The 72,089-nt window shown below is 40.9% G+C and overlaps 1 protein-coding gene across 2 annotated transcripts; it reads right to left on the bottom strand.

Moving 5' to 3' along the window:
* Nucleotides 1-21,509: 21,509 nt before the first annotated feature.
* On the bottom strand, nucleotides 21,510-51,667 carry LOC122550571 (magnesium transporter NIPA2-like). 2 transcript variants are annotated; one of them, XM_043691506.2, is made up of 6 exons: nucleotides 51,321-51,665; nucleotides 48,068-48,340; nucleotides 37,757-37,813; nucleotides 26,936-27,026; nucleotides 24,532-24,692; nucleotides 21,510-22,634 (listed from the first exon to the last, which is right to left on the bottom strand). In XM_043691506.2, the coding sequence occupies exons 1-6, from the start codon at nucleotides 51,355-51,357 to the stop codon at nucleotides 21,985-21,987; spliced, it is 1,269 nt and encodes a 422-aa protein (XP_043547441.2). In that variant the 5' UTR covers nucleotides 51,358-51,665; the 3' UTR covers nucleotides 21,510-21,984. The 2 variants fall into 2 exon arrangements, with proteins under 2 accessions (XP_043547441.2, XP_043547450.2); XM_043691515.2 differs by lacking the exon at nucleotides 37,757-37,813 and having other exon boundaries at nucleotides 51,321-51,667.
* Between the last annotated feature and the right edge of the window lie 20,422 nt (nucleotides 51,668-72,089).

Raw genomic sequence — 72,089 nt, 5'->3', positions numbered from 1 at the left:
AGAAGAATGATGGGTTTGGGGTGGTAATGTCATAGAAATCTATAAATTCTAAGAGGATTAGACCAACAGACACAGGAAGAATGTTACCAATGACCAGAGAGTCCAGAACCAGGGGTTGTAGTCTAAGGATATAAGGTAGGTCACCTAGAATTGAGATGAAGATAAATTTCTTCACTCAGACAGTGGTGAGCCTGTGGAATTCTTTGCCAAGAAAAGTGGTTGGGATCAAAACATTGGATGCTTTCAAGAAGGACGCATTGTTCTAGGGTTTAAAGGATCAAAGGGCATGGGGTGAAAGCAGGAACAGGATACTGAGTAAGATGATAAGTCACGATCATATTGAATGATGAAGCAGGCTCAAAGGGCTGATTGGCCTACTCCTGCTCTTAGTTTATATGTTTCTATGTTGTTTCTGGAACCTTGCAAAGTCCTTTGTAGCCACACTAGTCAATATAAAGCGGGAGGTGGAATTTCAATCGGGGTGCACCTGTTTTGCCTATAACAAAGGATAGCAAAGATGATTCTCGATAGGAGTGAGAGAGGCAGAGTAGTTGTCATGGGGGACTTCAACTATCCAAATATTGACTGGGATCACTACAGTACGAGTACTATAGATAGGTCAGTTTTTGTCCAGTATGTGCAGGAGGCCTTCCTGACACAGTGTGTAAACAGGCCTACAAGGGACAAAACCACTTTAGATTTAGTACTGGATAACAAGCCTGGCCAGGTGTTAGATTTGGAAGTAGGTGAGCACTTTGGAGACAGCGATCATAATTCTGTCAGGTTTACTTTAGTGATGGAAAGGGATAGGTGTACTCCACCGAGCAAGAGTTACAGCTGGGGGAAGGGAAATTACGATGCAATTAGGAAAGATTTAGGAAGCGTAGAATCGGGAAGGAAACTGCAGGGGATGAGCACATTAAAAATGTGGAGCTTATTCAAGGAAAAGCTCCTGTGTGTCCTAGATAAGTATGTGCCTGTCAGGCAGGGAGGAAGATATAGAACGTGTGAGCCATGGTTTACTAAGGAAGTGGAATCCCTGGTCAAGAAGAAGAAAAAGGCTTATGTTAGGACAAAATGTGAAAACTCAGTTAGGGCACTTGAGGGTTACAAGAAAGTCAGGAAAGACCTAAAAAGAGAGCTCAGAAAAGCCAGGAGGAGACATGAGAAGTTGTTGGTGGATAGGCTCAGGGTTAACCCTAAGGCTTTCCATAGGTATGTCAGGAATAAAAGAATGACAAGAGTTAAATTAGGGCCAATCAAGGATAATAGTGGGAAGTTGTGTGTGGAGTCAGAGGAGATAGGGGAAGCACTAAATAAAGATTTTTCGACAGTGTTCACTATAGAAAATGAAAATGTTGGCGAGGAAGATACAGAGATACTTGCATCTAGACTAGAAGAGATTGAGGTTCACAAGGAAGAGGTATTAGAAATACTGCAGAGTGTGAAAGTAGACATGTCCCCTGGGCCGGATGGGATCTATCCTAGGATCCTCTGGGAAGCAAGGGAAGAGATTGCTGAGCCTTTGGCATTGATCTTCAAATCATCATTGTCTACAGGAATAGTACCTGAGGACTGGAGAATAGCAAATGTGGTTCCCTTGTTCAAAAAGGGTAGTAGAGACAACCCTGGTAATTACAGACCAGTGAGTCTCACTTCAGTTGTTAGTAAAGTGTTGGAAAAGGTTATAAGAGATAGGATTTATAACCATCTAGAAAAGAATGATCTGATCAGGGACAGTCAGCACGGTTTTGTGACGGGTAGGTCGTGCCTAACAAATCTTATTGACTTTTTTGACATAGTGACCAAACAGGAAGATGAGAGTGAACTGGTTGATGTGGTGTATATGGATTTCAGCAAGGCATTCGATAAGGTTCCCCACAGTAGGCTATTATACAAAATGCGGAGGAATGGGATTGTGGGAGACATAGCAGTTTGGATCAGTAATTGGCTTGCTGAAAGAAAACAGAGGGTTGTAGTTGATGGAACATGTTCATTTTGGTGTCCAGTTCTAGTGGCGTACCGCAAGGGTCAGTGTTGGGTCCACTGCTGTTCGCCATTTTTATAAATGACCTGGATGAGGACTTAGAAGGGTGGGTTAGTAAATTTGCGGACGACATTAAGGTCGGTGGAGTTGTGGATAGTGACAAAAGATGTTGTAGGTTGCAGAGAGACATAGATAGAATGCAGAGCTGTGCTGAGAGGTGGTAAATGGAGTTTAATGTGGACAAGTGTGAGGTGATACACTTTGGACGGAGTAATCGGAATGCAAAGTACTGGGCTAATGGTAAGATTCTTGGGAGTGCAGATGAGCAGAGAGATCTCGGTGTCCATGTACACAGATCCCTGAAAGTTGCCACCCAGATTGACAGGGTTGTTAAGAAGGCATACAGTGTTTTGGCCTTTATTAATAGATGGATTGAGTTCTGGAACCAGGAGGTTATGCTGCAGCTGTACAAAGCTCTGGTACGGCTACACTTGGAGTATTGTGTACAGTTCTGGTCACCGCATTATAAGAAGGATATGGAAGCTTTCGAAAGAGTGCAGAGGAGATTTACTAGGATGTTGCCTGGTATGGAAGGAATGTCTTACGAGGAAAGGCTGAGGGCCTTGAGGCTGTTCTCGTTAGAGAGAAGAAGGTTGAGAGGTGACTTAATAGAGACATACAAGATAATCAGAAGGTTAGATAGGGTGGACAGGGAGAGCCTTTTTCCAAGTATGGGGACAGCAAACACGAGGGGACACAACTTTAAAGTGAGGGGAGATAGGTATAAGACAGATGTCAGAGGTAGTTTCTTTACTCAGAGAGTAGTAAGGGTATGGAATGCTTTGCCTGCAACGGTAGTAGATTCGCCAAATTTAAGTGCATTTAAGTCGTCATTGGACAGGCATATGAATGTACATAGAATAGTGTAGGTGGGATGGGCTTCAGATTAGTATGACAGGGCGGTGCAACATCGAGGGCCGAAGGGCCTGTACTGCGCTGTAATGTTCTATGTTCTATGTTCTATGTTCTATGAACACCATGGCATTGAAAGCTGGATTGCAGTCTCACACACCCACTTCACCAATACAAATTATTCATCATTGCTTTGAATTTGTAATTCATTTAGGCATCCACTATGATTGTTTCAAATTTGAGATTACCTATTTAAACATGCTACATTTATACCCAAGTAGCCGGATACCCCTTCAAACAGCTCTTACATTCTATTCACTAATTCTAAAACAGTCAAAGGTTTCGTATCCTGAAAGAAGGCTCAGCAAGTACCTTGATGACCACAATAGGTTGGCCATGGTAGTCAGAGGGTAAAATTGCCAATGACAACTTAACAAATGTATCACTGTTACGGACTAAAACTAGTATTCAACATATTTATTCCAAAATCAATTGCAGCATTAGAATGGCCTACATTATGATCAATGATTGTGAAATAGAATTCTAAAGTCATGTCAAAGGCAAATATTTCCGATATTGTATAGTACAGTATATAAATGATGGCAACAGAGGGTGGCGAGGTGTTGCCTTTATTTGTTATGCTTTATTTCAGATTTCTGACTCATAATCTAGGATTGTTCCAAAGTATGTGACTATCCTCGAGGGCTTTTACAGTGCAGTGGTAGTGCCCCTCCCTATAGGCATGGGGTCAAGTTCCACCTATTCCAGAAGTATATCATAACTGACCTGAACAGGTTGATTAAAAATATTTATGACCATCCTTTAAACCAAGCACATTGATATTTATCTGATTGGCCACAGTGGGTAGTGAAATAAAATGTAAAGTGAAGTAACCAATTTCTTTTAGGAAGAAAACAGGAAAATTTCACTTAGCGTGGAGTCTTTTAACTAGCTGTTGCATCCAGATTCTTGTCATAAAGTTCATTGCACTTTAATTAGGAGCAAACAGCTACTAAACTTTCTTGCAGAGTTAGATTTGCCTAAAGCAAGTAGAACCTTATAAATCAGTAGGTACAAGTATTTATTGTACGAGAGTGAGGAATGCAGATGTTGGAGATTAGAATCGAGAGTGTGGTGCCAGAAAAGCACAGCAGGTCAAATAGCATAAGAGGAGCAGGAGAATCGATGTTTCTTTTGGCCGAAATGTTAATTCTCTTGTTCCTTGAATGCTGCCTGATCTGTGTTTTTCCAGTACCACGCTCTCAACAAGTACTTATTGAACTGTCCAAAATTGTTCGGACACTAACAATTGTTTGAAGTGGTACTTTTGTGATTGACAGCTGTGGTAGTAGCAAATTGTTAAGGCCATTCGCTCAATATAAGCCGTTATCCCTGTTAAGCACAGACTACTTTACTGATGGGGACCGTTAGTGCTTGATAGAACATGTAAGTTTATTAATTCTGTGGGAGTTTAATGGAACTTGGATGTTTGTTGCAGCATGGGACGCTTTGCCACTTGGAATAATGAGAAACAGAGTATTGCCCCTTTTAAGGAAAAATGATCTAAATTCTTGAAGCAGAAAACAAAGAGTCATGGCAATGTAAGGAGTGTGGCCCAATAGCATTAGTTGTAGATTAAAAACTGAAAGAACTGCAGATATTGTAAATCAGAAACATAAACAGAAATTGATGGAAAAGCTCAGCAGGTCTGGCAGCATCTGTGGAAAGAAATCAGAGTTAATATTTTGGGTCAAATGACTCTTCCTCAGAAACTCTGCTTTCTGTCCACAGTTGCTGCCAGACCTGCTGAAATTTTCCAGCAATTTCTGTTTTTGGCAGTTATGTCAATACTGCCAGATGGCTTACCATGACTGTAGTCTAAGAGAATCAGGCCAGTGAACATAAAACTATAAGGTACAAGGGGAAATGAACTTTAGGTGTAAAAGCAGATTGCCACGAAAAGTCAGTGAAACGTTATGCGTACTGAAATATCAGAATACCTTATTGTTGAACAAAAATGCATGCATTTGTCTTGGCTTTTCTGGAGAGAGTAGATATAATTCTTCAGAATGAACAAAGAAGAACAAAGAAAATTTACAGCCCAGGAACAGGCCCTTCGGCCCTCCAAGTCTGAGCCGATCCAAATGTACTGTGTAAACCTGTCGGTCAATTCCTAAGCATCTGTATCCCTCTGCTCCCCACCTACTCATGCATCTGTCCAGACACATCTTAAATGCCTGCCTCTACCACCTCCACTGGCAACGCGTTCCAAATGCTCGCCACCCTCTGTGTGAAGTACTTGCTGTGTGTATCCCCCTTAAACTTTCCACCTCTCACCTTGAAAGCATGACCTGTCATTATTGAATCCTTCGCCCTGGGAAAAAGCTTGACTCTATCCACCCTGTCTATGCCCTTCATGATTTTATAAACCTCTATCAGGTCCCCCCTCAATCTCCTTTTTTCAAATGAAAATAAACCTAACCTACTCAACCTCTCTTCATAGCTAGCACCTTCCATACCAGGAAACATCTTCATAAACCTTCTCTGCACCCTCTCCAAAGTGTCCACATCTTGCCAGCTCTTGTACTCAATACCCCGTCCGATGAAGGCAAGCATACCATATGCCTTCTTGACCACTCTATCCACCTGTGCAGCAACCGTCAGGGTACAATGGACCTGCACTCCCAGATCTCTCTGCCCATCAACTTTTCCCAAGGGTCTTCCGTTCATTGTATAATTCGCTCTAGAATTAGATTTGCCTAAATGCATCACCTCACCTTTATCTGAATTGAAAAGCATCTGCCACTTTTCCACCCAACTCTCCAGTCTATCTATATCCTCCAGTATTCTCTGACAGTCCCTTATGCTTTCTGCTGCTCCACCAATCTTCATGTCATCTGCAAACAGGCTGATCATACCAACAGTGCCCTCTTCCAGATCATTTATGTATATTACAAACAACAGTGGCCCTAACACTGACCCCTGTGGAACACCACTGGTCACCTTTCTCCATTTCGAGAAACTCCCTTCAACTACTACTCTCTGTCTCCTGTTCCTCAACCAGTTCTTTATCCACCTAGCTAGAATACCCTTCACACCCTGTGACTTCACTTTCTCCATTAGTCTACCATGGGGAACCTTATCAAATGCCTTACTAAAGTCCATGTATATGACATCAACAGCCCTTCCTTCATCTATCAACTTGGTCACTTCCTCGAAAAACTCTATTAAATTGGTAAGGCACGATCACCCCCACACAAAACCATGTTGCCTATCACTGATAAGCCCATTCTTTTCTAAACATAAATAGGTCCTATCCCTCAGTACCTTCTCCAGCAACTTTCCCACCACTGACGTCAGGCTCACTGGTCTGTAGTTACTGGAATATCCCCACTACCCTTCTTGTACAGGGGGACAACATGAGCAACCCTCCAGTTCTCCGGTACCTCACCTGTATTTAAGGATGCCACAAAGATATCTGTCAGGGCCCCAGCTATTTCCTCTCTCGTCTCCCTCAGCAACCTGGGATAGATCCCATCCAGTCCTGGGGATTTGTCCACCTTAATAACCTCTCGCCTACATGTATTTGGAAAGGCAAGGACTGATTTGGAATAGTCAACATGGCTTTGTGCGTGGGAAATCATGTCTCACAAGCTTGATTGAGTGTTTTGAAGAAGTAACAAAGAGGATTGATGAGGGCAGAGCGGTAGATGTGACCTATATGGACTTCAGTAAGGCGTTCGACAAGGTTTCCCATAGGAGACTGATTAGCAAGGTTCGATCTCATGGAATACATGAGGAATGAGCCATTTGGATACAGAACTGGCTCAAAGGTAGAAGACAGAGGGTGGTGGTAGACGATTGTTTTTCAGACTGGGGGCCTGTGACCTATGGATAGGATAACTAGGCAAAGTTAATTCCCTGGGGTCGGGAAGTCCAGAACTAGAGGGCATAGGTTTAGGGTGAGAGAGGAAAGATATAAAAGAGACCTAAGGGGCAACGTTTTCAAACAGAGGGTGCTATGGGAATGGAATGAGCTGCCAGAAGAAGTGGTGGAGGCTGGTACAATTGCAACATTTAGGAGGCATTTGGATGGGTATATGAATAGGAAGGGTTTGGAGGGATATGAGCTGGGTGCTGGCAGGTGGGACTAGATTGGGTTGGGATATCTGGTCAGCATGGACAGTTGGACCAAAGGGTCTGTTTCCATGCTGTACATGTCTATGACTCTATGGCTTTAAGACATCTTCCCTACTTATGTCAACGTGATCCAGACTAATCAAACTTCTATCTCTAATCTCAACATTCATCATGTACCTCTTCTCAGTGAACACTGATGCAAAGTAATCATTTAGAATCTCACCCATTCTCTCAGGTTCGACACAAAGTCTTCATTCGTTATCCTTTAGTGGACCAATACTTGCTCTCATTATCCGCTTGCTTCTTATATAAGAATAAAATGCTTTGGGATTCTCCTTAATTCTTCTTGCTGAAGATATTTCATGACTCCTTTTAGCCCACTTCATTCATCATTTAAGACTTGTCCTTCTCTTCCATTATGCCTCCAGGGCCCGTTCTGTTCTTAGCTGCCTGTACCTTATGTATGCTTCCCTTTTCCTCTTGGCTCGTCGTACAATTTCTCCTGTCATCCACTCCTGAAGACAGGAGTGAATTTTGGCAAGAATTTCCAAACCTATTCAAAGGTTTGTGAAAATTGAAGAAGGATTATCCCATTACACTATGAAAATATAGTAAACCCATCTGCTGTACACTCCCAGAAAATTATTCATCCTTTGATCAAAAATGTAAAATCTGTGATTGAAAGCGAGTCCATACTGCCAATAACAGAACCAACAGAATGATTTTCGGGGCTAGTAACTATCCCCAAGACAAATCGAGAGCAAGGATTGTTTGTGAATTTCATTCAGTTAAATAAAGGAGTAAGGAAATCCACCTTATTTTATCTGTCAATGATAGTTTGGTAAAATTGTAAAGATTTTCACAAAACTGAATGCTAACAGAATGTTATAGCAGATCTCTTCAGCCCAAGAATCAGGATTGCTAACTATATGTATTACACCATTTGGCCTGTACTGCCAAAACTATTTGGGATTTCCTCTGCATGAGGGATTTGTAATGTCTAGAGCCATGGAAGGGAAACAGGGAGCCATTTGCTATATTGGTGACATCCTCGTGTAGGTTAAACAAGAGGATCAGGGATCTGTTAAAGATATTAGAACAACAGTTCTCAGCAGTTTCCTACTGGAAACCCCTTTCCAGTTGAATAATTGTTGGGAACCTCTTAAACAAACTGTTGGGTTGGACAGGGGAAGGAGACATGTAAGAGTGGGAGGGAGGGGACCCTGTAAGAGTAAGGATGTGGGATAGTTGCAGGAGCCATGCCTGAATGTTATGTCATTTTGGTTACCCGCAAAGTTTGAAAAAAGTCAAGATTTAAAGCTATTTTGCAGCTGTTCACTGGGTTAGAGCTCCACAACAGCCATTACTGCCTTGGACCTTGCGACGCCAAGATTTTATGCTGCAACACTTACACTGGGAAGACATACATTAAAGAAAATTAAATGAGAAATTTCAATTCTCTAGAACTATGATTATACTCCTATGACACATTAGCTGCAAATAACAAGGCATTACGATGGATTCAACAAAAAGCATCAAGGAAAACCATCTATGAACTCCCAGCACTAAAGTGTGTAAATGATGTATAGTGTTTCTTTGGCTTGGAGAAGCAAGTGGGAAAGTTTATCTCTCCCACATATTCAACCTATAAGAGAATGTTGCCCCAACTTAGGATCATTTATAAAACTGAATGAACTGAGGACGCTGTAAATCGAAAACTAAAACAAACATTTTTGGAAACATTCTGCCTGCAAAAATGACTCTGAGCTTCCAGTTACCTACCAACTTGTTCCCTGGCCAATATCTCTTTCTTGGGTTTACTGCAGTGCTTCAGCAAAGCTCAGTGTAAGATGGAAGAACTGCACCTCATTTTCCACATGGAGACCCTGCAGCCTTCTGGTCTCAATATTGAGTTCAATAACTTTATAGGGCTTGAATTCTCCTATGTCCAAGCCCCCAACCCCACACACTAGGCCTTGTGATTACATAGCCTGCTAGTACACACAACCCATTGTGAACCACTAATAGCTATTCACCCTCCTAGCTAGATCATTATCCACCCTTTCGTCTATCCACTGTTCTTCTCTCTCTTTGGACTCTATTGTTATTCATCATTTATTCCTTATACCCTGCCTCCAGCATCCCCCCACCAACACTGACTTCTGTATAAAAACCAACATTCTCCTAAGTACCATCAGTCTGATGAAGGGTCACTGAGCCTGAAATGTTAACTCTGATTTTTCTCCACAGATGCTGCCAGACCTGCTGAGTGTTTCCATCAATTAATGTGCTTGTTAGGATCCTTTATCTTTGCTAGTTTGTTCCTTTCCTATCTTGTTCCTCTCTTTTTTTCTTTACTTCAGGTTGATAAATGTTCACAATTCTGCCATTTCTGCTTTCTCTAGATATGGCTTTTATTTCTTTACCTCAAAATCAGTCATTTTATTTTTGCAGTTTAAATCCTTTTGTCATCTAACCCCCCCATGCTCTCCACCTTATCACTGACCCTCCCTTTTGTTCTTTTTATCACTGCTACCATCTTCTTTTCAGTTGTTCAAAGCCTATTAACTTCTAATTTACAAACAAAAACAAAAACTTGTTTGTATTTCATCCACTGTATTTTGCTTCTATTAAATTGAAATGTTTTCTCAGCTCCAATGAAAGCTCAAAACCCAAAGTGCTGGCTCAAACTCTCTCTTCATAGATACTGCCAGACCAGCCAAATATTTTTAGAGTCTTTTTTTATTTATTTTACTGTAGTTAAGCTTGGCAACCTTGTAACTAAAGTCCATAGCCAAACATAATAGTTTAATGAATACTCATGAAAAACTATGAGAAAGCATAATGTTTATCTGCTAAGATTGAAATGGCTAATATTTATTCTCCTGCACTCCTTATCCATTTCTTGTCTTGAATTCATCATGCCTGAATTTTGTGGGTCAGGCTATTAGATTTGTCCAATTACATTTCAGTTCAGGTGCTTATAAGTGTGGGTAGAGCTAGAGATTCAAGTGTGTGGCTATCAGACAGGCCTGATCAGCTATCTCAAGGTCTAGCTGAGATTGAGAAACAAGGTCCTGGAGGTTCAGGTGCAAGGTTCTGTGGATGGTCTGAAAGAGAAAGATTGACCTACTTTCTTATACCTCCTTTCTCTTGTTGCATAGATACTCTGATTTCTGAAGAATCAGGGACAAGGACCAATATCAGCTTCACAGATCAGCATCCAACAAACCTTGAGGAAAATAATATAACATGACCAGAAATACCTCTACCCATTTTAATTACGTGGTCACACCTCCATTACATTACCTTAAATGCCAATAACTCATCTACCCTGAGAGGAAGCCTTAGAGAGCCTGAGACAAAATAAAGGGTTACAGATCCTATATTCTGCTCTTAGTTTCTGCGTGTTGCATCTAGGGAATAAGTGTTCATTGAGTAGAAATCAACAGGAATTTCAAACACACAGTCCCTCTGCTGTAGGCAGAATTTCTATTGTTGATGAAGTTATTTCCAGTTTATAGTCTTCACTTTGATGCTGATGACTAATTACAGCTGGTTCTGGATCAGTGGTGCTGGAAGAGCACAGCAATTCAGGCAGCATCCGAGGACAGGCAAAATCGATGTTTCGGGCAAAAGCCCTTCATCAGGAATAAAGGCAGTGAGCCTGAAGCGTGGAGAGATAAGCTAGAGGAGGGTGGGGGTGGGGATAGAGTAGCATAGAGTACAATAGGTCAGTGGGGGAGGAGATGAAGGTGATAGGTCAGGGAGGAGAGGGTGGAGTGGATAGGTGGAAAAGGAGCTGGGCAGGTCGGACAAGTCCGGACAAGTCAAGGGGACAGTGTTGAGCTGGAGGTTAGAAACTAGGATGAGGTGGGGGAAGGGGAAATGAGGAAGCTGTTGAAGTCCACATTGATGCCCTGGGGTTGAAGTGTTCCGAGGCGGAAGATGAGGCATTCTTCTTCCATGCGTCTGGTGGTGAGGGAGCGGTGGTGGAGGAGGCCGAGCACCTCCATATCCTCGGCAGAGTGGGAGGGGGAGTTGAAATGTTGGGCCACGGGGCGGTTTGTTTGATTGGTGCGGGTGTCTCGGAGATGTTCCCTAAAGTGCTCTGCTAGGAGGCGCCCAGTCTCCCCAATGTAGAGGAGACCGCATCAGGAGCAACGGATACAATAAATGATATTAGTGGATTTGCAGGTAAAACTTTGATGGATGTGGAAGGCTCCTTTAGGGCCTTGGATGGAGGTGAGGGAGGAGGTGTGGGCACAGGTTTTACCGTTCCTGCGGTGGCAGGGGAAAGTGCCAGGATGGGAGGGTGGGTCGTAGGGGGGCGTGGACCTGACCAGGTAGTCACGGAGGGAACAGTCTTTGGGGAAGGCGGAGTGGGGTGGGGAGGGAAATATATCCCTGGTGGTGGGGTCTGTTTGGAGGTGGCGGAAATGTCGGCAGATGATTTGGTTTATGCGAAGGTTGGTAGGGTGGAAGGTGAGGACCAGGGGCGTTCTGTCCTTGTTGCGGTTGGAGGGTTTGGTGTCTGAGGGCGGAGGTGCGGGATGTGGACGAGATGCGTTGGAGGGCATCTTTAACCACGTGGGAAGGGAAATTGCAGTCTCTAAAGAAGGAGGCCATCTGGTGTGTTCTATGGTGGAACTGGTCCTCCTGGGAGCAGATATGGCGGAGGCGGAGGAATTGGGAATACGGGATGGCATTTTTGCAAGAGATAGTGGTAGAGATGAGTTCAGTGGGGCAGGAGCATGCTGAGACAATGGGTCGGCCAGGGTGGTCAGGCGTGTGGATCTTGGGAAGGAGGTAGAACCGGGCAGTGCGGGGTTCCCGGACTATGAGGTTGGAAGCTGTGGGTGAGAGATCTCCTGAGGTGATGAGGTTCTGTATGGTCTGGGAGATGATGGTTTGGTGATGGGGGGTGGGGTCATGGTCAAGGGGGCGGTAGGAAGAGGTGTCCTCGAGTTGGCGTTTGGCTTCAGCGATGTAGAGGTCAGTGTGCCAGACTACCACTGCGCCCCCTTTATCCGCTGGCTTGATGGTGAGGTCGGGATTGGAGCAGAGGGATTGGGGGGCTGCGTGTTGTGAGGGCGAGAGGTTGGAGTGGGTTCTTTGGTAGAGATGAGTTCAGTGGGGCAGCGTCGATTTTGCCTGTCCTCGGATGCTGCCTGAATTGCTGTGCTCTTCCAGCACCACTGATCCAGAATCTGGTTTCCAGCATCTGCAGTCATTGTTTTTACCTAATTACAGCTGGTGCCAATTAAGAGCAAGAAAGTGAAAAAAAACAGCTAAATTGAATGTGTTAAAGTATATTTATGCAACGCCTTTCTTATCTCTTGAGAATTTGCAAACACTTGACATAACAGAGGCTACACAGTGGTTTGATATTACATAAGCAGGTACAGAACTTACTTTATATACTGCAGTCTCCCTGAACAGGGAATGTGATGTTGAGCTGGTTAGTTTGTTTTTGATGGTGATCTTTGAAGGAAAAATATTGGTAAAGACTGCAGAAGAACTATGTTTTTCACAGGCATTAAGTTACCAATTGTCACTGAGTGAGGGAATTCAAGACAAAATTCTTGTGTTTGATTTCATAATCTAAGTCTGATGCTTCAGTACAATACCAAGAGATTGTTGTGTTATCAGACATAGATGTTTCAGATGACACACTGGGAATAATTCTTTTAGCAGTAGTGCCTGAGAATAATTACCCATGAGTGCTAGCATCAGCATTAGGTGCGGAGAACACAAACTTACATTTCCTAAACAAAAAACAAAGAACAAAGAAAATTTACAGCCCAGTAACAGGCCCTTCGGTCCTCCAAGTCTGAGCCAATCCAAATGTACTGTCTAAACCTGTCGGTCAATTCCTAAGCATCTGTATCCCTCTGCTCCCCACCTGCTCATGCATCTGTCCAGACGCATCTTAAATGCATCAACTGTGCCTGCCTCTATCACCTCTCCTGGCAACGCGTTCCAAACGCCCACCATCCTCTGTGTGAATTACTTGCCGCGTGTATCCTCCTTAAACGTTCCACCTCTCACCTTGAAAGCATGACCTGTCATTATTGAATCCTTCGCCCTGGGAAAAAGCTTGACTCTATCCACCCTGTCTATGCCCTTCATGATTTTATAAACCTCAATCAGGTCCCCCCTCAATCTCCTTTTTTCTAGTGAAAATAAACCTAACCAACTCAACCTCTCTTCATAGCTAGCACCTTCCATACCAGGCAACATCTTTGTAAACCTTCTCTGCACCCTCTCCAAAGCGTCCACATCCTTTTGGCAATTTGGCGACCAGAACAGTACACAGTATGCTCAATGCGGCCGAACCAATGTCTTGTACAATTTTAACATGACTTGCCAGCTCTTATACTCAATACCCTGTCCAACGAAGGCAAGCATACTATAGGCCTTCTTGACCACTCTATCCACCTGTGCATCAACCTTCAGGGTACAATGAACCTGCACTCCCAGATCTCTCTGCCCATCAACTTTTCCCAAGGGTCTTCCATTCATTGTATAATTCGCTCTAGAATTAGACTTGCCTAAATGCATCACCTCACATTTGTCTGGATTGAAAAGCATCTGCCACTTTTCCGCCCAACTCTCCAGTCTATCTATATCCTCCTGTCTTCTCTGACAGTCCCTTATGCTTTCTGCTACTCCACCAATCTTTGTGTCATCTGCAAACATGCTGATCATACCGACAGTGTCCTCTTCTAGATCATTCATGTATATTGCAAACTTTGGTGTTGTTCTCTGATTTTGACAGGAGGAAGATTTTTGTGTCAACAATAGGAGCAGGTAAAGTGAAGTGAATTAAATGAACAAGAAAGAAACATCCTTTTCCACACATCACTTGGTACTTCACTTGGAGGTCGCCACTGATGATGTTACCTAGCCAGGTAATGAAACGTCTGGATATCAAACCTACAGCTCAGCGAGCAAACCTACACCCTAAACTTGGTACTTCATCAGGGCAATGTTTTTGAAAGATGCTCAGAAGATGTAACTTTTACCTGTTTGTTCAGGAGCCAAGAAGGATCAGCAATGAGTCACTTTTATTGACATAGTTTAACTAGATCACAACATTGGAGGATTTCTGACTATGATTTTTGAACAACAATCATAAGGATAGGAACATAGGACAGCAGTATGCTATTCAGCCCCAAAACCTGTTCATCCTTGCATTTGGATCATGGGTTTCTGTTCTTTCATGCAATATGATTATGATTGGCAGCATTTTGTTTCCCATTCCTAATTATCTTTGAGAGAGTGATGGCAAGCCATTGTCTTGAACTGTTGTAGTCCATGTAGTGTAAGGAATACTGACAGTGTTAGGAAGAGATTTCCAGGACATTGACCTAAGGACAGTGATGGAATAGCAATATTTTTCAAGTTAGATGTTTTTTGGCATAAAAGGGAACCTTGCAGATGGTAGAGTTTAGATACACCTGCCACCCTTGTCCTTCGAAGTGGGAGAAATCCTGGGTTTGAAAGGCACTGTTGAAGAAGATTTGACAATTTGCTGCAATGTATCTTTTATGTGAAGCACATTGCTGCTACCTTGCACCAGTGTTGAAGGGAGTGAATGTTGAAGGTAGTGGATGGAATGATTGGATGGGATATTTTACCTCGATTGTCTTGAAATTATTGAGTGTTTTTAGAACCACATTCATCTAAGCAAGAGGACTATTCCATCAAACCTATGCCTTGTAGAAAGTGAAATGGCTTTGGAAAGTTAAGAATTGAGTTACTCACCATAGAATTCCTAGCTTCTGACTTGCTGTTGTAGCTTCAGTTTATATTATTTATACATTGGTTTGGTTGAGTTTCAGGTAACCCCCCCCCCCCCCTTGATGTTGGTGGTAGGGAATTTCATTGAATGGGAAAAGGTGAGGACTGCAGATGCTGGAAATCAGAGCTGAAAATGTGTTGCTGGAAAAGCGCAGCAGGTCAGGCAGCATCCAAGGAGCAGGAGAATCGACGTTTTAGGCATGAGCCCTTCTTCAGGAATGAGGAGAGTATCTTTGGAAGACCATCGCTGACAGATTCGCGGCCTCCGTGGGGTCCACGGCTATCAGGAACAACACCGTTTCTGCTGTTGCCACAGCCACTTCCGCCCCCTGGGTTGCCGTCGTCGCAGCCACTTCCGCCCCCAGTGACATCACTCACCTGCACAACGACCACGCCGCATGCATCTCCGCCCCCACGCCGATCTCCGTCACCATGCCTAACCTCGCCCCCACGCCTAAGCCCGCCCCCACTCCCAGCTCCAGCCCCACACTAGGTCCTGGCTCCCCTCCCTCCTGACCTCCCCCTCTCTGAGGATGAAAGATCAGCCCTTGGCAGAGGCCTCACCTTCATTCCCCTACGCCCCCACACTCTCCTCATTCCTGAAGAAGGGCTCATGCCCGAAACGTCGATTCTCCTCCTCCTTGGATGCTGCCTGACCTGCTGCGCTTTTCTAGCAACACATTTTCAGCAATTTCATTGAATGGCAAGGGGTGTTGGTTGAATTCTCTCATGTTGAAGATGGTCATTGCCTGGCATGTGTGGTGTAAATGTTACTTATCATTTGCTAGTCTAAGCCTGAATATTGTCCATTCCTTGCTCTGAATTGACACTGTCTGTTTCTGTGATTGAAGAATCACAAATTGTGCTGAACAATATGCAATTGTTATTGAACATCTCAACTTCTCACCCTATAATAGTTGTGAAGTACACTGTCATGAGAAACTTCTACAGAGGTGTCCTAGGATTGAGATGGTTAGCTTTTAACAACACAATGAACTTCTTTACTGCTGAGTGCTTGGTATGACTTCAACCAGTGGAGGGTTTCCATCTCTGATTCCCACTAACTTCAATTTTGATGGTGATCCTTCATACAAAACTCAGTCAAATGCTGTCTTGAAGACAATGGCAGTCACTCTCACCTCCTCGCTTGGCTTAGGTTGGGCCAATGCTATAATGAGTTCAATAGCCAAGAAGTTTTGATAGAACCCAAACTGAGTTTACCTGAGCAGCTGTAGTATTGCTGGATAGCACTAGTGATGACGCCTTTATTGAGTAGACAGATGTAGCAGGAATTTTCTAGGTTGAATCTAAACTGCAGACAGGACACAACTAGACACTTTTCAACATGGCTGCATAGTTGTCAGTGTAATTATCATACTGTAACAGTCTGGCTAGGATCATAGTTCTGGTAAAGTTTTCAGTCCTACTGTTGGGATATTGCCAGGTCCCATTTTCAGCTATTTCTCAAGATCACTTGATATGAATTGAATTGGTTAAATACTGGAATCTGAGATGTTGGGAACTTCAGAAAGAGGCCACGATTGATCATCCATTCAGAAATTCTGGCTAAAGATCATTGCAAATGCATCAGCCTTTCTATGGATGCACTTAGCTCTCCCATCACTATGAATAGAGATACTATTCTGAGGACAATTCCTTGTCAATTTTGGGGCAAGGCTTCATGTTTAAAAAATTGTGGAGAGTGGATCTTTTGGAATTCTGAAAAGATATCTGCAGTGTTACTAAAAGGACATAGGGCTTTTTAAAAAGACATCTGTTTGATTGCACATGGCATAAATTAATTGTTTGGATTGCTTTAAATTGTTCTAATCTAAATTCACAGGATGTGGGCATCACTGGCTAAGACAGCATTTATTACACATCCCTAATTGCCCTAAGGGCAGTTAAGAGTCAACCATTGTGCTGTGGGTCTGGAGTCACATATAGGCCACACCAGATTAAGATTTTAGTGAACTAGATGGATTTTTCCAATAATTGTTTCACAATCATCATTAGAATCTTAACTTCTGATATTTATGGGATTCAAACTTCAGGATTGGAATCCAGATCTCCAGAACATTACAAGAGTCTTAAGGTTAATAGTCTAGTGATAATATCATGAGGTCATTGCCTCCCAATTCACCACAAATTAATAGCTTTGTTGTTTATTAAATAAATAACTTTTAAAATTCTAAACCATTTTATCATAAAGCATTTAAATTTACATTGTGTCAATTTTTTATGTTGTGTGAATAGGTTTAGAGAGAGAGAAAAAAGAACTTCTCCAAATTTAGGCATAACAATATTTGCACAATGCATTCCTCTGTTTAATTTCTTAACTGTCTACTACGATTGTTGACTAGATGGAGCAAGGCTGCAGGTTTTGATATGCTCCATTTTTATGGGGTTATCTATTTCTGTCTATCACAGGCTGTTACTAATTAGTGTGCATGCAGTCCTGTGTCGTAGTTTCTTCAGGATAATCAGTGCTGCTCCTGACATTCTCTCCTGCATCCTTCTTTGAAACGTAGTTGATCCATTGTGAGAGCTGTTCCAGGCCATGCCATTACAGATTCCTGCTGAACACAATTCTACTCCTCCTTTTGACTCACGGCACTTCAGGTTTGAGCTACACAATGCAAAGGCAGGTTATTCTCAGTGTGAAGCTATAATTTTGACTCCACAAGGACTGTGCAGCTGTCACTCATTTCAATCTGTGACAGGTCAATCAACGAGAACACTGTTCCCTCATCAGCTGCCACAACATGAATCCAGCTGATATGCAATTATGGATTCAGTCAACTTAGTCAGAGTTAGCAAGACTGAGCCACATTTGCAGATGGAATTTGAAGTTCCACCAGCCAGAATCCATTGCGAGCTTGCTAACTTCAAGTTACCTTTAAATCATACTCAAAATGGAAGAGCTTTGGTTCATCAGTGCAGAAAGTTTGATGTGGTAATTAGTCATAAATACCACCAAGAGCCCATGAGGTCCAGAGTCAATTTTGAGAACTCCCAGAGAAATTCTTTCCTCCATGTATATAACTATGCTTCCATCTCTGGAGAATATAATCTACCAATAGAATAGGACATACTATAGAGTCATAGAGATGTACTGCATGAAAACAGACCATTCGATCTAACATGTCCATGCCAACTAGATATCCCAACCCAATCTAGTCCCACCTGCCAGCACCCAGCCCATATCCCTCCAAACTCTTCCTGTTCATATACCCATCCAGATGTCTTTTAAACATTGCAACTTTCCCAGCCTCTACCACTTCCTCTAGCAGACCATTCCACACACGCACCACACTCTACGTGAAAATGTTGCCCCTTAGGTCTTTTTTACATCTTTCTCCTCTCACCCTAAAGCTTTGCCCTCTGGTTCTGGGCTCCCCCAGGAAAAGACCTTGTCTATTTACCCTATCCATGCCCTTCAAGATTTTATAAACCTCTATAAGGTCACCCCTCAGTCTCTGATGCTCCAGGGAAAACAGCCCCAGCCTATTTAACCTCTCCCCGTAGCTCAAATCCTCCAACCCTGGCAACATCCTTGTAAATTTTTTCTGAACCCTTTCAAGTTTCACAACATCCTGCTGATTGGAATATTGTGTGCAATTCTGGTCTCCTTCCCAAGTGGCCTAACCAACGTCCTGTACAGCCACAGGTAACGTAGGTGTCTAGGATGTTGGCTGTATGATACAATTTAAAATATCAGCCTATTGCTGGGCTTATCTGAAGGATTGCATTCCCAATTTTAGCTCAAGCCAAATGATGTTAAATTCCAGGCTGCATGTGTCATAGTTGTACCTGATGCTTCAATTGATATCGGGTCATCCATTCACTTATTTCTTTTAGACTTTTCAGCAGTACTTGGGGAGGAGAGGGCAGAGGGTGGAGATAACTGGTTACTCAGAGCCTTGGTGAGATTGTAGTGAATTCACTCAGCCATCCAGGGTATTTAAGGTATGACACACAAATCAACTGTGAAATTTAAACTAACTACAATATCTTAGAGGTCTACATTAATGAATCCCTAATGATTTAAGAGATGAGTTTTGGCCCAAATGCTTAGTCTAACATTTATCTTGAAGTAAATATGTAGCAGATGAATTTTAACAATCCGTCCTGAAATTGACAGCACTGGAAAAGGTGCAAACGAGTGATAAAATCAAAGATGCATGTGTTTTCAGACTGACTTTCCTGCTTCTCATGCAGGCAGTGGGCCATTCTAGGAATGCATCAATGAAGGAACATGCTTTTGGTTTTCAAATGAGAGTCCATCAAATTCTTTTGTACTTTGTTTACAGGCAGATTGTTCTGTCTTTCCTCTGAGGTCTGTCTGTTGTCTCACATCTTTATACTCTAAGGAAAGCGAAGCAGAGAAAAAGCAATGAACGTCTGGATAGGCCACACGACATGTATTCCCTTTTCTTAAATTTTTTTAAAATTGTTCATTCATGAGATAAGGGCAGTGCCAGCTAAACCAGCACTTATTGCCTATTCCTAATTGCCCAAAGGGCAGTTAAAGTCAACCACATTGCGTTGCTTCTAGAGTCACACGTAGGCCCAACCAAGTAAAGATGGCAGGTTCCTTCCTTAAAGGACATTAGTGAACCAGATGGGTTTTCTACCAATCGACAATGGATTCATGGTCATCATTAGACTCTTTATTCCAGATTTTTATTGAATTCAAATGCTGCTATGGTGGGATTTGAACAAAGGTGCCCAGAACATTACCTGGGTATCCAGATTAACTGTTCAATAATAATAGCACTAGGTCATTCAGGACCGATGAAAGGTTGCAACCTGAAATGTTGACTTCCCTGCTCCTCTAATGCTGCTGGACCTACTGTGCCTTTTCCAGCTCCACACTTAATAATGAGTTGGTAAAGTCGTGCACTTGTCAAGATAACAGCTGTTGACTTATTGGAACAAATGTGTTCTGCCAATTAGGCTATAACAGAAACAGTCTGGCAAAACATTTTGAAAACAAGAAAAACCAGGCAACAGCTAAAACAGCAGAAGACCAATTGGCAAGGAATAGCTTCTGCATTCGATACCAAAAGAGAATGTTAAACATATATGGTCAGTATACTGATTGCAAGCAGAAATAAATGCAAACAAATTAATTTCAATTTGAATTTTTTTGCTTCAATAGCCCTAATTCAATGTGAAATGGACTTAGTCTCAAGTCAATTTCTACTTGGCTTGGACACTATATTGCACAAAACTGACCATTGCTCGTTGACAATTAAGCTTGGAGAGACCAATGGTTGAATTGCCAAGGATATGAAAATGCCATATTGGAACAGGTCTCAATTAAGTTCACTGGTCATAGAATTCCCACAGTGTGGAAACAGACCATTTGGACCAACAAGTCGAGACTGACCTTCTGAATAGCATCCCAGCAGACCCATCCCCCTACCATATCTCTAATTCTGCAAACATTTGATGCTAAATTTAGTACCCAAAATTAAATAAAAACTGGCTTAATAACCTGACTCAAGATTAGAGTGGTGCTGGAAAAGCACAGCAGGTCAGGCAGCATCCTAGGAGCAGGAAAATCGACATTTCGGGTAAAAGCCCTTCATCAGGATCAATCATAAGGATTCCTGATGAAGGACCTTTGCATGAAACGTCGATTTTCCTGCTCCTCGGATGCTTTTCTGTGCTTTTTCAGCACCACTCTGATCTAAACTCTGGTTTCCAGCATCTGTAGTCATAGAATCATAGAGATGTACAGCATGGAAACAGACCCTTCGGTCCAACCTCTCCATCCTGACCAGATATCCCAACCCAATCTAGTCCCACCTGCCAGCACATGGCCCATATCCCTCCAAACCCTCCTTATTCATATACCCATCCAAATGCCTCTTAAATTGTACCAGCCTCCACCACATCCTCTGGCAGTTCATTCCATACACATACCACCCTCTGTGAAAAAGTTGCCCCTTAGGTCTTTTTTATATCTTTCCCCTCTCACCCTAAACCTATGCCCTATAAGTTCTGGACTGCCTATTTATCCTATCTATCCCCCTCAATTTTGTAAATCTCTGTAAGGTCACCCCTCAGCCTCCGACCCTCCAGGAAAAACAGCCCCAGTCTGTTCAGCCTCTCCCTGTAGCTCAAATCCTCCAACCCTGGCAACATCCTTGTAAATCTTTTCTGAACCCTTTCAAATTTCACAACATCTTTCCGATAGGAAAGGGAGTCCACACTTTTGCCTGAATACCCTGACTGCTATTCTTGACCTAATAAATGCTAAACAAATAGTTTTCACATCAGAATAAGGCATAATTAGCTAGATCTCTATTTCTGAATGAAAACAAAAGGGCAAAAATTAAAATACTCCCAATGAAAAAAAAGATTTTGCTAATTTTGATCGTGCAATAGTATACACATGAGATTGTTCACAATACAATTACTAATATAGTTTCAATTTATATGATACATCTGTAAGAGCTAGAATGTTCAAACATTTTAAAGGAATATCGCTTTTATAAGTAGATGTTTGTATCTCAAAAATGAGAGCAAATCTTTATTTATAAAAAAAATTGTGAAATTACACAAACTCAGATTGTCATTCAATGCAACCCATTCAGAATGTTGTGCTTTCATTATAAATCGACAAATATCAATGTCAAATGCCATACAGTGATCAAATGCAAAGATTTAGTTTATTTAAAAAAAAGTGCTGTCAGTTTTAAAAAGCCAGATACTTACAGTACAATTATCTTAACAGCTACCTTGCATTCTGGATTTTAATCATTATACTGCCATGCAAGAGTTCACTTTGACTGTACAGACCAACAAACACTAGAATCACATTATCTGAAGAACAAGTATTTACATTTTGCATCAGTTCCTGTTGTGTGAATCCTGAAGTAAACATCTCACACTGAAAGAAACCTATTACTCAAATCAAATATGGTCAAATTCAAGTTATCTGAACTTGAGCACATTTGTTAGGATTTTTGGAAAACTCACTTTTTTAGTGCAAAAACAATCAAAAATAGACTGTACATCCTATAAGTGATCACCATCAAAGATAATAATTCTAATTTAATAGCAATCTAAAGATAATGGTATTCTTTGATGGGATACATATTAATTCCTCAGAGTGCTGTGCATTGTTATTGTAGGAGAGAACACTCTCTGAAATCAACATTTCTTCTGTTAAAGAAGAGATTTGTTTCACCATCATAAATGGCAGATGGGCTATCCGTATTGTCCAGTAATGCATGGTGGTCATCCTGACCAAATCCATTTGTTTCTGCGTTTGCATTTTTTTTAATAAGAGATATTAATTGTTCCCATGTGAATTGTACATCCTTAAAAGCATGAAGTAAAAAGATGCCCAAGATTATGGTACAGAATCCATTTATAATCCCAATGACATCCTTAATTTCCACATTATTCCATTCTTTGAAAAGGATAACTGAACAAATTATGACAATAGTAGTGAACAATACGTAGTAAATAGGGGTCACTATAGCAGTGTTAAAGGTATCAAGAGCTTTGTTTAGATAATTGATTTGCGTGCTGATGGATATGATCAAAGTACCAAGTAGAATCCAGCTCAGTGGTCTGTTGATGACTGGTTTCTTTTCAAGCAGTTCCTTTATGGCAATACCCAGTCCCTTCACAGATGATACAGAAAAAGCTCCAATCAATGAACAAATGGAGATATAGACCAGTATATTAGTTGGTCCTAGTTTGGGAGCAACAAAGATAATCAGCACCACAGAGACTACGATTATTATGCTGGCAAATGTAAGGAAGCCTGAAAAGAGATAAAACGTAAAAGGTAAAATTATAAACTTAAACGTTGCACTGATGATGTGTAATTTTGTTATATATTTGTGTCTGACTTTGATTTCATTGGTAAATCACAGAAGTATCCAAAACATTTTACATTCAGTAGTGTCCACAGATCAGGCAGAGCTGTAACAATAGGTTTACCTGGTCATTAAATAGGTAGCACAGTTTTTCTTCATTTGCCCTCTCTAATCTTGCCAAATGTGAGTGAAGTAACTAGTTAGCCAAGGCCCAATATGAATGGTTTCATTTCTCTAGATGAAAAAGGCACAATCTCGCTTAATTTTCTTGGGATGAAGCAATTGGACTCTGTCTCAATTAGAACTGGTTCACGTTCTGTCACTTGCAGAAATTAGCTCATCTGGCTACGATGCACACCTTCCTGAAGCCTATTTGTTCTGATAAAATGTGCAAATTCATTTTGTTTAAAACACGACACTTAATCCAAACTTATGAGGATTCCCTGCGTGCATTTCTTCCCTCACCCCTTACCTTTCCTCCAACAATGATAAGGTCCCTCCTGTCCTCATTTACCATCCACCATCCTCCACATCCAAAGGATTGTAAGTCGTCATTTTCTATCACTTTGAATGTGATAAAACAACCAGATATATGTTCCCTTCCTGTCCATTGTCAGCCTTCTGCACTGACAATTCCCTCTGGGAAATTCTGTACACTCCTCTTCCATTCCCAACATCTCATCACACACCCATGACACGTTCTCATGCAGTCACAAAAGGTTAATGCTCAAGTAAGCCTTCTCTATCCAAGGGCCCAGACATATCTTCAGGTGAGGCAGTGATTTACCTATTCTTCATTTAATCTAGTCTACAAGATGGACTGTTCTACACTAAGGAGACGAAACACAGGAGGGGTGATTGCTTTGCAGTATAGCCATGCTCCATCTGCAAGACAACCCCAGTTTCCATTTGCCTGCCACTTCAACTCACCACCACATTCCCAAGCCAACATTTCTGTCACAGGTATGTTGCCATGTTACAGAGAGCCTCAGTGCAAGCTCGAAGAATAACATCTCATTTTCCACTTGGGAATCCTGTAGCCTCTAGGACTCAACATCTAATTCAATAACCGTGGAGCCTGATTCCATCCTTCCATGTTTTTACCCACTCCACACCCAGTCCTTTATGAAATGCGTTGCTCTTTGCACAGTGTCCCATTTCCATGTACTCCTCAGTTCATTATCATATTATATGTTTCGCATTCAGCACACCTAACCAATTTTCTCACTCTTATGATGACTTATTCAGCTTTTCTTCTGTCCTGCCCTGCTATCCATAATCTTTTGTTTACCTACCCCCTTTCATATCTCTCTCTCTGGGCTCTGTCTCCACCTACCTGCTCACCTCTCTCCTTGCGCCACCATCCCTCCACTCATAACTTCCCCAATTTCACCTTCAGCATAAATACCACATTTTCCTAGTTACTAACAGTTCTGGTGAGTCACCAGACTCAAAATATAAACTCTGCTTTCTTCCCACACATGCTGAGTTTCTCCAGCAATTTGTTTCATATCTCCAGCATTCACAGTTTTTTTTGTTTCATTATTTTATGGCAGAGACATGGCAGGCTTCTTGTGCCGTAACAATTCTATGTATTCTGTGAAGTTACACAGGCTTCAGGACAACTGCACTAAAAGGTACAAACACAAATAAATATTATTTGCCAATTCTCAAGATCTTTACTCCCAATGAGGGTACGAAGTTAGTTCTAAACTACAAAATGGTCTGTTCAAATATTCTTGCAGTGTCAATTAGAAATGAATAGGTTTAAGGGTCTTTAAGAAATTATATTTGAAGTAGTAATGTACAAAAATACCACATTATAATACTTCTAAACCATACCGGTCTCTTTCAGCTTTTCTTCCATCTCATGCAAAGAATTGATTCCTTCCTCTTCTGGCGAATGGATCACAATTATTGTTGATCCTACAATGCTCAGAGTACACCCTAACTTGCCATGAATGTTCAGTCGCTCATTTAAAATGTACGATGAAAGAATGGCACTGTGAATTACAAAAATGGAAAATTGTCAGGACATTGCTGTATAAGTATTTAAACATTAGAAAATTCTGTACCTTTCATATGAATGCACACAAATCCAATTTTTGGGTAGTTTAGAATTTTGTGTTTTGGTGTCGGGAACAACAGGTCAGATGCAGTGCAGATTAGGTATACCACTATTTTAACATGCTACATTAATTTGGCCTACCTGCACTTTTGTAACATCCTCATTTAACTTGTGAAAATTTTTGTCATATTTACTACCAACTAGTGCTGAGCTATAAATAGTTTTATACTTTAAATTCACTCATTGCAATGAATAAGTTCACCTACTTGTGAAGTTCCTCGGTAATGCAGTGAACCAAAGATTGGTTAAAGTTTTAACGTTTTTGGCAAGGATCCATTCGATGTTATGGGATAAACAGGTCCTGAAACAGCACAGTAAAACTCTGATTCTGTTGTATGGCCACATCAATATATTGTGGTAAAGCAGAGAGCCAACTTGCAGGGAGGTTGTGGAAGGATGTAGCCAAGGAGAAGGCTTAATCTTACATTTGGCCAACAAAACAATTTTTCTGCAGGAAATCTAAAGATGTGCAGGTTGGGTCAATTGGCCATGCTACATTGCCCATAGTGTTAGGTGCATTAGTCAGGGGTAAATATGGGGAATGGGTCTAGGTGGATTACTGAGGGTCGGTGTGCCCTTATTGGGCCAAAGGGCCTGTTTCCTTACTGTAGGGAATCTAATCTAATAAAAAAGACAATCACTAGGTGTTGGGAAATCATGTTACGAACGTACAGGACATTGGTTAGGCCACTTCTGGAAAATTGCATGCAATTCCAGTCTCCCTACTATAGGAAGGATGTTGTGAAACTTTAAAGGGTTCAGAAAAGATTTACAAGGATGTTGCCAGAGTTGGAGGATTTGAGGTATAGGAAGAGACTGAAGAGGCTGGGTATATTCTCCCAGGAACAGAGGCCGAGAGGTTGTAGAGGTTTATAAAATCATGAGGGGTTTTTCCCCCAGAGTGGGGAGTCCAGAACTGGAGGGCATAGGTTTAGATTGAGAAGGGAAAGATTTAAAAAGGGACCTAAGGGGCAACTTTTTCCACACTGGGTGTTGCGTGTATGGAATGAGCTGCCGGGGAAGTGGAGGAGGCTGATACAATTACAGCATTTAAAAGGCATATGGATGGGTACATGAATAGGAAGGGTTTAGAGAGACATGGGCCAAGAGCTGGCAATATTTCTAGATTAGGTTAGGATGTCTGGTCAGCTTGGACAAGTTGGACCAAAGGGTCTGTTTCCATGCTGTACATTTCTATGACTATGACTATGACACTGGTTTGCCAATTTTACATTCAATTTCATGGAATGGGATAGGTTGTTGGGTAGTTTAGAATTTTGTGTTTTGGTGTCGGGAACAACAGGTCAGATGCAGTGCAGATTAGGTATACCACTATTTTAACATGCTACATTAATTTGGCCGAATGAAAAACTGAATTAGATCTGATGCACATCGTATGATCCCATTCTGCATTGCTTTAAGACAGATTTTTGTCAGACAAGATGATCAAGAGTCATGAAACCAAAGCCATTTGGATGAAGTTAAGATACTCAGCGAAGGGCTTTTGCCCAAAACGTCAATTTTCTTGCTCCTCGGATGCTGCCTGACCTGCTGTGCTTTTCCAGCACCACCCCAATCTAGACCAATCTTATGTCAGTCTCGCATTCAAGGGTGGCCTGCTTCTCTTGTGTTTTTATCTCATGATCATCTGCCCATTTTTGCAGGAACTTTCTTTGTTTAAACTGGTTAGAAAATAGATCAAGTAAATAACTGATATAATGGTCATACTTTAGCTGCAGGGAAATGGAGTTCGACAGAGAAAAAAAAAGTGTCCAATTTTCATAAGGACTAATTTCTACTAAGAAATTTAATACAATAGTATGGCTCTATAACAATCATTAGCAAGAATCAGAACAGGACAGTTGATTATTTAGGTTACCGTACATAATTTGATTGCCTTCTCTTCTGCAGACATTACCTTAATCTGGAGTGTAGCCCCACTGTTGTAAACATACCAAGGTGGCTGGCAGCAAGGTGGCTCAATGAGCTGAAACTGCCAAGTGTTGGCTGGCTATTCACTAAACATCATAACCTGATCCGATAGAGCCTCACTTATAACCACATAAATGTGCTTTGTTTTTAAACAGTATTCCAACTGTTGCATTAATAAAAACATACCTTATAAGAACACTTAGCCCACCCAATGGCGTAACCAGTGTAGCAGGTGCAAAAGCATAGGCAGCAAAGTTAGCAGCTTCCCCAGCACCCACTGTAAAACAAAATACAATTTGGTGTAAGTTTAGACTCAAGGAATTATGCAACCTAAGGTTGCAAATTTTGTTTCTTACTGTGCTCTATTCTTTATCTAAAGATGTTGCAAATTCAAAAATATTCAATCTTCTGAACCATCTCAAGTGATATTACTTTTATGGGAGATACATATGGAGCTTGTTCAGGCATGCTGCTGTGTTCCAGTGAAGCGCAGTGCAAGCTGGAAGAGCAACACCTCATTTTCTGCTTGGGAACTCTAAAGCCTTCTGGACTCTGTAGAGTTCAACAACTGTAGGGCCTGAGGCACCTTCTCCCGTATCCTTACCCCAACCACCACACACCAGGCTTTATCATCATAATGGTCTGCTATTATAGACAACCTATTGTTAGCCACTATTAGTTTCCATTAGCAGCCATTTATTCTCCTGGTCTGATTGTTAGCCACTCCTTCGTCTGTCCAACTGTTCTTTGGGCTGTATTTCGACTATAATTTACTTCTTACTCACTCCCCTGCCATATTATCTTCTGCATATAAATCAACTTTTTCCTTGCTACCAGTTCTGTGAAAGGGTCACTGGATCCAAAACATCAACTCTGATTTCTCTTCATAGATGCGGTCAGGCCTGCTGAGCTTTTCCAGCATATTCTGTTTTTGATACATATTAAGCTTGTTGCCTGTAGGCCTTTAGAGCTACATTCACAGGACAGACCTGAGAGGACTACAAGTTGGACAGTACTAATTGACAGTCAGTTAACTGGTATTGAACACATGGCTGACTTTGGAACAGAGACCCAAAGAAGGATATTCAGAAGGATATTTATTTTGCAATTATATAAATTGTGATGTAGAGGCAAGCAGAATCATGATGAGTTTTGATTGAGTGGCAGAAGGACCAGTAACCAGAGGACACAGATTAAAGACAATGTAAAAGAACCAGAGGTAAAATGAAGTCAATAAAGATTTCGCACCAAGTAGTCATCCAGAATGCATTGCCAAAAAGATAGAAGCATCCTCAGTAATTTTCAGAGGGGAAATTGAATAAATGCTTGAAGGGAGAAGTTTACAGGTTTAATTCTGTCCAGATAAATGTCCAGTGCAATGTTAATATTAATCAGACATCCCAGAGAGAAGCATTACAGGGTTTCTATTCATTTTCTACCTGATGGGCAAGACCCTCAACTCACTAAATTGATAACTCAACTGATTGATTCCCTTGCTATGACAATAAATCAGATGTTTTCGAAGAAAATTGACTTTTTTTATTTATATGTTTCCATGACTTTTCTCCAATGTCACTCAGAGCAATGTCTTGCAAAATAATTTTCAGCTGGAGACTAAGAGTGATTCTGGAGGGTTGGGAACCACAATCTGGGCAAGGAATGTTATTTATACCAGGTTTTGCACTTTAAAAAGGTCATTCTTGCAATTGATTTTGAATTCTGCAGCGGTTTCTTAAAACCTTGCAGTTATGTGGCCACTCTTCTGTCAAACATTTCACACACAATAACAGACATTGAAACTTTCAGAAGAACATCACTAGATGGTACCGCAACATTCTGCAAGACAAAATAACAAAAGTGGTTCAGCTTACTACTGATATAAAGCTGTGATCTGAACAGCTTACACTGGGTCTTTGATAAGAACCAGAAGTCAAGTGCAAAAAGAGAAGTGTTTTTGGGATTCCTGGCAATTTTGCAGGGTGAATAGACCTTAACAATTGAGTTGTACTCCCTTCTGTATACTAGGTCAAAGGATAACCTACAGGAGGTGTTAAAGGATGGATAAGACAAATTATTTCATTTGGTTGTGGGACTCCAAGGAGACATTCCTTCAAAAACCACAATAGAATTAAGGATGATTTCTTTAATCTCCTAGCTACACAAAGTGTAGCAGAAATGTGGAGCATTCCTTCCCAAAACACTGTTCAGGGTAGACCAGCAGAAAGTGTTGTAACTGAATTGTGTAGATTTTTGTTAAGCATGGGTTAAGAAATTAAAGCGGGTGGATATCATTGAGCTATAGGAGATCTCACTGAATACCAGAAGATATGTCTACTCATGTTCCTAGTATATTATCATATCACAGGTAGTAAAATCTGGAAGACAGTCACACTCCAAGTTTCAGGATACGCAGAACAAATGGATTGAGGTTTTTAGAAATTCTTTACAATTCCTTTAGAAATTTAGAATGTTTCTCAGCAAGAGGTAGTTTCATGCTGCTAAACGAATAACTTTCCATTGTAGATTAAAGAAAGTTGATAGTGTGCAAGTGCCAGATCCATAACACCATAAGGTGCAGTATTTTGTAGAGGAATAACACGGTGTTATTTCCTGGGTCTGTAGATTGTGAAGGAGCAAAAATGACCTTTGCAATATGTACTTCTTGTCAGCTGTGGGAGTTTAAAGAGAGTTTAAGGGTTACTGCGGATTATATCTGCCATAAATGCTGTTGGATGTGAATCTTATTAGATCGAGTGAATCGGTTGGAGAGACAGATAGAAGCGATGAGGAATTTGCAACAGCAACAGTATGTGATGGATGGCAGTTATAGGAAGAGGGGAAAAGTCTCAGATACACACAGTCACAGAGATGAGTTAACTCCAGGAAGGGGAAGAGAGGTGGGCACCTAGGACAGGAGTCTTTTGTGGATATACCCATTTCAAACAGGTATGCTGTTTTGGAAAATGTAGGGGGTGATGGATTCTCAGGTGAATGTAGCACGAGCAGCCAAGTTTCTGGTATTGAGACTGGCTCTCATGCAACGAGGGGTACGTCGGCTTTCAAGAGATTAATTGTGTTAGGGGATTCTGTAGTCCAAGGTACAGACAGACATTTCTGTGGTCAGCAGAGAAAAAGCAGAATGGTGGATTGTTTCCCTGGTGCCAGGATCAAGTATGTCTCAGAGGGTGCAGAGGGGCCAGCAAGAGGTCATCGTCCACATTAGAACCAACGGTATAGGAAGAGAAAAAGTTGAGATTCTGAAGGGAGATTAGAAAGTTAGGCAGAAATTTAAAAAGGAGGTCCTCAAGGGTAGTAATATCTGGATTACTCCCAGTGTTCCAAGCTAGTGAGGGCAGGAATTGGAGGATAGAGCAGATGAATGCATGGCTGAGAAGCTGGGAGAAGGATTCACATTTTTGGATCACTGGAATCTCTTTTGGGGTAGAAGTGATCTGTACAAGACGAACAGATTGCACCTAAATTGGAAGGGGACTAATATACTGGCAGGGAAATTTGCTAGAACTACTTGGGAGGATTTAAATTGGTAAGGTGGGGGGGTGGGACCCAGGGAGACAGTGAGGAAAGAGAGCAATTTGAGACTGGTACAGTTGAGAACAGAAGTGAGTCAAACTGTCAGGGCAGGCAGGGACAAGGCAGGATTAATAAATTAAACTGTATTTATTTCAACGCAAGGGGCCTAACAGGGAAGGCAGATGAACTCAGGGCATGATTAGGAACATGGGACTGGGATATCATAGCAATTACAGAAACATGGCTCAGGGACGGGCAGGACTGGCAGCTTAATGTTCCAGGATACAAATGCTAAAGGAAGGATAGAAAGGGAGGCAAGAGAGGAGGGGGAGTGGCATTTTTGATAAGGGATAGCATTACAGCTGTGCTGAGGGAGGATATTCCCGGAAATACATCCAGGGAAGTTATTTGGGTGGAACTGAGAAATAAGAAAGGGATGATCACCTTATTGGGATTGTATTATAGACCCGCTAATAGTCAGAGGGAAATTGAGAAACAAACTTGTAAGGAAATTTCATATCTGGAAGAAAAATAGGGTTGTTATGGTAGGGGATTTTAACTTTCCAAACATCGACTTGGGACTACCATCGTGTTAAAGGTTTAGATGGAGAGTGCATACAAGACAATTTTCTGATTCAGTATGTGGATGTACTTAGTAGAGAAGGTGCAAAACTTGACCTACTCTTGGGAAATAAGGCAGGGCAGGTGACTGAGGTGTCAGTGGGGGAGCACTTTGGGGCCACCAACCATAATTGTATTAGTTTTAAAATAGTGATGGAAAAGGATAGACCAGATCTAAAAGTTGAAGTTCTAAATTGGAGAAAGGCCAATTTTGATGGTATTAGGCAAGAACTTTTGAAAGCGGATTGGAGGCAGATGTTTGCAGGTAAAGGGACGGCTGGAAAATGGGAAGCCTTCAGAAATGAGATAACAAGAATCCAGAGAAAGTATATTCCTGTCAGGGTGAAAGAGAAGGCTGGAATGTATAGGGAATGCTGGATGACTAAAGAAATTGAGGGTTTGGTTAAGAAAAAGGAAGCACATGTCAGGTATAGACAGGATAGATCGAGTGAATCCTTAGAAGAGTATAAAGGACGTAGGAGTATACTTAAGAGGGAAATCAGGAGGGCAAAATGGGGACATGAGATAGCTTTGGCAAATAGAATTAAGGAGAATCCAAAGGGTTTTTACAAATATATTAAGGACAAAAGGGTAACTAGGGAGAGAATAGGGCAGTTCAAAGATCAGCAAGGCGGTGTTTGTGTGGAGCCACAGAAAATGTGGGAGATACGAAATGAATATTTTGCATCAGTATTTACTGTGGAAAAGGATATGGAAGATATAAACTGTAGGGAAATAGATGATGCCATCTTGCAAAATGTCCAGATTACAGAGGAGGCGGTGCAGGATGTGTTGAAACGGTTAAAGGTGGATAAATCCCCAGGACCTGATCAGGTGTACCCGAGAACTCTGTGGGAAGCTAGAGAAGTGATTGCTGGGCCTCTTGCGGAGATATTTGTATCATCGATAGTCACAGGTGAGGTGCCGGAAGACTGGAGGTTGGCAAACATGGTGCCACTGTTTAAGAAGGGCAGTAAAGACAAGCCAGGGAACTATAGACCAGTAAGCCTGACATCAGTGGTGGGCAAGTTGTTGGAGGGAATCCTGAGGGACAGGATGTACATGTATTTGGAAAGGCAAGGACTGATTGGGGATATTCAACATGGCTTTGTGCGTAGGAAATCATGTCTCACAAACTTGGTTGAGTCTTTTGAAGAAGTAACAAAGATGATTGACGAGGGCAGAGCAGGAGATGTGATCCATATGGACTTCAGTAAGGCGTGCGACAAGGTCCCCCATGGGAGACTTATTAGCAAGGTTAGATCTCATGGAATATAGGGAGAACTAGCCATTTGGATACAGAACTGGCTCAAAGGTAGAAGGCAGAGGGTGGTGGAGGAGGGTTGTTTTTCAGACTGAAGGCCTGTGACCAGTGGAGTGCCACAAGGATCGGTGCTGGGTCCTCTACTTTTCGTCATTTACATAAATGATTTGGATGCGAGCATAAGAGGTACAGTTAGTAAGTTTGCAGATGACACCAAAATTGAAGGTGTAGTGGACAGTAAAGAGGGTTACCTCAGATTACAACAGGATCTGGCCCAGATGAGCCAATGGGCTGAGAAGTGGCAGATGGAGTTTAATTCAGATAAATGTGAGGTGCTGCATTTTGGGAAAGCAAATCTTAGCAGGACTTATACACTCAATGGTAAGGTCCTCGGGAGTGTTGCTGAACAAAGACCTTGGAGTGCAGGTTCATAGCTTCTTGAAAGTCGAGTTGCAGGTAGATAGGATAGTAAAGGCGGCATTTGGTATGCTTTCCTTTATTGGTCAGAGTATGGAGTACGGGAGTTGGGAGGTCATGTTGCGGCTGTACAGGACATTGGTTAGGCCAATGTTGGAATATTGCGTGCAGTTCTGGTCTCCTTCCTATCGGAAAGATGCTGTAAAACTTGAAAGGGTTCAGAAAAGATTTACAAGGATGTTGCCAGGGTTGGAGGATTTGAGCTATGGGGAGAGGCTGAACAGGCTGGGGCTGTTTTCCCTGGAGCGTCGGAGGCTGAGGGGTGATCTTTTGTGGTTTACAAAATTATGAGGGGCATGGATAGGATAAATAGACAAAGTCTTTTCCCTGGGGTCGGGGAGTCCAGAAGTAGAGGGCATAGGTTTATGGTGAGAGGGGAAAGATATAAGAGAGACCTAAGGGGCAACCTTTTCACGCAGAAGGTGGTACGCATATGGAATGAGCTGCCAGAGGATGGAGTGGAGGCTGGTACAATTGCAACATTTAAGAGGCATTTGGATGGGTATATGAATAGGAAAGGTTTGGAGGGATATGGGCCGAGTGCTGGCAGGTGGGACTAGATTGTGTTGGGATATCCGGTCGGCATGGACAGGTTGGACCGAAGGGTTTATTTCCATGCTGTACATCTCTGTGGCTCGAAGATATAGGAGCAGAATTAGGCCTTTCAGTCCATCAAGTTTGCTCCACTATTCAATTGTGGCGATTACGTTTCTCAACTGTGCTTTCCTGTTATCCCCTCATGACTATTGATCAACTTATTAATAAGAACATCGGGTTCTACTGGTGGAAACATCTTCTCTACATCAACTCTATTCAGGCCTCATTATTCTGTTTGTTTCAATGAAATCAAATAGATGTTGAATATGGAGTGAAACCAGGGAAACTGGATTCATTTCAAACTGTTTTTGGCACAACAGCCAGAAGGTAGAAGATAGCGGGTGGTGGTGGTGGAGGGTTGCTTTTCAGACTGCAGGCTTGTGACCAGTGGTGTGCCACAAGGATCAGTGTTGGGTCCACTGCTTTTTGTCATCTATATAAAAGGATTTGGATGTGAATATAGGAGGTATGGTTATTAAGTTTGCAGATGACACCAAAATCGGAGGTGGAGTGGACGGTGAAGAAAGTTACCTCAGAGTAGAGTGGCATCTTGGTCAGATGGGCTAAAGGGCTGAGGAGTGGCAGTTGAAGTTTAATGTAGATAAATGTGAGGTGCTGCATTTTGGGAAAGCAAATCTTAGCAGGACTTATACACTTAATGGTAAGGTCCTGGGGAGTGCTGCTGAACAAAGACCTTGGAATGCAGGTTCATAGCTCCTTGACAGTTTAGTCACAGGTAGATAGGATAGTGAAGACAACATTTATTACGCTCTTATTTGCTGGTCAGTGAATTGAATAGAAGAGTTGGGAGGTCATGTTGCAGCATGTACAGGACATTGGGTAGGCCACTTTTGGAATAGTGTGAGCAATTCTGGTATGCTTGCTATAGGAAGGATGTTATGAAACATGAAATAATTTAGAAATGATTTAGAAATATTTTGCCTGGGTCAGAGGGTTTGAACTATAGGGAGAGGTTTATTAGGCTAGGGCTGTTTTCCATAGAGTGGAAGCTGAGGGGTGACCTTATAGAGGTTTATGAAATCATGAGGGGCATGGAAAAGGTAAATAGCCAAGGTCTTTTCCCTGAGATGAGGGAGTACAGAACTAGAGGGCGTAGGTTTAAAGGTGAGAGGGGAAAGATATAAGGGACCTAAGGGGCAACTTTTGCATGCACAGAGTGGTGTGTGTATGGAATATGCTGCCAGATGGAGTAATGGATGCTGGTGCAATTGCAACATTTAAAAGGCATCTCGATTGGTATATGAACATGAAGGGTTGAGGGGGACAGGGGCTAAATGCTGGCAAATGGGACTAGACTAATTTAGTATGTCTTATTGCATGAACAAGTTGGACCGAAGGATGTGTTTCCGTGCTCTACATCTCTATGACTCTACAACATGCCAAATGGCTGTCTTCTGTGCTATAAGATTCTACAGTGGCATTCTGAAGGATCTGATGGAAAAATGAAAGCAGTGCCATCAAACTCATTGTTTCAAGCTTGGCTTGAGGTGTAGTATTTTGTACAGTATCGGTCACAAGTTTTGCGAGACTGGTCCGCCATTCAATATGATCATAGTTGATCGTCCCAATCACTATCTTGTTGCCAGATTTTCCTCATACCATCTGGTCCCTTTAGCCCTAAGAATGACAGTTAGCTCCTTCTCAAAAACATTCAATGATTTGGCCTCAACATGCTCACCACTGAGTTAAGAAATTTCTCATCATCTCAGTCCTAAATGGCCTATCCTATGTTCAAGACTCCCTCTGGTCACTGGGAGCATCCTTACAGTGTTTAATCTGTCTAGTTCTGTTGGACATTTACAGGTTTCTATGAGAGACACTTTTTTTTTCTGAACATCAGTGAATATAGTCCTAACCAATCTAGTCTCTCCTCATAGTTCAGTCTTGTTATCCCAGGAATCATTCTGGTAAATGTTTGAGCTTTGTTGCATTCCTTTCAAAGCCAGAGCATCCTTCCAGAGAAGGAGACCAAAACTGCACACAAAACTCCAGGTGTGGTCTCACCAACACCCAGTACAATTGCAACAAGACAACCCTGCTCCTATACTTGAATCCACTCACTATGAAGGCCAAGATACCATTTGCCTCTTTCACCACCTGCTGCACTTGCATGCTTACTTTCAGCAATTGGCATACAAGATCACCCAAGTCTCATTGAGAAAAGGAGGTGCAATTTGTCACCAATCAGATAATCTGCTTTCCTGCTTCCAGGATTTTAACTCACAGGTGAAGGAATGGCATAATATTTCCAAGTCAGGACGGTGAGTGGCTTAGAGAACTTGCATGTGGCGATGTTCTCACATCTGCTGCTTTTGTCCTTCTAGATGGAAGTGGTTGTGGGTTTGCTCTCTTTGGTAAATTTCTACAGTGTATCTTGTAGATAGTACACAATGCTGATACGGAATTTGGTAGTGGAGGGAATGGATGTGGTGGCAATGAAGTGAACTGTTTTGTTCTGGATGGTAAGGGACCTTGATCAATTGGGCCAATGGGCTGAGGAGTGACGAATGGGTACTGGATAATTGCGAGGTATTGCATTTTGGTAAAGCTAACAAGGGTGCGACTTAGACAGTTAATGGTAGGACCCTGGATGGTGTTGTCAAATAGGGACACTTAGGGGCTCAGGTATCGGTTCATTGAAAGTTGCATCACAGGTAGACAAAGTGGTTAAGCATGCTTGTCTTCATTGCTCAGACCACTGAGTATAGGATTTGGGACATCATGTGCAGGTTGTACAGGACATTGGTGAGACCACTTTTAGAGTAGTGTACAGCTCTGGTCACCCTGCTAATAGGAAGGAAATGATTAAATTGAAGAGGGTTCAGAAAACAATTACCAGGACATTGCTAGGATTAGAGGGTTTGAGATACATGGAGAGCCTGGGACCCTTTTCACTGCAGTGATAGAGTTTGAAGGGCGACCTGACTGAAGGCATAGATTAAATGAAAAGCAAAGGTCTTTTCCCTCAAAAGGGGAAGTTCAAATGTAGAGGGCATATTTTTAAAGTGAAAGATGAAAGATTTAAAAGAAACTTGAGGAGCTTTCCACATATGTGGAATGAACTGCCAAGGATAATGGTAGATGCATGTACATTTATAACATCTACAGGACATTTGGATAGGTACATGAATAGGAAAGGTTTAGAGGGATATGGATCAATCACAGGCAAGAAAGATTAGTGGAGTTCGGGAAATTTAGTCAGCATGGATGAGTTGAAACAAAGCTGTTGGACCTGTTTATAGTTATATGGTCGAATGTTTTTGGAGCTGCACTCATCCAGGTAAGTAGGGGTATTCCAGCACACTCCTGACTTGTGCCTTCTAGATGGTAGATAAGCTCTGGGAATCAGGAGATAAGTTACTAGATGCAGTATTCCTAGCCTCTGTTCAAGTCCGGTAGCCACCCTATTTCTATAGAAAATCCAGTTGGTCAATGATAACCCCCTGGATGTTGATAGTGAGGATTCAGTGATGGTGACACCAATGAATGTCAAGATGAGGTGGTTAGATTGTCTCCTCTTGGAGATGGTCATTGCTTGGCATTTATGTAGAACATCAGTACTTGCCATTTATCAGTCCAAGCCTGGATATTGTCTCAGTCTTGTTGCATTTGAACATGGACTATTTCAAATAATTGACTATATAAATCTGGCTCATTACTATATCTAATGTGGCTTGACAGTGAATTTGTCCTCTGAATGTATTATAACAGGAAAACACCCTGAATCCATTCAAAAATTGCAGCATCGTACATTGGGAAAAATCTTAGGATGCATTCCTGCAAATTCATAATTTGCACTCACAATAAGATAGATTTCATGCCAAGAGCACATATTTGAAAAATTGGTCATTAATGTGCTTTGAAAGAACAGTAGTGTGCGCCAACTACAGACAACTACCTAACTACTGGCATACACTCCATATGGAGTGCTAAATTCCAATTTGATGATTCAGCATCCTTTCCACTTCCACTGTGCTCCTGCACCCCACTCATGTTTGTCAGTTTTTTTTTAAAAATATTTGTTCATGGAAACATGGGCCGCACATTTATTGCCCATCCTTAATTACCCTTGGGGAGTGATAAGCTGGCTTCTTGTATCACTGTGGTCCTTGGAGTATAGCGACATCCACACTGATGTTAGGAAAAAGGTTACAAGATCTTGGCCGAACAGTGAGAAATGACAATATAGTTCCAAGTCTGAAGGATGCGTGGCTTGGAGGGGAACTTGATGTTGGTGTTCCCATGCATCTACTGCTCCTTTCTTTGTAGCTATAGACATCATCAATTTGGAAAATGCTGTTGAATGGGTTTTGGTAAGTTACTACAGCATATCTTGTGGATGGAGCATATTGCTGTCACTGTGCAGTGGTGAAGCGAATAAATGACGAAGGTCATGGATGTGATGCCAGTCAAACAGGCTGCTGTTTATAGAAGATTATTTTTTGTTACATTCTCAAATTAAAAATCAATTAGGTAATTAAAAAAAAAACACTTACTAGAGAGGAGTCCTCCCCACCACAGCCACTCTTTTAGATAGGCATATCCTCCCTGCCCTGCAAAATCACAATAGTACAATCAAATTGATGGATCAACTTTGGGTCCACTTTTGACTAGACCGCTACTGTTCATGGGGAAATCAAATGGTTGGATTTGCCAGCCCTCTCATGATCATTGTATTTTTCATTAAGTACCACTAACTTAATCACCATGTTTTAAATTTATCTAAGACACTATTATTAGACAGACTAACCACCGTAAAAGGTAACTTATAAATTGTGTTCTTATTTCAGACTCCAACACTTAAAATAACAAACATTCATGAATGTGAAATTCTTCAACTTCTATTCAAGGTTTATTGTAACTCCATTAGACAAATCTCATTTTCCTAAAACTTATTTAAGACCCTAAAACACTTCTTCAAAACGAGTAAACATCGAAGAAGCTATGAAACTGAATAAAGTTAAGATAAACTGGACTTTTTAAAAAAGTACTAAATGCAGATCTTGACGAGCCAGAAAATTAAACTGAAGTTTATTTATTGCTTACATTATATACAAAAATCTGCTTCATTTATTGCAGTTGGTCATGTCAATTATAATTTCAGAAGCAACCATTAGAAGAGATAGTTGAACTGCCAAAATGTTGCTGAAGTGGAGACCAAAGAACCTTTAATTTAGTCATTGCAATGGTGAACTTTAACACAACATACAGGGTGTTTCTCAAATTTCCACATCAATTGTTCTTGACATTTATGTAAAATGTTACTGTATAAAGCAAATTATTAAAGAGGAAGGAACAAAAGAATACCAAAACTTTATTAGAGAAAATGAGAAGTGACCTTGGTCCATATTTTGAGCACCAGATTGTCATTACTGCAATGGAAATAGGAGTTATGCATTGGGACTCCATGGAATCCCTGTTCCAGCAGATTCCAAGGGAATTGTTCAAGACATTGAAAATACTGATGGGAAGTTGTGTGTGTCTGGAACTCTTCAAACGTATCCATTTAAATCTGGAGAATTTTAAGCATTCCACTGCAATTAATTGTTAGCCAGGGAAAAGTAGACAATTAAAAACCTTGCCTAATTTCTGCACAGCTACTAAATATACCCTACTAACTTTCTAAACACTTCCAAATACTCTTCCTCAAGAGTCTTAGAATGACCCAGTTGGATTGACGTTATGGTCTGCACTTTTGCAGTAGCCATGATTGGAATTTCCAGAAAGAACTGTGGAGTTCTTCCCTAATGTTAAAAAAACATTAGGAGTGGAATGGTAATCTGAATACCATTGCCACTCTTCAGAAAATCTGACTCCTTAAATTTCAATACTAATGAAATTCTTGCATTTCTAGAAATAAAATCAAAATCAAAACAGTGTGGGTTTCCTCCAGGTGCTCTAGTCCAAAGATGTGCAGGTCAAGTGAATTTGCCAAGCTAAATTGCCCAAAGGTGCCTTAGTCAGACGGAAATGGGTCTGGGTGGGTTACTCTTCAGAGGGTCGGTGTGGACTTGTTGAGTCGAAGGGCCTGTTTCCATACTGCAGGGAATCTAATCTAATGTAAAGCATTAAGTGTTTTGGTAAAATCCAAATGGTAGCAAACTGAACTGCTTTGCTTAACATTATACCAATTGTCAAATAGTAATATGATGCAATCAAGGTTAATGTTCCTACAAAAGTATGAGTTATCCACCTTCCTGATGTTAGCCAATCTGGATCCAAATTTTCTTACTGCCAGTGTTAGCACCTGTTGGTCGCACCTGTTGACTCTGAATTATAAGGTCCCAGGTTCAAGACCCATTCCAATGCTTGAACGAACAGAAACCCAGGCTGACATTCTAGTGTGGTACTGAATGAGCTCTGTATCTTTGGAGATGCCATTTTTTGATGGATATTAAACCAGGACACCGTCTGCTTTTTCAAGTGAACATAAAGAAATCTATGACACTATTTCAAAGAAGAGCTGTTGAGTTATTCCCAGTGTTCTGACCAATATCTATCCCTCAATCAACATCATAAACACCGATTATTGGGTGATTATCACCATTTTAACCATTTCTATGATATATAAAAAAAAAATCAGTGGAATATAAAATATTAGTTTGTGCTGTTGACACAACCAGACCAGAAGTAAATAGTCATAGCGATGTACAGTACAGAAACAGATCCTTCGGTCCAACTCGTCCATGCTGATCAGATATCCTAAATTAACCTAATCCCATTTGCCAGCATTGGCTCATATCCCTCTATTCATATACATCCAGATGCCTTTTATGTTGTAGTTGTACCAGCCTCCACCACTTCCTCTGGCAGCTCATTCCACCCTCTGCATGAAAAAGTTGCTGCTTTGGTCCCTTTTATATCTTTTCCCTCTCACCCCAAACCTATGCCCTCTATTTCTGGACTCCCCCATCCCAGGCAAAGGCATGGTCTATTTATTCTACCATGTCCCTCATGATTTTATAAACCTCTATAAAAAGGTCAATACTCAGCCTCCAATGCTCTAGGAAAAACAGCCCCAGCCCATTCAGTCTCTCCCTACAGCTCAAACCCTCCATCGCTGGCAAAATCCTTGTTAATCTTTTCTGAACTGTTATCAAGTTTTACAAAATCCTTTTGAAACGAGAGAACAGAATTGCACGCAATATTCCAAAAGTAGCCTAACCAATGTCCTGTACAGCCGCACCATGACCTACCTACTCCTATACTCCATGCTCTGATCAACAAAGGAAAGAATACCAAATGTCTTCTTCACTATCCTACCTACCTGTGACTCCACTTTCAAGGAACTATGAAACTGCATTCCCAAGGTCTTTGTTCAGCAACACTCCCCAAGACTTTACCATTAAGTGTATAAGCTCTGCCCTGATTTGCCTTCCCAAAATGCAGTACCTCACATCTATCTAAATTAGCATTCATCTGCCGTTCCTCGGCCCATTGGCGCAGATGATCAAGATGCCTTTGTACTCTGAGGTAGCCTTCTTTGCTGTGCACGACACCTCCACTAACTATTCCTCCTGTGTTCACATCCAAATCATTTATATAAAATGACAAAAAGCAATGGACCAAGCACAGATCCTCGTGGCATTCCACTGGTCACATTCTGAAAAGCAACTCTCCACCACCATCCTCTATCTTCTACCTTCGAGCCAGTTCTATACTGAAATGGGTAGTTCTCCCTATATTACACAAGATCTAACCTTACTAAGCAGTCTACCATGAGAAACCTTGTTGAATGCTATACTGAAGTCTGTATAGATCATGTCCACAGCTCTGCCCTCATCAATCCTCTTTAGTACTTCTTCAAAAAAAAAACTCAAGTTAGTGAGACATTATTTCCCACACATAAAGCCATGCTGACTATCCCTAATCAGTCCTTGCCTTTGCAAATACATGTAAATCCTGTCTATCAGGAATCCTACCAACAACTTGCCCAATGTCAGACTCACTGGTCTATAGTTCCCTGGCTTTTCCTTACCACCCTTCTTAAATAGTTGCACCACATTAGCCAACCTCCAGTATTCCAGTACCTCACCTGTGACTATTGATGATACAAATATCTCAGCAAGAGGCTCAGCAATCACTTCCCTAGCTTCACAGAGTTCTAGGGTACACCTGATCAGGTCCTTGGGATTTATCCACCTGTGTGTGTTAAGACATTCGGCACCTCCTCCTCTGTAATATAAAACATTTTTTAAGATGTCACCGTTTCCCCATATTCTGTATATTCCATGTCCTTTTCCACAGTGAACATTCATTTATTATTTTCCCCATCTCCTGCAGTTCCATACATGGGCTTTCTTTCTGATCTTTGAGGGGTGCTATTCTCTCCCTAGTTACTCTTTAGTCCTAAATGTATTTATAAAATTCCTTTGGATTTTCCTTAATCCTATTTGCCAAAGCTATCTCATGCCCTCCTGATTTCCCTCTTAAAAAGTATACTCCTACTGCCTTTATACTCTAAAGATTTACTCAATCTCTGCTGTCTACAGCAGACATATGCTTCCTTCCTTTTCTTCACCAAAATCTCAATTTCTCTAGTCATCCAGCATTCTTTAATTTTACCAGGCTTTCCTTTCACCCTAACAGGTATATACTGTCTCCAGATTCTCGTTATCTCATTTATGAAGGCTTCCCATTTTCCAGCCATCCCTTTACCTGTGAATACCAACCTGCCTCCAATCAGCTTTTGAAAGTTCTTGCCTATTACCGTTAAAATTGGCCTTCCTCCATTTAGAACTTCAACTTTTAGATCTGGTCTATCCTTTTCCGTCACTATTTTAAAACTTAATAGAATTATGGTCGCTGGCCCTAAATTGCTCCCTGACTGACACTTCAGTCAGCTGCCCTGCTGAGGTCAAGTTTTGCACCTTCTCTAGTAGGTATATCCTCATACTGAATTAATAAATGTTATTGTACACACAAATACCTCTCCAACTAAACTCTTAACACTATGGTAGTCCCAGTCTATGTTTGGAAAGTTAAGATCCTCTTCCATTATTCTTACAGGTTTTGAGATCACCTTACAAATTTGTTTCTCAATTTCCCTCTGACTATGGGGGGGGGGGGGGGGGGGTTCATAGTACAATCCCAATAAAAGGTGATCATCCCTTTCCTTTTTCTTAGTTCCACCCACATAACTTCCCTGGACGTATTCCTGGGAATACCCTCCCTAAGTACAGCTGTAATTATATCCCTTATCAAAAACACCACTCCCCCCTCCTCTTGTCCTCCTTTTTATCTTTCCTATAGCATCTGTACCTTGGAACATTCAGCTGCCAGTCCTGTCCATCCCTGAGCCAGATCTCTAATTGCTACAATAGCCCAGCCCCCTTTTCCCAACCATGCCCAGAGTTCATCTGCCTTCCCTGTTCGGCCTCTTGCATTGAAATAAATGCAATTTAATTTAGTAATCCTACTTTGTTGTCAGTCATTCCTGTCTGCCCTGACTGTTTGATTTGCTCCTTTTTCCAACTGTACCAATATCAGATAGTCAAGAAAGAAATCTATCTCCCGGAGAACCTGGAACTATTATGGTGGGCTGTGTCATTCCAGTCCTGCCTTGCAGTGGCTCATATATAGGATCCATTTCTATATGCTTGTTGATAGTGTTCGGGGTTGAGATCCAGACCTCTAGAAACTCCTGTGCAGGTCTTTGGTTAGCTTGTCCCAAAATGGTTACATTCCAATGGATCCTATATACAAGCCACTGCGGAGCAGGACCAGAAATGACACAACCCACCATAACAGACCGGGTCAGATAAATAACAAGTGGACTAGTACAAAACATTTCATTGGAAGGCGCACTAATGATGTTACCTACTAGGGTGACGAAACATCTGCATACAAAACCAACCAGCTCGACAGGCAAACCAACAATCTCATCCAAAGCTGGAGTTAAAAATCTTCTCAAAAACCTTAAAATGTCCCTTATTTCTTAATTTTTCAAGTGTGCATTTTATGAACTAATTGCTAAATCCTATTAAAGGATGATATTGGCATCAAGAGTGATATCACAGAAAATAAACATGCCTGAGTTAGACGTTTCCCACAGATGGGTGAAATTGTCATCTTCTGCTCAGCTCTTGTTATTTTGCAGAAATAGGCATAGGGCCAGAATAAATTGAAGCAAAATGGAGGACAGGTAACTTAAACTCTCTTGTCCCTTTCACCACCAGTTCAGAATACCTTCAGGTGTTGCAATATAATTCAGAATGGTCAGGTTCCGTGCCAAAACATGTAAGGATCTTATAACTAAAGTAAATCAGAAACATCATACCTCTCAATTGTAAGTTAAGAACCTGGTATGGAAGAATGCTCTCGATCTTGCTGCAAATGTCACAGTTCTGACCCACACACCTTCCTGAATCCATTTCAAGAAAATGGTCAATAAGAGACAAGATCTTGGGATAAATAGAAGCATGGAGCAAAAGAGCAAGGAGTTATGATGAACCTTTGCACAACTCTGTTTTGGCCTCAGCTGGAGTAGTTTGTCAATTGTACAAAGGATATGAAGGCTTTGGGGATGGCACAAAAAACAAAGTGAGATAATGGTTTCAGGGTATTCGCTACATGGATGGATTAAGGAGAAAGCCACTGTTTCTCCAGAGAACATTGAGAGATTTGATAAAGGGGTTAAAAATCATGAAGTGCCTAGACAGTGCCATTATTACAAGGGTCAAGATCCAGAGAATATGGTGATTGCCAAAAGAACCAATGGCATTATGCGGAAATGTGTTTTTCTTCCATAAGCATGTGGGATTTGGAGAGCATTGCATAAGATTGTTGTGAAGGCAGATTTAATTGTGGCTTCCCAAAGGATAAGAACCTGAGGAAGAAAGAATTGTGGGGCTAGAGGGTTAAAGATAGTCTGGTTAAACTAGCTTTGGTCTCAATGTGATGAATAAAAAAGGGCTAATTCTTTGCTGTAAATATTTTTAAATGAAAGGTGGACTGAAAACCTGACAAATCCAATAACAAAACCAAGTAAATGTAACCATGAAGATTTATAGTTCCCCACTGGCATAATGACACTTATTAATATCCACATCTTTTTGAACAAAGAGAAAAAAGTCAACTTTCACTGGACACCATCTTATCAACGCAAATATCCACAGAAAGGTCATGGATGTCAAGGCCTTTATTCACAAAAACAAAAAAATAGTACGGACAGACTTGTGGAGTGAGATGCAATCATCAATAAAGCAACAGGTCATAGAGTCATAGAGATGTACAGCACGGAAACAGACCCTTTGGTCCAACTCGTCCATGCCAACCAGATATCCCAACCCAATCTAGTCTCACCTGCCTGATAACCTTCCAAACCCTTCCTATTCATATACCAGATGCCTTTTAAAAGTTGCAATTGAACTAGCCTCCACCACTTCCTCTGGCAGCTCATTCCATACACGTGCCACCCTCTGCGTGAAAAAGTTGCCCCTTAGGTCTCTTTTATATCTTTCCCCTCTCACCCTAAACTTATGCCTTCTAGTTCTGGACTCCCTCACCCCAGGGAAAAAGTCTTTGTCTATTTATCCTATCCATGCCACTCAATTTTATAAACCTCTATAAGATCACCTCTCAGCCGCTGACGCTCCAGGGAAAATAGCCCCAGCCTATTCAACTTCTCCCTATAGCCCAAATCCTCCAACCTTGGCAACATCCTTGTAAATATTTTCTGAACGCTTTCAAGTTTCACAGCATTTTTCCAATAGGAAGGAGACCAGAATTGCACGCAATATTGCAAGAGTAGCCTAACCAGTGTCCTGTACAGCCGCAACTTGACCTGCCAACTCCTGCACTAAATACTCTGACCAATAAAGGAAAGCACAACAAACATCATCTTCACTATCCTATCCACCTGTGACTCCATTTTCAAGGAGCTATGAACCTGCACTCCAAGGTCTCTTTGTTCAGTAACACTCCCTAGGATCTTACCATTAAGTCCTGCTAAGATTTGCTTTCCGAAAATGCAGCACCTTAAAAGATGCAGCGATAGGTGGGTGAGAGAAGAAGAAGAAAAAAGATAAGTTAGGTTTAGCAAAAAGTTGGCTGAAAAGATTGCTGACAATAACCTTATATTTAAATAAAAACTGATACCATATCCAATTGACAACTTAAGAACCAGTAATTCTGTAGGATTTCTCATCAAAATCTCGAAGCAATCTATACAAAATTTCTGAAATAATTATGTTTACTTTATTTGGAAATAAGAATACTATAATCATATCCTACAACATTTCATTAATCAAAACTTAACAGTGAGAGGAAGTTTTAAGGTGCTGTGGTAGTGTCACTGGACCAGTAATCCAGAACCTCAGACCGATGTTCTATGTATAAAAGCAAAATGCTTTAGATGCTAATCTGAAATAAAAATAAATGCTGGAGAAAGTGAATAGGTCTGGCAGCATATAGGCAAAGAGAAACAAAGTTAATGTTGAGTTTGATAGGATCCTTCCTCAGAACTTCATGTTCTGGAGAAATGGGTTTGAATCACACCAAAGTAAATGGTAAAAATTGGAAATCAATAAAATCTAGAATTAAAAGCTAGTCTAAGAACAACCATGTAACCATCAACGGTTATTAAAAATCAACTGGTTTACTAATGTCCTTTAGACAACAAAATCTTTTATCCTTACCTATGTGATTCCAGACCCAAACCAAAGTGCTTGATAGTTTACAGCCATCTGAAATGCCTCAACAAATAACTCAGTCACATAAAGCCACTAAAAAGCCGAAAAGAAAGGATAGCATAAACCTGTTGGACTATAACCTGGTGTTATTTGGAAGTACAAGCTTTGGGAGCGCTGCTCCTTTGTCAGGTAGTCAGGTGACTAGCTACCCTGACAAAGCAGTGCTCCAAAAGCTTGTACTTCCAAATAAACCTGTTGGACTATAACCCAGTTTCGTGTGATTTTTAACTTTGTCCACCCCGGTACAACACTGGCACTTGCACATCATAAAAGACGAGAGTGAAACCCACAGACTACCTGACATCATTCTCGACACTGGAAATGAAAAAGGCAAACCTGTTGACCTGGAAAAAAATCTTCCTTGCTAACGTCTGGAGTCTCATACCAAAATTGGAAGAACAGTCTCAGGATTAGTCAAGCAACTACCTCAAATTCAAACTGTCAGACTCATACCTTACAGACAGGTATCTCTGATATCACCCTGAAAAAGTCATGTCCTATTGATAGGACGGAGCCTTAGAGGTGGCGGCACAGTTTATAGAAGAATTGAGGAGGAGCTTTTTTTTGGATGTTCTCAACATTGACTCTTGACTACATGATGTTTCATGGCAGCAAGTCAAAACATGGACAAGGAGGTAAAGGTAAAGGCAGCATAGTCCTAACAGATGATTGGGCTGCTTTCTCATTAGGACTCAGCTGTGATCTTCATGGTAATCTCAGGTGGTACGGCTACTGAACTTGTGCTGTTGGCATCATTTCGCATTACAAAGCAGCTGTCCAGACAACTGAGTGAACTGATCTGTTGGCCAAATGCAACAGTCAAGAAGCTTGACACCATCCAGTGCAAAGCTGCCTATTTAATTGGCCCTACACCCACAAACATTCAGTCCCTCCACGGTAACAGCAGTTTGTGCCAACTGCAAGATGCACTGCAGGATCATACAGAGGCTCCTTAGACAGGACCTTCCCAATATCATCATCACTACCATCTAGAAGGACCAAGGCAACAAATACATGGAAACACTGCTATCTGCAAATTCTTCTCCAAACACTCACCATCTGGACTTGGATATATAACCCTGCTCTTTCTGTCTCTGGGAGAAAATCCTGGAATACCTCCCTGACAGCTCTGAGGATCCACATACGCTAAGCTCACCACCACTTTCTCGGGAACAACTAAGGAAGGGCAATAAATGCTGGCTCAGCCAGTGACATTCACATCCCATGCATGACACCAAAACAATACACTGCAATCACTTACCAAAACCCCTTTGACAGCACCTTCCAAACCTGTGACTTCTACGACCTAGAGGAACAAGGTTAGCACCACACCAAGTTCCTGTCCAAGCCACACACCATCCAAACTTGGATTATTACTTTGTTGTTCCTTCACATACACTAGATCAAAAATTCTGAAACTCTCTTCCTAAGATTTGCAATAGTTTAGCAAGATAGCTCAGCATCACCTTCTCTAGTACAGTGATTGCTGGCCTAGTCAGTGATGGTTACATCCATTTATGAACACGTTATTTATTGGAAAAACACTTCAAAAGAAGAAAAACAAAATTTCATAAATATAAAAACCAAAAAAAGTTTAGAATTTCTACTTTCATTAACCTATTGGAATACAGTTGAAGAACAAATTGTTGACCCACTTATAGCAATATGTATTAAATGTATAAAAATATCCAAAAAGGTTAATTGGGCCTCAGTTGAAAGAAATTGCATGGCTTTTTCCAATGCTAAGGGGTGTGTTACAAAGTGTCCAAGCTGGACAGAAAACAAAATGTGCGTGGAAACGCATTTCAACCAAGAAAATAATTTCATTCAGAACTCTGATCGTCCAGCTTATGCTAATTTCCAATTTTTTTCTTGATTGTAAGAAAATACTAAGCTCATTACTGACAAAACACCACAAAACAGCAGACTCATCCAGAAGTGCTATTTTATACATTTAAGTTCATGTGAAAATTACATTTTTAATTTGACAAAGACATTTATTAGTGATACCTTACAATTGCTTCTGCAAAGCCAATCATCTCATACACTACACATCAAAGAGATCTCTGAACCATAACACTAAGAAAATGATCTTAAAATAAAAAAAAGACTTACCAGCTCTGGTAATTCCTTTCTCAGACACACGCAAGAGACCTTTCTTCTTTAGTATAAAACTGGATCCTGTGAGGAGACTGGAGGTGACTGCTAAGGCCAATCCAATGTACAGGTTGTATCGTGTGTCAAGCCACTTTATTGCTTCACGTTCAGTTCCATTTAATTTTTCACTTGTTCTGTAAGGTTGACTATCTTTGTCTTCGGTTGTTACGTTGATGATCTGACACAAAGCCCATTGAGACTTATTAGGACATGCTACTGAAATGAAAGAACCTGTAGGGTTTTTAAAAGAAATATAAAATAATTGTGAGGGCTTGAGGTTTATAGAATGAAAGCATTTTTATACTAAATTCAAAACAACCAAAGAATGCAAAATTTCTAAAATTGCATTTAATACCTCACTACTATCTTGCTCAGTATGTTCAGTTCAATTTTTGTTTGCTATTAACCAAAATATGGTGTGGGAAGCCACCTTTCATTGATTTTTAGCTTCCAGATTCCACTAATTAATAGGAAGATTTTGCCGAGTAAAGCAAGACTTGATAATTACTGACATGACTGGTGTAGCTGTACAGTACCTGATATAACATACATGGGTGTACCCTAACATAAGCAAATAAGTGAGGGGACCATAACAAACATCATACCCACAAATTTTACAAAAATAATTAGCTGCCACTGACTTACTTTTTAATTGAGTTGGTGTTGATTTGTAGACAACTGCAGAAAACACAGCATGTTCAATACATAGGGAATAAAACATAACTAGATGAAAGCCTTGAATGGTGAAACAAACATTGAAAGGATAGGCCTTCCCTTCATGAAAATTCTGAAGTTATTACAATAAAAGTGATACTCTCTCATTAATGTGTTTGTAATTCTTTGTGCAAAACTGAATTAAAGTTTTGAAAATAGAGCTGGCCATCTCTCCAAAAGTTCCTGAACAGTGCCACTGATATAGCACTAACCACAAATCCAACTAACGTAGGTGTATTATCTTATCTAAATCCAGCTGAGACAGAATGCAACTCATTCAACTTGCCAGCATTTCACTGAAAGCTCTTCATGTTCTCCAATCCTCCTAGTTTATGATGACAAGCTTCTAAATCTCCCTCAACTCAATCTTGAAAAGAGGTAGAATATAAATGGGGAAGACTGATATACAGAATCTTGGTCAGATCCCTTCTGTAGCACTATGTTTACTTTGAAAGTATCATATATCAGGAAAGAAACATGGACCTGGGAAATGTAATTTTATTAGAATAATGCTAGGACTTTGCCAGTACCATTTTGAGGATAATTTTCACACATTTGCTGGAACTTTTTTTAAATTATTGTGCCATTTTTGCTCTCTATTTTCAATCAACACACCAGCAAACCACACAAAAAATGCTTCTCTGTCTATTTACCCTGGTCATAATGCTATAACATAGAGACATGTAAATCACATTGCAAAATATTTTTCACCATCACTTTTTACCTTGGTGCAGAGACATGTTACAGAGATTATTAGAATTTGTAACTTTAGAATAATTATATTTAAGAACATTTAATTAAAGAAAATTGAAGTTATGAACAGTGAACCTTCTATGTGGTCTGTTGGACTGAAGTGTGGTAGATGAGTGTGTTTGTTTTTCTAATTTGAGTAAATAAAAACTTAAGTGGAATACAAAATTTTAAATCAAATGCAGGCTTTATGACCACAGTTGAATGACCAATAACAGTGTTGGGCTCTATATTACAGGATGTTAAGTTATTGCAATTTCACTCAGGTGACATCTAGGGTGAAGAACCACAAATAAAACAACCTGAAACATTAGATTTTCATCAGAACAGAGGATATTACAAGGTAACTTGATAAAACACAGGCCACTGCAAATAGAAACTGATTGTTTCTAATGAAAATGAAACCTAGAATAGGGGAAAATCTGATAAACTTGCCTGTTTTTTTAAAGTGATGCTCTGGTAAGATTATTGTTCGAATGACTACTTACGAATAATGTAATAATATTTAAATGGAAGAATGGTAATTTGAAGCAGAGTGAGCAAAAACAAATAACCACCAAGAGTGGTTAGAGTCATAGAAATGTACAGCACGGAAACAGACCGTTTGGTCCAACTCGTCTATGCCAATCATATTTCCCAACCCAATCTAGTCCACCTGCCAGCACCCAGCCCATATCCCTCCAAACTCTTTCCATTCACATACCTAGCCAAATGTCTTTTAAATGTTCCAATTGTATTAGCCTCCACCACTTCCTCTGGCAGCTCATCCCATACACGTACCATCCTCTACATGAAACCATTGCCCCATAGGTCTCTTCTATATCTTTCCTCTCTCACCCTAAACCTATACCCTTTAGTTCTGGTGTCCCCGACCCCAGGGAAAAGGCTTTGTCTATTTCTCCTATCCATGCCCCTCATAAACATCTACGAGGTCACCTTTCAGTCTCCGATGCTCCAGGGAAAACAGCTCCAGCCTATTCAATCTCTCCCTACAGCTCAAATCCTCCAACCCTGGCAATATCCTTGTAAATCTTTCCTGAACCCTTTCAAGTTTCACAACATCTTTCCGATAGGAAGGAGACCAGAATTGCACACACTATTCCAAAAGTGGCCTAACCAATGTCCTGTACAGCTGCAACATGACCTCCCAACTCCTGTACTCAATACTCTGACTAATAAAGGAAAGTATATCAAATGCCTTCTTCACTATCCTATTTACTTGCGATTCTACTTTCAAGGAGCTGTGAGCCTACACTCCAAGGTCTTTTTGCTTAGCAACACTCCCGAGGACCTTCCCATCAAGGGTATAAGTTCTGCCAAGATTTGCTTTTCTAAAATGTAGAACCTCACGTTTATCTAGTTAAACTCCATCTACCACTCCTCAGCCCATTGGAGCATCTGATCCAAGATCTCGTTGTAATCGGAGGTAACCCTCTTCGCTGTCCACTACACTTCCAATTTTGGTGTCATCTGCAAACTTACCAACTATACCTCTTATTGCTGTGGTTCTATTAAACGACATATTCTAAGTTGTAATTTTACTTTGTGCTCTGACCACGCAGTCAAATCCGATACTCAACATACGTCCACTTCAGCTACAAAATAGCAATACCTCTAGACAGAGGTCAAATTACAACATTACTTCAAATGACTCGTATTTGTTGTTAAATAATACAGGAAAAGATCGTTCAACTGTGTCGAACAGAATCAGCACAGAGTAATTGCAAAACAATTTGCAGGACATTACCCTCAGCACACTGTTCGTATCGCGGTCCGGAGTCCATAGATTTCCGCGAGCAACTGGAAGCGAAGTTGTTTATTTAGAAGAGCAAGCTCATGAATCTTCTGAGCTAAAATGTCTTTATTGAAAGTTTCTGTCAAATATGTGACCACTTGTTTTTTTCCACCCCCTCTACTGCACAACATAGACCTGCCTTGTGTTCACTGGCTCTACCTGCGAACTTATTTCACTTCCTCGAGGAGACTGGGCTCCAGCTGTGGCCCCGCCCCCTTAGCACGCGCTCCGGGTGTCCGCCTGTCACTCAGCGTCGCAGGTGTGCCCACCTCTCCCGGGTCACGGCCCATCCTGTGGCAGAAGAACTCCAACACTGGAGGATGCCAGCTAGAAGGTGAATAGGGCATTTAATTTTGTTTTGGGAGTATGGGAAGAGCTGGAGGACTTGTGCCGGATCTCCAGAACCTTTCTCCCTCCATTGGAATTTATTTCTGACAGGGAATGCCTTTGGGTTATTTTTTCAAAAAATGCTTTATCAAATCAATCTGTTCACAGATGCTATTACACACCTCTGGAGCAGGTGGGACTTGAACCTGGGCCTCTTAGTTCAGAGGTAGGGAATGGTATAAACTGGCCAAGTTTCCCATCCTGAAGAAGGGCCTGTGCCCGAAATGTCGAATCTCCTGTTCCCTGGATGCTGCCTGACCTGCTGTGCTGTTCCAGCAATAAAGTTTCAACTTTGATCTCCAGCATCTGCAGACCTCACTTTCTCCTCGAAGTTTCCCATCTCACCACTAATTGAGAACTTTAAGTGGCCAATTAATAGCACACAAAGCCTCAGTCTGCCACTGCCAGATTAACCCAGCTGCAGCCTACAGCATGAGTAAGCCTCCTAGCAGGAAATAAAATGCAGTTCTGCTTGTCAGCTTTTGAGCTTGGCAGGCGGAGTTGGATTTGGTCATGATACTTGGGAAAGGGGGTGGGGGCATGGTGGTGCAGTTTGCCGATTAAAGCCAATGTCCTGCCTTTATTTATGACCTCAATGTTCCCTTCTCCCCATAAGCTCCAATCCTAGTAGCTCCCTCCACCTCAATCTTCTGGCACGGTGGCTCAGTGGTTAGCACTGCTGCCTGAAGTGCCTGGGACCTTGATTCAATTCCTGCTTTGGGCGACTGTCTGTGTGGAGTTTGCACATTCTTCCCCCGGTCTGTGTGGGTTTCCTCCTACAGTCCAAAGATGTGCAGGTTAGGTGAATTAGCCATGCTAAATTGCCAATAGCATATTAGTCAGGGGTAAATGTAGTGGAATAGGTCTGGGTGGGTTGCTCTTCAGAGGGTCGGTGTGGACTGTTTAGGCCGAAGGGCCTGTTTCCACACTGTAGGAAATCTAAACTAAACCTAATCTAAGGGGGTGACATGGTGGCTCAGTGGTTAGCACTGCTGCCTCACAACACCAGGGTCCTAGGTTCAATTCCAGCCTCGGAGGCGACTGTCTGTGTTTGCACATTCTCCCTGTGTCTGCATGGGTTTCCTCCCACAGTCCAAAGATGTACAGGTCAGGTGAATTGGCCTTGCTAAATTGCCCATAGTGTTAGGTGCATTATTCAGAAGGAAATAGGTCTGAGTGGGTTAGTCTTTGGAGGGTTGGTGTGGACTGGTTGGGCTGAAGGATCTGTTTCCACACTGTGGGGAATCTCATCTAATCTAATTAAATCTTCTCTCCATCCAAAAACCTTTGGCCTTGCTCCTTGTTGCTGGAGTTGTTTTTCTGGGAGTGACCCGAACCTACCAGGAGATGCTGCAAAGTGAAGGAACTGTTAGCCAGAAGCTTCTATTGTGAGGGATATCCATTCCCCTAAAACCTAGAGGAAGGCCTACTACTGTCTGAATACCACTTTTCAACAGGTGAGACACTAATTTAACTCAGGATATTCAATATGTACCATATTACAATACTCTAAAAGGTGACCAACTGTTAAGAACTGAAGTGAGGAACATTTAGACTATAAGGCATAGGTGCAGATATTATTCCATTCAGCCCATCAAGTCTGCTCAGCCATTCAATTATGGCTGATAAGTTTTTCAACCCCATTCTCCCGCTTTCTCCTCGTAACCCATGATTGCCTTTGATATTCAAGAACCTATCTGTCTCAGTCTTAAATATACTCAAAGACCTGGCTTTCACAGACTTCTGTGGCAATGAATTAACTTTAACCTTGGGTGGTAAGAGTGGGAGTGGGATTATGAGTGCAGTTGGAAGTAAGAGGTATGGCATATGGGCTGAATTAATCAGGTGGGATTAGAAATTTCAATTTCCTTACAGTGGGTTGAAGTGTAGACATTAATTCAGTGGTGTGTTTCTGGTGTCTCGAGCCTCATGTCAACCTGTGGCATGTTCGTACAGTTGGCTCTGCTATAATGCATGTTTCTTCAATACGAATTGGCTTTAATGCGATTGAAGAATTTATACCATTATTTATAGAACGTGAACTTTTCCTTACAGGTATCAGCTCTAATGCGATTCCAGCTCCATTAGTTTAAATGGTGCTGCTATTGCATGATTTTTTTTTATAATGCAAGATCACATGAGGACAGGACTATTATGTTATATCAGAAATGACTGTACTTGTAATGTAGCCTCCACAAATTCTTACTAGTAGAAAACCTATTTTAATTATGACCTATTTTCAAGATAAAGTCAGGGGTGCTTGAGAATCTTGTGGCATCATGTCCAATTTGTTTTAAATAAATCATCCAACAGTTAGTTTTGTTTAGTTGCATCTGAAGTCAGCAGTTTTCCTTGATGGGGATGGGATAGTCCACATGGAGGAGGGAAGTGAGAAGGGTGTAGTGTCCTGGATGTGATGAGGAGGTATGTGAGAATAGTCAATCAAGCAAAGAAAATGAGAAGCCTCAAGTGAGAATTTGCTTTGTGGCCACAACTTTCCTGCCCAACTTCATTGCAATTGATATAAACCTTAACACTGCAAATGGTGTTGGAGGCTATGGGTGTTATTCAAAATTGTATGTTACTTCACATTAGTTTCACTTTATTTGTGCATGCATTATTGTTTGCTGACTCTGACTTAGTCAAAGACTTAAATGTACTGGCATTCCTAATGGTTACCTCAATCATGGTTACAAGAGAGTTAGGAACATTTTATTTATTGTGGAAGAAATAGTATTGTGTTTTGTGTCTACTCTTTATTGAATGATCATATTAGTGTCCAAAGTTGTACTCACCACCCATAATCCAGTGATGCACACACCCGATGATTGATTTTTTTTTTAAAAAAAACAAAGTTGCATCATTGGTTATTGAATCAAAATATTTAAGCTAAAGAATCAATTGATCCCTTTCAGTACTATTACCACCAGAAAATGATATTTTCACCAAGCTTCCTCAGTGAACTCAAAATAATCAGTTTATTAATTGATTTCATAAAATAAAATTGACAGCTGTAAAATGATGAAAAATATTCAGTTTAGATTGAATCAAGTGGATCAGAGTCTTTGGAAAGTTGTAAAGATTCAGTTTTTCAGGGATTATTAGGTAGTCAGAAGTACTGATATTTGGAAACTTATTAGGTTCCAAATAGTGTTTAGTAAGAGAGGGAGTGAGAGAAAGAAAGATACTTGCAGGTTCCACTGTTCTTTTTCACACAACCATCTATGTCTGTGAAAACAGAAAACCAAGTACAGAAAGAGTTTCTAGGCAACTATCAGAGCCATCATTGAGCTTTCAAAGCCAGATTTTCCCGCAAATAATGCCCATAAACCCCAGCTCCTATCTCCCTAAAATCTTTGCTTATCTTTTTCTCCAAAATCACTTGATTTTCTGTAATCAGCAGGCAGACCTCAGCAGACATCAAATTGTTGATTTAATTTTCCAAGAAACGATGTGGAGGTGCTGGTGTTGGACTGGGGTGGACAAAGTTTTTTAAAAATCACACAACCCGAGGTTATAGTCCAACAGGTTTATTTGAAAGTACAAGCTTTTGGAGTGTGCTAAAAGCTTATACTTTCAAATAAATCTGTTGGACTATAAGTTGGTGTTGGGTCATTTTTAACTTTTTCCAAGAAACCACATGGTAAAACCCATTTCTATTCAGAAAACATCAAATCAGTTCAATATTTTCCAGTTTTCACATGGTCCACAAATTTAAATATATATTCCCAACAACAAGATGAAAAGAAAATTTTCACTGATGATTGTACATAGTCCAATCCATTTGCAGTTCCTCTAAACTGCTGTGGGTCAGCAAACTCTGAAGGCATATTTATGGATAAAGTCATGGGGGGGTCACATGCCAATGAGAAATAAAATCATTGGTGATACTTGCAATGTTCCACATAACCTGCGATCTGAGGGCCCTGACATGTCGATAGGTGTGCCTACACAATTTTCAGCATGGACTTTCCAATTCTAGAAGTTGCTGTCACACGTGGAAAAGAAGAACAAAAAAAAAATCAATGAGAATGCTGTTACTTGGTTTGGTGGGGAGCAGGAAGAGAAGCCATTGCAGATGATTCTCCGGCTACAGTTTAAGAAATAAGAGTGGAGCCAAGCAAGTACAGCCATCAGTTAAAGAGTGGGTTAATCAGCTGTGTTAAAGGCTGCAAATGGGTTGCAAAGCAGAAGAAGAGAATTTACTTTTGTCACACTCACAGAAGGTGTTTTTTGTGAACTGGTACTGGCTGTTTCTGTACTGTATCATGGGTGGAAATATGTTGCAGGGAGCATGATCATGATTATTGAATGTCTCAGAGTAAACTAAAGCCAAAAAGAATTTTTGAAGTGTGATCACTGTTCTAATACAGGTTGTACAAGAATGTTAAGTAAGGATGTAATGTGACTTTGAAGTTCTGAGTCACAGAGTCATACAGCACAGAAACAGATCCTTTGGTCCAACTAGTCCATGCTGAACATAATCTGAAACTAAACTAGTCCTACCTGCCTGCTTCTGGACCATATCTCTCCAAACCTTTTCTATTCATGTACTTATCCAAATGTCTTTTAACTGTTGTAATTGTACCCACATCCAAAACCTCCTCAGGAGCCACCCTCTGTGTAAAATATTTGCCCGTCATGTCTTTTTAAAATCTTTTTTCTCTCATCTTAAAAATGTGGCCCCTAGTCTTGAAAGCCCCCATCCCAAGGAAAAGACAATTACCATTAACTCTATCTACCTCCCTCATTATTTTATAAACTTCGGTAATATCACCTGTCAACATCCTACGCTCCAGTGGAAAAACGTGCCAGCCTGAACAGCCTTTCTTTATAACCTAAACATTCCATATCAGATAATATCCCGGTAAATCTCTTCTGAATCCTCCCCAGCTTAATAATATCCTCCCTATAACTGGGCAATCAGAACAGGACACAGTATTCCAGAAGAGGCCTCACCAATGTCCTGTACAACCTCAACATGACTCCCAATTCCTATACTTAAAAGGATTGAGCAATGAAGGCAAGCTTGCCAAACTCCTTTTTAACCACTATGTGACACAAACTTCAAAACATTGTGCACCTGAACCCCTAGGTCCCTCATCTACAACACTATCTAAGACTTTACCATTAATTTTATCTGCCTTACCCTTGCTTGTTGTATCAAAATGCAGTACCTTGCATGTATCCAGGTTGAACTACAAATGCCATTTTTCAGCCTATTGACCCATTTGGTTAAGTTCCCTTTGTAATCTTAGAAAACCTTCCTCACTGTCTACTATTCCACCAATTTTGGTGTCACCAGCAAATTTACTAACCATGGCTTCTATATTCTATATAAATGACAAACAAAAGAAGACCCAGAACCAATCCCTGTGGAACACTGTTGGTGACAGGCCTCCACCACCACTCTCTATCTCCTGCTAGGCCATTTATATATTTAATTGGTAAGTTCACCCTGAATCCCATATGACCTAACTTTACTAATTAGTCTACCATGCAGAACCTTGTCAAAGACTTTACTAAAGTCTAAGTAAACAATGTCTATTGCTCTGTCCTCATCAATGGTTTTGGTAACTTCCTCAAAACACTCAGTCAAATTTGTAAGACATGATTTTCTTCACACAAAACCATGCTGACTATCCCTAATCAATTTTTGCCTCTTTAAATAACCATAAATCCTATCTTTTATAATCATCTCCAATAATCCACAACTGAAGTCAGACTCGCAGGTCTACAGTTCCCTGGTTTCTTCTTGCAACATTTCTTAAGCGAGGGCACAACATTAGCCACCCTCCAGTCATCGGGCATCTCATTTTTAGTTATAGACGATGCAAATATTTCTGCAAGGGGTGTCGCAATTTCCTCCCTTACTTCTTGCAATGTTTTGAGAGACATTAGACCAGGACCAGGGTGGATTATCCACCTTTATATCCTCTAAGACCTCCTGAACTTACTCTTCTATAGTGTGAACTGTATTTAAAACAACAAAATTTATTTTGCGCATTCCCTAGTCTTCATTTCTTTCTTGACTAAAAATTCATTTAGTACCTTTACCATTTCCTGCGGTTCAACACAATGACAACCCTCTCTTTAGTTACCCTCTTGCTCTTAATATATTTATAGAATCTCTTTATCATTTGCATTTATTAGAGAAAGCATTTAAGAAAATGCAGATAATTCTAGAATCAGAAAGGTTCATTCATATATGCACAAAATACCCTGCAGATCTTAATGAAAATAGGTCTTCAATTAAGAAAATAAAAAAAACACAACTTTGAGACCTATTGTGCCTAAAATATTAGACATAAACTTATAGTCTGTTCAGAACTGATATAAATAGGTGTATTCCACAAAAACTGTATAGTTGCAGGTGCCTGGGTTTGGATGAGATTTGATTTGATTTATTGTTGTCACATGTATCTAAATACAGTAAAAAGTTCTGTTTTATGTGCAGTACAGGCAAGTCAAAACATACAAAGATCAGAGAGTGATTGAACAGAGTGAGGAATACAAAGTTACAGCTGCAAAGAAGATGTGCCAAAAAGCATGTTGTCAACATGGCTTTCAACCGGGTCCAACCCACCTCCCTCCCTTCCGCTCTCACCCCCCTCTTCCCGTCCGCAACAGCAATAGAGTTTCCTTTGTCCTTAACTACTTCCCACCAGCATCCACATCCAGAAGATTATCAGCTGCCATTTCCGCCATCTCCAGTGTGATGCCACAACAGACACATATTCCCCTCCCTTCCCCTCCCTTGTCAGCCTTCCTCAGGAACTGTTCTCTCTGGGACACCCTGGCTGTCTTAACTCCTTTCTTAACTCCTTTCACCCCTCTCAGCCCCATGGCACCACATTCCCCTGCAACCGCCAAAAGGTGTAACACCCGCCCACTTAACTTCTTCCTCCTCAGCAACCAAAGGCCCGAACATACCTTCCAGGTGAAGCACCTCTTTACCTGCACTCCTCACAAACTAGTCTACTGCATTCCTGTTTATAATGTGATCTCCTCTACATTGGGGAAACGAAGCACGGATTGGGTGACCGCTTTACAGAACATCTATATTCTGCCTGCAAAAAAGACCCTGAGCTTCCAGTCGCCTGCTACTTTAACACACCACCTTGCTCCCTGGCCAAAATCTCTGTGTCAGGCTTGCTGCAGTGCTCCAGCGAACCTTGGTACAAGCTGGAAGAACAACATCTCATTTTCCGCTTGGAGACTCTGCAGCCCTCCAGATTCAACATCGAGTTCAATAATTTTAGGCCCTGAACTCCACCATATCCTAGCCCCCTACCACACACACCAAGCTTTATTATTACATAGTCTGCCATTACACACTCCTATTGTTAGCCACTAACAGTCTCACTTAACAGCTATTCATCGTCCCAGCCAGATTGTTATCAACTCATTTGTCTGTCCAACTGATCTTCTCTCTCTTTGGGCTCTATCCCTACCTACCGTTTACTCCTTAACCTCTCCCCCATCTTCTGCATATAAACTGACATTTTCTTAGCTATCATCAGTACTGAGGAAGGGCCAATGGACCTGAAACGTTAACTTTGATTTGTTCACAGATGCTGCCAGACCTGCTGAGCTTTTCCAGCAACATCTGTTTTTGTTTCAGATTTACAGCATTTGCAGATCTTTAGGTTTTTATGGCACAAAAAGTAAGATCAATATTAGATTTGAAACTTCCATTCAGAAGTCTAATAACAGTGGGGAAGAAGCTGTTCTTGAACCTGTTGGTATGAGTGTTAAAGCTTTTGGTTCTTCTGCCTGACAGAAGAGATTGGAAGAGATTATAACTGGTATGGGAGGGGTCTTTGATGATGCTTGCTGCCATTCCGAGGCATCAAGAAGTGTAGATAGAGTCAATGGATGGAAGATTGGTTTGCTTGATGGTCTGGGCTGTTTTCTCAACATTCTGTAGTTTCTTGTGGCCCTGGGCAGTGCACTTGCCATACCAAGCCATGATGCATCCAGATCGAATGCTTTCTATGATGCATCTATAAAAACTGGTGACAGTCCTTATGAACATGTTGAATTTCCTTAGCTTCCTGAGGAAGAAGGGGTGTTGTTGTGCCTCCTTGACTGTTGCACATACGTGGGTGGTCCAGGACAGATTGCTGATAATCATCACTCATAGGAACCTGATGTTCTTGGCCATCTCTGCCTCAGCTCCATTTATGTAGATAGGGGTGTGTCCTGTTCTTACTTCCTGAAGTTGATGATCAGCTCTTTAGTTTTGCTGACGTTGAGGGAGAGATTGTTATCATTACAAAATGCCACCAAGCACTCTATCTCTTTTCTGTATTTTGTCTTATCATTGTTTAATATCCGGCCTACAACAGTGGCGTCATCAGCGAACTGGTAGATAGAGTTCAGATGAAATTTGGCCACACAGATGAAACAGGATGTCCACATGGTGGAGATTTGTTCAAGTTTAAGTGGGGGGTTTTGCAGAAGTCAACAAAAAGGTCAAAGATTTAACAATAATATAACACCAGGCATAACTCACTAACACTTAAACTTCTTCAATCTTCCAGCCAATTATCAAAAACCTACTTTAACACTGTTGATTTTCAGGAAATTTTCATACCACTAATTGTAAATGTGTTGGTCATACTCAAAAATATTGACTGGTTCCCATAGAAATCTGCAACAACAGAGTATACACCCAACTGGTAAATTGTTGCTAAATCTGAATTATTATTTTTGTCTTTTCTAAGGTAATTGGAAGAACACTCCCATGATGTCAGTCTTTTTATATTGATGAATACATAACACAGACATGAATTTGCAATATGCAGTTTCATTGGGTGTGTCTCCTTAAGAGGAGAAGTACCCAGTAATGCAAAGACAAAATATACTTATGGGAGGGGCATGAAAACTGGAGCAATGATCTTATTCATAGTGAGTCATGCAGCCAAATTGGTTTGTTTGGTTGCATAAGAGATGGAATGGCATTTCAAATATCAATGGAATGAATAATGTTAATCTGGTGAACTGTTAAGCTTGTGTATGGTTTGCAAGGCTGTAATTGGGAAATATAGATTAGTCAATGCTGCCATACCCATGAAGCATAAGTGAACCATAAGTACTTTACAAATCAATGCACTCTTAACATACAATTGGGAACTAATTAACATTCTCATAAAGTGCAACAATGGACCAGATATTTCTGAAGCGTGTCATTTTGCAGTCCACCCTATTAGTTTGATTGCCATTGGAAATGTAAACTGAAAATCATAGAATCCCTAGAGTGTGGAAACAGGCCATTTGGCCCATTGAGTTCTCACCAACCCGACAAAGAGCATCCCCCTATCCCATCCCTGTAACCCTGCATTTTGCATGGCTAGTCCACCAAACCTGCACATTCCTGGACACTGAGTGATTTAACATGGCCAATCCACCAAAGCCATACATCGTTGAACAGTGGGAGGAACCTGGAGGAATCCCAGGAAGAATGTGCAAAGTCCTCACAGTCACCTGGCAGTGGAATTGAACCCCCAGTCCCTGGTGCTGTGAGGCAGCAGTGCTAACTACTGAAACACTGTGCCACCCAAGTGGCACACTATGGTACACAATAGAAAGCAATTGGGAATTTGGAACCTTAGTGAACAATAGGACACACAATTTAACTACTTACAGTACAACCTTGAGTATCTGAACATCAATTATCTGAACAAGATCTCAAGGTCCCATAAAAATGGCTTTTGGCAACTCAACATTCATGTATCAGTTTTATGGTTAGCAAATTTGCTGATGATACGAAGCTGGGTGGCAGGGTGAAAAGTGATGAGGATGTTAAGAGATTACAGGGTGACCTGGACAAGTTAGGGGAGTGGGCAGATGCATGGCAGATGCAGTTTAATGTGGATAAATGTATGGTTATCCACTTTGGTAGCAAGAACAGGAAGGCAGACTACTACCTCAATGGAATCAATTTATGTAAAGGGGCAGTACAGAGAGATCTGCGTGTTCTTGTACACCAGTCAATGAAGGCAAGCATGCAGGTACAGCAGGTAGTGAAGAAGGCCAACAGCATGCTGGCCTTCATAACAAGAGGAATTGAGTATAGAAGCAAAGAGGTGCTTCTGCAGCTGTACAGGGCCCTGGTGAGACCACACCTGGAGTACTGTGTGCAGTTCTGGTCTCCAAATTTGAGAAAAGACATTCTGTCTATTGAGGGAGTGCAGCGTAGGTTCACGAGGTCAATTCCTGGAATGGCAGGATTACCTTACGCTGAAAGACTGGAGCGACTGGGCTTGTATACCCTTGAGTTTCGAAGACTGAGAGGGGATCTGATTGAGACGTATAAGATTATGAAAGGATTGGACACTCTGGCAGTAGGAAACATATTTCCACTGATGGGTGAGTGCCGAACCAGAGGACACAGCTTGAAAATACAGGGTAGACCATTTAGGACAGAGCTCAGGAGAAACTTCTTCACCCAGAGAGTGGTGGCTGTGTGGAATGCTCTGCCACAGGGGGCAGTGGAGGCCCACTCTCTGGATTCATTTAAGAAGGAGTTGGATAGAGCTCTCAAAGATAGTGGAATCAAGGGTTATGGAGATAAGGCAGGAACAGGATACTGATTAGGAATGATCAGCCATGATTTAATTGAATGGCGGTGCAGGCTCGAAGGGCTGAATGGCCTACTCCTGCACCTATTGTCTATTGTCTAAGGCATGTTTTGCCGGATAACTGAGAAATATTCGGGTAACTGATACTCATAAATTATCGCTTGTTTATGATCAGATCAATTATCTGAACAATCAATTATTCGAACAAAATACTCCCCGTCCATCTCATTCAGATAATCGAGATTCTACTACATTTGATATAATTTAGGAGATGAGAAATGAAGAAAAAAGTACAGGCAATGAATTGCTTGTTAAATCTGGTACAGGTCATAAATTCAGATCCTGAAGGAATGAAACCACTTTTATATTTTTCACTTTCTAGGCCGTAGGTATGACTTACAGTCATTGGCAACGTTAATGCAGTGGAACCTCGAGTATCTGAACAAGATAGGCCGGGAGTATTTTGTTCGGATAATTGATCGTTCGGATAACTGACCTGATCATAAACAAACGGTAATTTATGAGTACCGGTTATCCGAACACTTCTCCGTTATCTGACAATGCATGCCTTAGTGCTGTTTAACCGACAACTGATCGATCGTAAACAAGCAGTAATTTGAGTGGTGGTTATTGAACATTTCTCGGTTATCCCACAATGCACGCCAAAGTGCCATTTAACCGAATGCTGAATTGCCTAATGCTGTTTTTACGGGATCTTGAGATCTTGTTCGGATAATCCGAAATTCGGATAATTGATGTTCTGATAATCAAGGTGGTACTGTATACTTTTTTTTGATGAGTTTAATGAATAATAAATGTTACTGCAACTGAGATGACACCTTGACAAACACTGACCAAAACGCTCATAACCAATGGCGTGAAACTTTCTGAAAACCAATAGAGTAAAAGTAGGCTTCCAATAATTGGTTTGAGGATTAAAGAAGTTTAAGTATTAGTGAATTATGCCTGGTGTTATACTATGATTGAAACTTTGATCTTCTTGGCAACTTCTGCAAAACTCTGACTGAAATTTGAACACATCTCCACCATGAGGAAATCTCGTGCCATCTCATCCCAACACAGGCACCTTGCAAACATTCAGTTTATGTGGAATACACCTATTTACAGTCGTTCTAAATGGCATTTTACCTGTCCTAAAGACATTTGGAAACTAGATAGGTTTTAACAGCATTTTATAGTTGTTACATGGTCAACATTAGGCTAGCTTTTTAATCTGGATTTTTATTCAATTCAAACTTCACCATTTGGCATGGTGGGATTCAAACTCCTGAGCAATGACATTAGTCTGGAGTTTTGGAATACTCAATTCAGTGACTTTGCAACTATGTCACAAACTCCATGATACTGTATTTCCCTTAGTCATCCTAACTGTATTGAGAGGAGTTTCGTATTACCATGATAGTCCCGTCATCTCAATCTCTCCCCTTATGCTGACTACCCAGTTAAAGCATCTCTTTAATGAGAGAGCAGCTCTATTGAGCTCTGGGACTGCAGTGACTTTACTTTATGCCACAGAAACTTTAGGTTGTTGAATTCAAGATGCCATTTTTGTAACTCTGATTACAGAGCAATATGACTCAGCAACAATTCTTGGCAATTCTCATGGTAGGTCACTACAGGTTGCTGACTGATTTATGTATTAATATTAGTAAGTATGTTATTCAGCTTCCCATTGTTTTCTTAGCAAGATCTGGCCTAATGTTTAAACATTCATGATGAATCAAGATGCAATGCAAGTTGAAATTCTTGCTCCATAGATAAACTTCCAAAAGTATTGCAATATATTAAAGATCAATATTAGCGAAAGAAATGCAGTTTCTTTATACACAGATTACTAAATGTCTATAAAAACATGTTTTCTAAATTCAGCTTTAATTTATTTTAGTGGTTACATTAGAAAGTGTGCCCTCTCATATAAACATTTCAAATAGGAGCAGAAGTAGATCATTCAGGCCCTTTAGCCTGCTCCTCCAAGTAATGACATAATGTTTGATTTTAGTTTTGTTTCAAATTTCCCATTCCCATCTACAATAGCCATCCCGACTCCTGTCACCCCACTCCTGCCCCCGTCCTTACCCCCAATATCCCTTCCTTTCCTGGCCTAACAAGAATCTAGCTACCTCTCTCTTATTGCATCCACTATCCTCTGAGGAAATCTTATATAAAGTTCACAGGAAATCTGTCATTCTTACATCATCTGATCTATGTATGACTTTAGACCCACAGCAATGTCATTGACCCTTAACTGCTCTTGGGCAACTAAAAATGGGCAAAAAATGTTGGCTGGCTAGCCAGTGATGCTCACATCCCGTTATAAATGTTAAAAATAATTTTATCATGCTGTGTTCTAATTGGTACCCAAAACCTTCTAATAAAAAAAAGCTTCTCCACTTTAGTGCAAAAGCCTGATTATCTGAATTCTTTATTGATAAATATAAGCTTTTATTTCTGGTAACATTCTAATTAATTGAAGTGACATTTCCCCACTGTTTTATATACTTCCAAAAGTATAGGGTTGCAAACATTCCAAATTGTTCTTGAGGAATTAAGTACAGGTACTCCAATGATTGCTGTGACCATGCCAGGAGCAGTAGCATTATTCTTAAAAACAGATTCTTCAGGCACATTCAATTCATAATGTTATGGACCAGGCCGGACCCCCTCAAAACATTTCAAGAAGGTAGACCAGACCCTAACTTTTCTAGTTCAGTTGATATGTTCAATTCTGGTCACCTCATTATATGAAAGATGTGGAAGCTTTAGAGAGGCAAACAAGATTTACCAGGATGCTGCCTGGACTGGAGGGTATGTCTTATGAAGAAAGGTTGAGGGAGCTAGGGCTTTTCTCATTGTAGCATTGAAGGATGAGCGGTGACTTGATAGAGATGTTGAGAGGCATAGATAGAGTGGATAGGCAGAGATGTTTTCCCATGGTGGAAATGTCTATCATGAGGGAGCATAATGTTAAAGTGATTGGATGAAGGTTTAGGGGAGATGTCAGAGGTAGGTTATTTACACAGAGAGTGGTGGGTGCATGGAATGCACTGCCAGCAGTGGTAGTAGAGTCAGATACATCAGGGACATTTAAGCAACTCTTGGATAGGCGCAGGCAAGTTAATACAATGAAGGGTACGAAGGTTAGTCTGATTTTAGCGTAGGATAAAAGACCGGAACAACATCTAGGGTCGAAGGGCTTTCCTGTGCTGTACTGTTCTATACCTTTTGTTCTAGTTGTTTTAAGCAGGTGTAAAGTGGACTTTCTACAAGTGATGCAGCTGGGCCAAACACTCAGGTTTAAACAAAACAATTTATTTATACGTGAACAAAATAGAATTGAATATAGAATAACATAACTTATCTGAAAGTCCAATTGACTCTGTGTCAACTTAATGATGATATTCCAAATTCTTGCAACATCCCTGTAAACACACCCTTAGCAAAACAAAGGTAAAATCAAACACAGATTCTTACAGAAGAGATGTCAGAGAGAGAGGATCAGCATGAAACTATTTCTTATGATTCTCCAGCTTAAACGGGCCAGCAGCCAGACTGCTAAAACCAAAACAAACCACACCCTAAACTGGGAGAACTGGCCACTCCCCTTTCATTGTATGTGTTTTTTTAAACTTAAAAGCTTCTTCAAGTAGGTAAACCTAGACTTATTGGAATCTCTACCTTTACGACCCCTCTGAGAAAAAAAAACAAGGACAATATAACCTTGTTGAAGGAGCAGTGTTTTCACAATAGCTGTAGGCATTTTGGAGTTGGAAAGTTATTTAACTGAAATGAGCAGGTAGACTGAGAGGATAAGTAATTAAACCTCCATAGTATGCAATTCAAAGGCAAGATTCCAACACTGAATTCACTTTCCATTTCTCCAAACTATCAATGTACCTTTACAATTTCCCTTTGTCTTCTAAATAATTAATTATACTTTTACCTTTCTTAGTATTATCTGCAAATTTTGACACTAATCCCTCTAGATCTATAAACAAAATCAACGATATGCCCACAAATGGAAGGAACCACAATACTGAAGCTTTAAGTTGCTCCCCAACATGATCTTTATAAGACCATAACAAATAGGAATAGGAGTAGGCTGTTTGACCCTTTAAGCTTCCTCCACAGTTCAATATGATAACACTGACCTGAGTTTCGTCATATCCACTTTCCAGCACTTTTCCCCATAACACTCAATTTCCTGACATGATCAAGAATATATCATAAAACATGCAACTGAAGCAAATGGTGCAACAAAGGAGAATCCTGATATCTTAGTTAGACAGACTAATTAGGATAAGATCATTGACCAGATCAAGGCATTGTCATCTCTGAGCTGTAAAATCGATTTCAGGTACACAGAATGTTTCCTTTATTTGTAAGTTTGCCAGCATTAAGATAGCTAGGTTAACATTTCTGTAACAAACCCATTCAATTTTAATTGCTGTGTCTGGAATTTCAACATATTTGGAAAGCTTCTCTTATACAATATCAATGTGTTTACCATACCATATTGTTCAAGGAAATCTAGCAATATATTGCAACACAGATTCAGAAGTCAGCATGTGAATATATGTACCAGCAGCAACTTTGCAAGCTTGTTGTCATAATGAATCAAAGTAGAGCAGACACATTTACATCGGCGACTAAGACAGGGGGCAGCATGGTGGCTCAGTGATTAGTACTGCTGCCTCACAGTGCCAGGGCCCTGGGTTCACTTCCATCCCCAGGTGACTATCTCTGTCTGTCCCCATGTCTGTATGGGTTTCCTCTGGGTGCCCTGGTTTCCTCCTGTAATCTAAACATGTGCAAGTTAGGTGAATTGGTGTTCAGTGATGTGTAGGTTAGGTGCATTAGTCGGGTAAATATGGAGTAATAGGTTGGGGGATGGGTTACTCTTTGGAGGGTCAGTATGGAATTGTTGGGCTGAAGGGCCTGTTTCCACACTTTAGGGATTCTACGATCCTATTAGATATTTGCCTCATTGGTTCTATGCAAAAAGAGGAAGGGATGGACCCGGATTTCCAGTTCATTTTCCTTGATCTGTTCTGCTTGTTGCTGCTTCTCAGAGTTGGCAATGTGAAATGAGGAGGTAGGAGCTGAAGAGCAGAATTAGAGGCCCTGTTTTAAACTTCCAAATCTGAAGTCTGCTCCCACACATTGTGGTGCTTGTTAACAGTGTGCCCAGTTGCAGGACCACAGCAGAAGTAAGCATAGACGAGAAAGCTGTGTGTCACAATGAACACAACACTCATGAATTTAGCTGACTCATTGAAATGGACATCATCATAATAAGTCAAAAATGGTCAGGTCACATAATTAAACATAACACTAGCAATTGTAATGTCATCTGAACCATCTAAGCAGAAGGAAGCAGAAATTACTTGGAATTCCTTATTTATATTGTGGCATTGACAAATTTCTTGCTTCCTTCTTTAGAGTAATTCAAGCCATAATTGTAAATGAAGAAACATTGCTAATGCAGGAATTCATTTTCATTATTATAATATAATAATTGTGATTATGAGAAGGATGCACAGTACTTATTGAAAATGACAAGAAAGAGCTCCCATTACTGGTTGTGTAAACAAAGTATACAGTTGGCTTGAACCTTTGAGATTACTTTTTTTTATTCATAAATGGGACGTGACAACATTTGCTGGGCCAGAATTTGCTGTTTATCCCTAATTGCTCCTTGAACTGGGGTGCTTGCTAGGGCCATGGATCTGGAGTCACATGTAGACTAGACCAGACACGGATGATCCATTTTCCTTCCCTAAAGGGAAATTAGTGAACAGATGGGGTTTTACAACAATGATAATCTGGTCACTGTTGGACAAGCTTCTGAATTTCTGATATTTTAATTGAATTCAGATTTCACCATCTCCCTGGAAGGATTTGTTCCCATGGCTTTAGACTGGGTCTCTGGATTATTAGGAGAAAGTGAGGACTGCAGATGCTGGAGATCAGAGCTGAAAATGTGTTGCTGGAAAAGCGCAGCAGGTCAGGCAGCATCCAAGGAGCAGGAGAATCGACGTTGTAGAGGGAGGAAGAGAGCTTCTTCAAGGAAGGCATCCTTGCAAGAGGATTCGCAGTAGGTTAAAATCTTCTAGGAGAAAGTGAGGACTGCAGATGCTGGAGATCAGAGCTGAAAATGTGTTGCTGGAAAAGCGCAGCAGTCGATTCTCCTGCTCTCTGGATTATTAGTTGTAATTACATTGCAACTATACCAATGCCTCCCCAAATGCTATTTGTTCAACTTTTTAGAGATAACTGTAACAAATATTATGTTATCTTAGACAACATGTTGGGTTGATTTATGATCAAGAACTAAATATGTAGGGTATAAATGGGTATTAAGTAGTTGAGATTTACAATGGTAAACTCTCAAATAGCTAAGATTGTTTTTTGAATGCCAAAGCCAGTGAACTTTGCTTATGTAATTGTCTTTTTTAATTGCACAATAAGTCACTTTATTTTGAGGAACAGCGATGATGATGTTGAATGTCAGAACAGGTTTGATGGGTTGTATTGGTTTACTCCTGCTCCTATTTCCTAGGTTTTTAATAGTCACCATACCTATCAACTTAAATAGAAAGAAAACTCAGTCAAGCTGTATGACAGACAGACAACTTAAAACTACTAGTTTACACCCTAGTTAGTGATTTTGTTTTGTAGTGTCATTGTGTTTATTGGGTTAATATCCTTAATTTGAAATTGGAGAACCAAAGCATTGTTCTCTGTTCTTTTACAAATGTAGACAATCACCAGTCTCCAGAATCAGAAAGGAGAAAGTGAGGTCTGCAGATGCTGGAGATCAAAGTTGAAACTTTATTGCTGGAACAGCACAGCAGGTCAGGCAGCATCCAGGGAACAGGAGATTCGACGTTTCGGGCACAGGCCTTTCTTCAGGAATGAGCAGAGAGTGTTCAGCAGGAGAAGAGAGAGAGGCAGAGAGCTTCTTCAAGGAAGGCATCCTTGTAAGAGGATTCGCAGTAGGTTGAAATCTTCGAGGAGAAAGTGAGGTCTGCAGATGCTGGAGATCAAAGTTGAAACTTTATTGCTGGAACAGCACAGCAGGTCAGGCAGCATCCAGGGAACAGGAGATTCGACGTTTCGGGCACAGGCCCTTCTTCAGGAATGAGCAGAGAGTGTTCAGCAGGAGAAGAGAGAGAGGCAGAGAGCTTCTTCAAGGAAGGCATCCTTGTAAGAGGATTCGCAGTAGGTTGAAATCTTCGAGGAGAAAGTGAGGTCTGCAGATGCTGGAGATCAAAGTTGAAACTTTATTGCTGGAACAGCACAGCAGGTCAGGCAGCATCCAGGGAACAGGAGATTCGACGTTTCGGGCACAGGCCCTTCTTCAGGAATGAGCAGAGAGTGTTCAGCAGGAGAAGAGAGGATGCCTTCCTTGAAGAAGCTCTCTGCCTCTCTCTCTTCTCCTGCTGAACACTCTCTGCTCATTCCTGAAGAAGGGCCTGTGCCCGAAACGTCGAATCTCCTGTTCCCTGGATGCTGCCTGACCTGCTGTGCTGTTCCAGCAATAAAGTTTCAACTCCAGAATCAGAAGCCTTATTTAATGGATGCAATCGTAAAGGGGACATCATCATAATAAGTCAAAAATGGTCAGGTCACATAATTAAACATAACACTAGCAATTGTAATGTCATCTGACCCATCTAAGCAGAAATTACTTGGAATTCCTTATTTATATTGTGGTATTGACAAATTTCTTGCTTCCTTCTTTAGAGTAATTCAAGCCATAATTGTATATGAAGAAACATTGCTAATATGTACATAAGCTTCATATGTACATAAGCCATTAAAGGCAGCAGGACAGTTTAAGAGAGTGCCTAATAACAGATTGTATCCGAGGCTTCATGTCCCTTTATATACATCACAAGTTTGACTTCAACTGGAATTGCATCCAGCTTTGGGCATGCTACTTTAGGAAGGATGTGAAAGCATGACAATGAGTAGAGAAGTGATTCATGAGAATGGTTCCAGGGATGACTAATTTCAGTTATAAAGATAGATTATAGAAGTTTGGACTGTTTTCTGTACATAAAAAGAGGCTGAGAAAATATTTGTGGGAGGTATTCAAAATCATAATCACACGGTGAGTGGATAAGATCTGGAATGCACTGTCAGAGAGTGTGAGATGAAGATGGGTTCACTTGAGGCTTGCACAGTTAACTGAAAAGGAAGAATTGGCAAGATCACAGGAAGAAGGCATGGGATTGGCACTAAGTGAGCTGCACACTCAAACAGTCAGTGTAGATCAAATGGACTAAATAGTTTTTGTCTGCGCCATAAAAATTCAGTGAAACTCAACAACAGATTCTTCATTTTTGGAGGACCAATATAACAAATATGCAAAATACATTTTGAATCACAGAATTATTATGACGCAGAAGGAAACTATTTGGTCCATCTTTCCTGCACTAGTTTATTATCTGATGCCAATTTCCTGCTTTATCCCTAGATGCCTTCATACCATTTACATAGAACAAAGAACATTACAGCGTAGTACAGACCCTTCAGCCTTCAATGTTGCACCGACCTGTGGAACCAACCTAAAGCCTATCTATCCTACACTATTCCATTTTCATCCATATATTTATCCATTGAACATGTAAATGCCCTTAAAGTTGGCGAGTCTACTACTGTTGCAGGCAGGGTGTTCTACACCCCTACTATTACTCTGAGTAAAGAATCTACCTCTGACATCTATCCTATATCTATCACCCCTCAATTTAAAGCTATGTCCCCTCATACTAGCCATCACCAACCAAGGAAAAAGGCTTTCACTGTCCACACTATCTAACCCTCTGATTATCTTGTATGTCTCAAATAAGTAACCTCTAAACCTTCTTCTATCTAATGAAAACAGCTTCAAATCCCTCACCCTTTCCTCATAAGACCTTCCCTCCATATCAGGCAACATCCTACTAAATCACCTTTGAACCCTTTCAGAGCTTCCATATCCTTCCTATAATAGTGACCAGATAGAACATGGAACTTGGAACATAAAAAAGTATAGCACAGAACAGGTCCCTTGGCCCATGATGTTGTGCTGAGGATTAATCTTAATGTAAAATAAAATAACTTAACCTACGCACCCCTCAACTCACTGCTATCCATGTGCATGTCCAGGTGTCGCTTACATGTCCCTAATGTCTCTGGTTCTACCACCGCTGGCAACGCATTCCATGCATTCACAACTCTCTGCATAAAGAACTTTCCTCTGACATCCCCTCTATGCCTTTTTCCTAATATCTTAAAACTATGACCCCTCATGCCAGTCAATCCTGCCCTGGGGAAAGGTCTCTGACTATTGACTCTATCTATTCCTCTCATTATCTTGTATACCTCAATCAGGTCTCCTCTCTTCCTCCTTCTTTCCAGAGTGAAAAGTCCAAGCTTATTCAACCTTTCTTCATAAGGCCAGCCCTCCAGTCCAGGCAACATCCTGGTAAACCTTCTTTGCATCCTCTCCAAAACCTCTGTATCTTTCCGATAGTAAGGTGACCAGAACTGGACACAGTATTCCAAGTGTGGTCTCACCAGGGATTTGTAGAGCAGTTGCAAAACCTCGCAGCTCTTAAACCCGATACCCCTGTTAATGAAAGCCAAAACACCACATGCTTTCTTAACAACCCTATCAACTTGGGTGGCAACTTTGAGGGAACTATGTACTTGAACACCAAAATCCCTCTGTTCCTCCGCA

The sequence above is a fragment of the Chiloscyllium plagiosum genome, unplaced genomic scaffold (genome assembly GCF_037043375.1).
Source record: "Chiloscyllium plagiosum isolate Xiang-an unplaced genomic scaffold, Cpla_swu_hap1 HiC_scaffold_1, whole genome shotgun sequence".
Taxonomy (NCBI): domain Eukaryota; kingdom Metazoa; phylum Chordata; class Chondrichthyes; order Orectolobiformes; family Hemiscylliidae; genus Chiloscyllium; species Chiloscyllium plagiosum.
Note: the sequence above shows the minus strand (reverse complement) of the source record. Positions and strands in the feature narration are given on the sequence as shown.

Coding starts and splice junctions, on each gene's coding strand:
- LOC122550571 (XM_043691506.2), bottom strand. CDS start 51,357: ATGGACTCCGGACCGCGATACGAACAGTGTGCTGAGG. Junction 48,341..51,320: donor ATACGAACAGTGTGCTGAGG/GTAATGTCCTGC, acceptor AAAACCCTACAG/GTTCTTTCATTTCAGTAGCA. Junction 27,027..37,756: donor GTGGGGAGGACTCCTCTCTA/GTAAGTGTTTTT, acceptor TTTGTTTTACAG/TGGGTGCTGGGGAAGCTGCT.